The sequence below is a fragment of the Tenrec ecaudatus genome, chromosome 7 (genome assembly GCF_050624435.1).
Source record: "Tenrec ecaudatus isolate mTenEca1 chromosome 7, mTenEca1.hap1, whole genome shotgun sequence".
NCBI classification, from domain to species: domain Eukaryota; kingdom Metazoa; phylum Chordata; class Mammalia; order Afrosoricida; family Tenrecidae; genus Tenrec; species Tenrec ecaudatus.
This window is the reverse complement of record NC_134536.1, coordinates 55,393,143-55,457,994: the sequence shown is the minus strand read 5'-3', so window position 1 is coordinate 55,457,994 and position 64,852 is coordinate 55,393,143. Positions and strand designations below refer to the sequence as shown.

Below are 64,852 nucleotides of genomic sequence, written 5' to 3'. Positions count from 1 at the left end.
GGCAGGGAATGTATGGATGTGCTTTATACAATTGATGTATGTATATGTATGGACTGTGATAAGAGTTGTATGAGTCCCTAATAAAATGTTAAAAAAGAAAAGGGAAAAAAAAGAAAGAAAGAAAGAAAAGAAAATGATTAGGGCAAAGACTGTACAGATGTGCTTTATACAATTGATGTATGTATATGTATGGACTGTGATAAGAGTTGTATGAGGCCCTAATAAATTGTTTTAAAAAAAAGAAGGAAAATGTATGCATCACTGAGTTTGATTCTAAGATTTCTTTGAAGACATTGACATGCCATTTTTAGAAGTAGCTATAGAGAACTATTTCAGTTTATTACCAAATTCTACACCCTGGACTGATATGGCCTTGGAAGAGGGGTTTAAGAAAACAAAACAAAAAGGTACATTGTGGAAGGTTCTAGTTTTTTTTCTAACACAAACTAGTTGTGTATACCTCAGTGGGGAAAGAGAACGAAAAGATCAAGCAATTATTACACAAATTTTTGAAGTGCCCTTTTGATGGTGATAACCAATTTGAGGTTTACTCTAATTTCTCCTTCTCTGTGGCTCTTTTCTCTGAGAACTTTTGAAACTCCTCAGTATTGGGATCTATTAGTTAAATCACCACTCTATATTGTATTCAGAATTACTTTATCAGTGCTCAGGGAAATATACCACACCAAAGGCTCTCAAAATTTTCAGTTAACAGCAAAGCCTAAGCGTGTATTGACAGTATTGCATGCATCATCAGAAATAAAATTAATAGTTGTTATACCCTAATGCCAGGAAACTTGATTTCCTCTAGCTTCTGGAAGCCCCTTTCCCATTGAGGTGTTTTAGGATATAATGTGCTCAGGTTATACTTTAAACCAGCTAAGAATGAGCTTCTATAACTTTCTATTGAAGGACTACACTGTCTCTGACTTGTGTACGTGGCTTCAATGTATTTGAAGCTCTATGTGAACACTTAAAGATAGTAAGTAGATACTCTTGGGGTTCCTTGTATATTATCCATTCCAAATGAAATGAAATTCCTGACATTTTCCCCCCTTTGGGGGGGGTGGTGTCTAGGGAATTCTTTTGTACCACAGCTAATTAGACAAAATGGTTCTAAGAACCTGATACTTCCTCCCCTTTTTGCTTAATGGATTTATAGCATTATGAAACATGTAATTATAATCAATTATCTGCTAATAGTACCTTATATTTTGCTCTCAAACGTATTTTGGAAACCACATCAAATGCTGTGGCTTGCCATGTATATGGGCTTGCTCATTCCCTAACTTCAATTTTGTCAGCTCTCTCCCCCCACCAACCCCAATCTGAACGCCTTCTTCCCAAGACTCACGAATACAAGGCTAGTACTTGGATTTGCTTTACTCAGTTTATGTTTCCCACTGCTGAATTGTGGAACTATATGCTACCATATTCTTCACCACTCTCTGTTCCCCAAGCCCAAGTCCATTACAAAACAACAACAAAACTAAAAATTGTCATGATAGAGTGTAGTGTGATTTTTTTAAGTCATTTTATTGGGGGCTCATACAACTCTTATCACGATCCATACATCCATCCATTGTGTCAAGCACATTTGTACATTTGTTGCCCTCATCATTTTCAAAATATTTTCTTTCTACTTGAGACCTTGGTATCAGCTCCTCATTCCCCCTACCTCCCCGCCCTTCCCTGCCTCACAAACCATAGGTAATTTAAAATTATTATTATTTTGTCATGTCTTACACTGTAGGATGTCTCCCTTCACCCACTTTTCTGTTCATCCCCCAGGGAGGAGGTTATATATAGATCTTTGTAATCGATTCCCCCTTCCCACCCCACCTTCTCTCCACCCTCCAGGTATGGCCACTCTCACCACTGGTCCTGAGGGGTTCATCTGTCCTGCATTCCCTGTGTTTCCAGTTCTTATCTGTACCAGTGTACATCCTCTGGTCTAGCTGGATTTGTAAGGTAGAACTGGGATCATGACAGTGGTAGGGAGGAAGCATTTAGGAACTAGAGGAAAGTTCTATGTTTCATGGTTGCTACACTGCATCCTGATTGGTTCATCTCCCCATGACCGGATTTGGGTCCCCACCCTGCAATCCTCCTCATTGACAATGACATGATTTTTTGTTCTATGATGCCTGATACCTGATCATATCGACACCTCGTCATCACAGAGGCTGATGTGGCTTCTTCCATGTGGATTTTGTTGCTTTTTTGTGGCTGCTTGTTTATCTTCAAGCCTTTAAAACCCCATATAATATATCTTTTGATAGCTGGCACCATCAATTTTCTTCATTAAATTTGCTTATGCACCTGCTGTGTCTTCAGCGAACATGTTGTTGAAGGTGAGCATCGTGGAATGCCAGTTTAATAGAACAAAGTGTTCTTGCGTTGAGGGAGTACTTGTGTGGCGGCCCAATGTCTATCTGCTACCTTAATACTAAACCTATAAATATATGCACATAGATCTCTTTCCCCATTGTCATATATTTACATATGTACATGCCTGTATTTAGATCTCTATAAATTCCCTTTGTCTCCTAGTTCTGTCCTCTATTTTCTTTTACTTTCCTCTTGTCCACTATTATATTTTCTTACATTCTATTTGTAGGACAAAGGAAAATCATATTAATCCTAAAACTTGGAAATATTATGACCAACCAAAGGCTTTTTTGAATGCAAAACTAGGTAACTCTGTGCTACTTCAAAAGACAAAGTGTACCACTTTAGCTTCTCAATAAAACCAGGCCAAATCAAACCCCATGCCTATGGTGTTGATTGCGAGATCCCGTATGTTCAAGTTTCAGAGGCTGCTAATGTTCAGGGATAGATAACTGTATCTTTATTCCCATTTTAGCTGTCCAATGCTTATCAGCAGCGCTACAGGTAAACAAGGTTTACTCTCTGGTTAAACCCACCCAATTTTAGCATTGGCCTCTGAAGGACAGGTTTAGGGCACAGGGTGCTTGTCCTCTGGAGAGGCTTCCTGAACTCTGGGGCTCAGGTGCACAAACGTGTATTCAGGAAAGGCAGGAATGGATGGTATTTCTAGAGAGTTACCTTGTTCTCGACTTGCACTATTTTTTTTTCTGTATTATTCGTCCCGTAAATGTTAATGTCTCTAATCTCACTATGCCAAAACTTTAGAAAGTGAGAGGATTCCCAGTAAGGTTGCCTCTGCTGCCGCCCTGTGGTTCAGATAGGTGTGTGCACCTGTGTGTGGAGGTGTTCGCAGCCAGTCGCCACTGAGTGCCAGAAATAACACACTGTCCAGGAAGAAGCACCGCCAGGGCTTTCCATAGAAGCGAGCCCGGTGAGACTTCACCTCACACTCTAGACTTACTGTTAGGAGGGATCAGACCCTGAAGAAAAACATTATGCTTAGTAAAGAGAGATAAAGGATGACCTGCGGTGAGATGGGTTGACAGTGACTGCAGGGACGGGCAGAAATGTGCAGAGAAGGGCAGATGTGAAGACGGCTTGGGACAGGTGTTTCATTCTGTTGCACAGCAAGTCCCGGTGGGTCGGTCGGAACCGACCCACCGTACCTAACAAAACCCACGTAGATTTGGGAATTATCCAAGTGACATGAATACCAGCAGGTGGAGATCTTTGCAGGGCATTTTAGAGGCTGGCTTTCCCACCTATATTATTCACTGATTAAAATAAGAACAAAGCCAGTGACCCATCCAGGCCAACTCAAAGCATGGTAGAGTCCCGCCCCCCCCCCCCAAGGGTGAGTAATGCTGATTTTTCATAGATAGGTCACCAGGCGTTTGTGCCAGTCAGGGGCTCCGTGGCAGCAGTAATCGCAATAAGATAGTAATGGCACGGAGTGCTTACTATACATGGACTACTTTGAATGGATCATCTCATTTCCTCTTTTCAAGAATCTGGTAGGTAAGCGCTCATATATTAGAAAATGATTGGTTGGAACAGCATTGAATCACATAAAAATGTGAAGGAGTTTTGCTCAGAGCCCTATACAGTGAAATGTTTTCTTATTCCTGTTATTATTGAGTTAGCTAACTAGAGAACCATGGGCCCTAGCTGAAGTCCAGGTCGACCTGACCTCAGTAACGTGTCTCCCCATTTTTTGAGGAGGTAACTGAAGTACAGACCAGTTGGGGGCCGGCATCCACTCCTAGCAGTGTATAAACAATAGCGTCAGGCTAGAACGCAACCACAGGGGCAGCCTACCCCCCTGCCAGGGCCTTATGTTTTAGGGAGAGTCTATTCCCACTCTTGTCCATGAGTAACTAAAACATCTTGAGCTCCACCAATAAGCTTATCATTTCTATTCTTAACTTCCCCATGGCCAAGAGCTGAGGGATCCAGCCCATATCCAGAGGGGTCCTAAGAGATGGTTGTGTATTTGAAGGGAAGAAATTAAAAGACAGACAAAAGTTTTGGGGTGCTCACCTCCTCCATGATATCATGAACCAGGTCTGAGTGGGAGAGTGAGCGAATGCGTTTTTATACCAACTTATATAGTCGCAGGCATGCAAGACCCCTTAATTACAGAAACCATGTACATAGCAAAGCGGGCAGCATTTTAACCCTAGAGGCCCCTGAGTTCTTTGGGGGAGTACCCTAACACCAGTGTTGGAGTGGGTAAGGGGGTGACTGTCCCATGAGCTGGGGAACAATAGCAACCTGTCTGCTCCGAGAGGCAAAACTACAGGCCAGATAGCAATCAGCCATGCGTTTGTAAGCGTTAACTATTCTGGGAGGATATTGTGGGGATGCTTTTTAATTATGAGAATGTAACTGGGACTCATCTCCAAATCACACAAGTGAAGACCTCTCTGCACCCAGAACCCTGGCCTCCCTGGCTTGTTAAATATGAGAATAGCGAATTCATCCGCATGCTCTCTCTTCCCAGTCCTCCGTTTCCCACAGAGCCAAGAGCTCGGGGTCTGTGGTGGGTAGTGTGTTGGGGTGCTAGCTGCAAGGTCAGCAATTGCCTCCAGACATTCTACAACAGGAGACTAGCTTTTCTGCTATGTACCGTCTCCGAAACCCAAAGGGCAGCGCACTCTTGTCCTACAGGGAGCTTACCACTCCAGTGGACCTGACAGCAGTGGTGGGAAATGTAAATGGAGGTTTCGGAATCTCTTAACATCTATCGCAGTCTTTTCTTTCTCTCTCGCTTTTTTAATGACCCTGCTTTCCTCACATATGATGGTCTTGATGGCATCTCACAGCTCAGGAGATTGCCTGTCCTTGTTTTTCAGAGGAGCAAGTCTGTTCTTGGAGTGCAGATGGGATACAGTCAAGGTTGTATCATGGCCCATGGGGGCTGGTTTTCATTTTCTTCAACTTCAACTGCACTTGCCCACAAACTGAAGGGGAACCAACAAAAGTTTTTAACCCTGAAGACAATTAGATGTGTCTTTCATTCGGTGCAAACTTTTTAGTACTTCCGTATAAACAGAAAAAGCTTCCGTGACCTTCTATGAACTTGTCAGGGTCAGGAGGAGTTTATGACACTCAGAATCTGATCTCAAAGACAAAAATAGCTTTGTCTTTGAGGCAAATTGCACAAGGGAAAAAAAAATGGAATTCTTTATCCTAGGCACCAAGGAAAATCTGCTATTTAACAGTGAGAACCTTAATTCTTTGCTATTTGACATTAATATTTGTAAAGTTTTTAAAAATGAATTAACCTACTAAACTTTTATTTTCAAAGAAACAAATACTTTGATCAATTATTTTTGCAAACTTTTCAATATCCCTTGAATTTGTTACACGTATCTCATACCACAAACATTTTTAATGAACACATTCACTCCTTAATTCAAATACATCTATAGTTTTCCCCTACTCCTGTGGAATAGGTTAGCTTTCTAGTCAACTTTCCTCTGACTTTTACAACCCAAGATTCACCCTTAAGTTTAGTTAGCATTTATGATATTTTATATTCCGGCATAACCAGGCATTTTATTTTAACACAGAACTATGTATTTTTCTCATCTCTAAAATATTGACCTTCCTATTAAAACAAACTTTTTATTGTGAACTGGTTGAAAGTTGACAGAGCAGATCACAGTTTTACATTCAACAGTCATCCGAATCTGATTCAACTCATTTGTTGCAGTCTCCTCGCTGTACCATTGCTTATCACTGGCCTTCCTCCCTGTGCTTTCTGTTTTCCATTCCTTTTTCTTTCTCAACCCTCTGACCTTTGTTTATTGAGTAAATGGTGTCCCCTTTGATCTTAAATGGTTGACTATTGAAACGTGGGGATTCCCGTTCCAGATCTGAAGGATGACCGAGGGCCAGCCTGGCACTCCCACGGTCTCTAGCTGACCGGGGAGTCTGGTGTGCATTATGATTTTTGGGTTCTGTTTCGCATTTGGCCTTCCTTTGAACTTCAGCTTTTCACACCTATTTAAATCCTTTTCCTTTTCTTACCATGGCTCTATGATTTCCCTTTGGCTTATTCACAGTGGTTTTCTTCTTATTCTGGAACTATTGGACTCAGTTAAAAAATCCGTTTTCTTTAGATGAAACACACTTTGTAGTAGCTGTTTAAGCTGGCTGAAATCCTTTGCTTTCAAGGCAGTTATAAACACAAACACGTCTCTGAAACTGGATCCCCTCCTTCCTTCACAACACATTTAGCACACGGCTTGGGACCGCCTCCTGAGCACTTTAGGTCCGCCTCCTGAGCACTTTAGGTCTGACAGTGTGAGCCTCAAATTGGCCTAGACACATAACCCAGGCGGATTTTGGTACTTTACCAACGTCCTTGGCCTAAAGGTAAACAGTTGTATTACCAGGGCTTTGGAGCAGCCTAGTTTTGTTAGAGGCTGTACTGCAGGGCGTGTGCTCCCATAGCTCAGGCATTGAACCATTGTGAGTGCCTCTACACAATGCCCCGGAAAGTCTTTCCATTTTCTTTGAATGCTTCCTGCATCACTCAATAGCTTGCCTACAGAATCCTTCAACATTACAACTCAAAGCTCGAAGTTTTTCCCTGATTATTTCAGTTCAAGCAACAGGGTGTTCTTCCCTTTTGGTTGTCTAGCTTCAGGCTTTTGCACATTTCATTGTAATATTTCACTTTGTCTTCTTGAGCCATACTTTGAAATTTTCTGCTCAGGTTTTTTACTCCATTATTTCTTCCAGGTGCCTTAGCTACTTTACATTCATGAGCAATTCACTTTGGTCTTTTCTCGCTAATGATCTTTTGCTTTCTTTATATAAGATGTTCTTGATGTCATTCCACAACTTGTCTGGTCTTCATTTGTTACTAGTGTTCAATACATCAAAGCTGTTTTTGAGATGGTCTTTAAATTCAGGACGGATATATGCAGGCCCTTCAACCTAAGAACAGACCATGAAGACAGACTGGCCATTTCTGTGGTTTTAGCCACTGAGACCTTTATGAATAGCACGGATCACTGTCGGGCACAGTGCCTGAGCAGGAGCCCCAAGGGGAAAAGCACTAACTATATGATTGAGGAAGAGCTGCTTTCTTAAAACAGAAAGAGCTGGCCTTAACAACGTGGATCCCGTCAAGCCTTCTGGCACCTCATTTGCTGATAGGGCATGACTCATGTGAAGAAAGAGTTGTAAATATTAATCGCTGGACCTTAGACTGTACAAGCTATGAATTTAGGAAAATTAGAATGGTCAAAATGAAAGTGCAGTTCACGGCACTTCCCATGTTCTTCACCAACACCGCAGTTGAAATGCACGCTTTTCTTGTCTCCCGTGTCCAGTGTCTGCTCTTCACATGCCTGGGAGGGAGTGAGATGCAGGCACATCTTAATCCTCAAAGTAACACCTGTGCTTCTGAACACTTGCATGGTCCCTCACTTGGGGGAATCTGACATTGAGGAAAATATGACGAGGACTATATTCCCTAACTTATGACAGAGGGAATCTGGAAAGCAGGTCTTCTACAGTTAGAAAGGTTCCACTCTGGTAAGTTATAAAGTCCAAGTACATCATCCTGCTTTAAATATCATTCCTACAGCTTCTCCCCTTACCAGTTATGCTGACTTAAAGTGAACACATGGTTCATTTTATCTCGCCTATAGTAGACATCCATTTGCTATCTCCCCCCTGTGTCACCCAGCCCCCTCACACCTTCCCCCAATACAGGTATTAGGTTTCCTCACCTATGAGCTCAGGAGCTTAATGGAGATGCTACTCACCTTGTGACGCCTGCAACTACGGACTATTCATGTCTTATGGCTATCTATAAATGTCCCAGGATGGCAAAGACGCCCTCACTTCTTCCCGTTCCACGAGGACCATCAAGAGGAGCTGAGGTGAGCGTGCTACCATAAAATGCGTCTGACTTATTTGTTTTATTCTCCTATCCTCTATGACTTTACTATAATCCTCATATATTATCACTGACCAATTATGCCTACTGGCCCTTCAGTCGTTGGAGGCTGGTTACCTCTGACACACAGTCAATGTGCACAGGAGCAGCAGTCAAGAGATCCAACTATACATTTGTACACCGGGCTAAGCAGCTCAAGACCTCTCTCAATTATTCAGAACCAAAGGGCAGTGTAGAAGGTCAGAAAGGGCAAGTGAACACAGAAAAAGAGCAGCACGTGTAGGATATGAGACCAGTCGAGCTTGGAGAGAATGAGTAAATATCAGTGGGAAAGTAACTCAAGGGAATCGAGGATGCCTAATATCTTTTCCTTTAAAGTGTTTGCCATGTGGTTCTCAGTGTGAATTCTCTCTTAGGCCCAAGGACACAAAATCTACCATGCCTTTGTAACGTTAATTGCCATCATCTATTCTGAGGAACTCCCATGTGTATTAAAAAACTTTCCTGCATAGCATTTTCAATGGCTGATTTTTTGGAGGTATACAACTAGACATTTTTTCCAAGGTGACTTTCAGGGGACTCAAACTACCAATTTTTCAGTTAACAGCTCAGCATATTCCTATTGACATCCCCCAGGGACTCCTCAATGTAAGTGGAAATGTGTGGAAGTATTAGGGACCCCTGGTGGCCTTGTCAGGTAACTGCTCACTACACGGTCAGTAGTTTAAACCGGCCAGCTATTCTGTGGGAGACACCTGACGCTATGTGCTCCGGTAAACGTCGCTATGAGTTGAGGGTGTGTGTGTGTGTGTGTGTGTGTGTGCGTGTGTGTGTGTGTGTGTGTAAGCCCTGGTGGTGTAGTGGTCACAGTTGAGCTGTGATCCACACAGCATTTGACACTCCTAGCAGCTCTGTGCGGAAAAGACTGGGTTTTCTACTCTTGTAAACATTTAGTCTCGAAACCCACAGGGGTTGCTATGAGTCAGCATTGACTGTATGGCAGTGAGTGAATATATATATATATATATATATATATATATATATATATATATATATATATATATATATATATATATATATATATATCCATATACATATATACCCATATATACATACACGTGTGTGTTTAGTTTATGAAAATCCAGCAGTGAGAATACATATACTTTCAAGGCTGAAATATCAAATTTTTTGGCATGCAGAGATTAACACCAGAACCTAGACCATGGCAAAATTACCTATTGATATTCAAAATGGAAAACTTAGGGGGAAAAATTAGCTTCTCCTAATGATACCACTCTTTCTCAAACAGAACTTTTACTGGAATATCATTGTAACACATCTGTATTAGATGATAGTAAAGCTTGCCACTAACATAATACATAAGCAAACTGTCACATATGTATCATGTAAATAGAATATATTTTTACTAATAAACATAAATTTCGATAGTAAAACAACTGTAGTTTGTAAAGACCCAGTGGGAAACTCAAAATCACTGAGTCAATTCTGGCTCATAGCGAGCCTATGACAAGTTGGAATTGACTCAATGGCCATGAATTTGGGTTTTGAGTTGGCAATAATTTCATGTGGATTATTTCATGTTTTCAATTAACTTTCTATGCTTCTCAATGGCAAAGGCTGGGCCTCTTGTCTCCACATCCCAGGATGGTTGTTTTCACTGTACGTGCCCGTATACAAAGCTTGAAACACACTTGTGCCATAAGTTCTTCAATTATTCATTGAAAGTGAATCACTAACATCAATTTACTTCATAAAATTCTCTACCCTTTCTCATTTAAGAGACTTCCTATTTGAACTGACTTAATTAATGTACTATAATTTATCTAGGTTCTAATGTCCATTGCAATGGCTACCTAGAAATTCAGGGACAAATTTCATGATTAAAGGGTTTGTTTTTAAAATGCGTTTCTGCATATGAACTGCAGGAGAGGTGAATCTATAGAGACAGTAACTGGATTGATGGTGCCTTGGGGGTGAGGCAGGGGAGGTTGGGGGAAATGGGGAGATAATAACAAACCAGGATTGAAGAAAATGTTCTAAAGCTGACCATGGTGATGATTGTACAACTTTTCTTGATGTGACTGAACTATTGTATGATACGTGAATTATATGCCAATAACGTTGAAAAAACATAACTACATATGTTTCTCTCTAGCAGTCAGAATAATTCACTGTGTGGGATCTGGGATCCAGAAGAGAGCCGCACCTCTGGCTCTTACTGGTAAGATGGCCCCTCCTCCTGCTTATTAGAGGGCTCATTTTATACACAGCAGGATGGTACCCCAGGAAACCCTAATCACAATGAGTCACAGGTGAATCGTGCCGGGATCTTCCCTGACCGTACTAGATCCACGCAGGGAATGGTTATTTGGTGGGAAACAGAGCCTTTAGCTGGAAAAGTCACATTAAGTAAGCCACTGCCCCTTGGCTTGGACTCTTGTGTACAGATCCCATGATAGTTTCATGGCACATGCCCACACACAGAACTGCCATCTGGACTCGAGTATCAGCCGACCCGAATATCTGCAGAGGCGCCTACTTTTACCACAAAAACTGCATTAAAAATGTGCTGGAAAAACTCGGCTTGTACTCGAGTATATACGATCCACGTTCCATACATTCTTTAACTACAAATTAAAAATGAAACACTAGACACTCTCCCCGGCTGGTGACGACGGGTGCTCGCTGCTGTAGGCGCCCCTGCTGTTAACAAGATGTCTTCAGGAACTGCCAAAATTGAGCACCCTGCCCCCAACTTCAAAGCTACAGCTGTTATGCCTGATGGTCAGTTCAAAGATATCAGCTTGACTGACTACAAAGGAAAATACATCATGTTCTTTTTTTACCCTCTTGACTTCACCTTTGTGTGCCCTACGGAGATCATTGCTTTCAGTGACAGGGCAGAAGAATTTAAGAAACTCAACTGCCAAGTGATTGGTGCTTCTGTGGATTCTCACTTCTGCCATCTGGCTTGGATCAACACACCCAAGAAAGAAGGAGGCGTAGGGCCTATGAACATTCCTTTGGTATCAGACGCCAAGCGTACCATTGCTCAGGACTATGGGGTCTTAAAGGTGGATGAAGGCATCTCATTTCGGGGCCTCTTCATCATTGATGATAAAGGAATTCTTAGGCAGATCACTGTAAATGACCTCCCTGTTGGCTGCTCTGTGGATGAGATTCTAAGACTGGGTCAGGCCTTCCAGTTCACGGATAAACATGGAGAAGTGTGTCCAGCTGGTTGGAAGCCTGGCAGCGATACTATCAAGCCTGATGTCCAGAAGAGCAGAGAGTATTTCGCCAAGCAGAAGTGAGCACTAGACCATTTCAGTGCTAGGCAGCCATGAGCAGCCTTGAGAAAAACAAACAAACCTCTTTTGTATTCTTCCTGTTTCAAACATAAGGCCTTAGACTCTACTGAGAGCATGGTATTTGATAATATTATAGGCATTTTTTGTAGGGGCTGGGGAGGGGCAGTCTTTCTACACCCCAGTGAAAATGACCCTGAGCTTTTTTGGGCAGGGCCTGATATGTATCATGTACTAGTAGTGGGGCATAAGCCCATTGATCTTTTGTAGTTGTATTAAATTTGAACTCAGAAAAAAAATGAAACACTAAAATAAAGTCAGTTTACCTCAAAAGTTCTCTACTCTCTTTCAAGTAAGGACCTTCCTATGTTCTCTGAAGTATCTCAATTTATTGTCAGGAAGAAATTAGATAAAAGCACAATGGTACCCATGTAGATGTGACAACATAAAGATTTATTTTCTTGATACTTCAGAACTGGCATGCTACTTGGGAGTTATCTCCAGTATTTAAAATTGTGCGGGGAGGTCAGACGCTTACAGACATCCTCCCTGAAGGCAGTTAGTCACCCGACTACAGGGTAGGCCCCCTCCCTGCTGCTGGGGACAATGGATTACTTCTTCCTGAGGCTTGCAACCATTAGTTTGGTTCCTTGGTTCCCTGCTGATAATGGTCTCCCTCAGTTGAGCCAGGGAACAAGTCAAACCGGCTCTGTGACATCCAAAATTAAGTTGCCATCCTAAATCTAGGAACCGCCCATCATGCCACATGTATACCCCCCCAATCCCTCCTCTTCCTATTGCATGGATACCTCTAGATCACGCCCCCCATTACTGTATTCCCAATAGCACAGTCCCTTCCTGTGACGTGGGTCCTCACCTGTAATTAGGGGGCTTGCATGTCCCCAGAGAAAATAAGTCTGGGTTAGCATTAAATCTCTCTCTCTTTCCACAGTGGACCACCAAGCAGGGCTGAGGTGAGCATGCTACCATGAAATGTGTCTGACTCCATTATTTGACTTTCTTCTATCTCTCATGCTCTCTATAATTTTACTATAATCTTTACTTATTATTGCTGTCCAATTGCGCCTACTGAACCTGTAATGTGTTAGGGGCTGGCTTCCCCTGGCATAAAATAAACAAATTTGAGCATTCTGAAAAACAAAGACTTTACCATGAATTAATACATTTGAAAAGGATACTTTGTCAAAGATTCCATGTCAAAAACAAACAAACAAAAACCCAGGTCAATAAAGTAGTAAAGCAAATAAAGTGGTTCTTCATTCAACATATTAAAATATGCCAGCTATATTGTAACATGAAGTTTGGTTCTGCTTTTAAGGTCTTTATGGGTCAGAATGGACTTGATGGCATTGTTAGGTGCCATCAAGTTGGTTCCAATTCACAGTGACCCTACGTATAATGAAACGAAACACTGCCCAATCCTACACCACACTGATCTCGGTGCTGCTGCCACTGTGGCAGGGAATCTCCTTTAGGACCTTGCTCCTCTATTAAGCATGCTGTCCTTCCATCTGCAGAAGGAGATTTACAATTTACAATGTCTTATCCTGTCACAGTTGTTAGCAGACAGCTTTTGAGGGGGGGCGGGGAACACCCACAAGGAATTCACAGGGAACAGGGCATTCTGTTAATCTCAGAATATGCAGGACTGTAGGGACAGATGAATACAAGGCCAACCTCATGGCAGCTGCCATGGCAAATTACACCAGACCTGGAAGAAAGTGCTTTAGTTGCGGAAAGACAGGTCATCTTCAGAGAGTGTAGGCAGAGCAGGTCAATTAGCCTGGCCACAAAGAGCAAGCTGCCGAATGCCCCAGAGCATGGGCCAGGGCCACAGGGTTTAAAGTATCCAGAATAAGCACCCACTGTAGGAAGGGAATGCATTGGGCAAGTCAATATCGCTCCAGATTCAACAATAAAGAATTATCATTAGTAAACACTTCCCGGCAGGGAAAGAGAATGGAGCTTGATACAGATCAGGTCCAACAGAGTGTGGAAGGCCAAGTTTCTACCTGCTGGAGCAAGGAAAACCTTAGAGAAAAATTGCAGGTGTCACCCAGCCTCACAGTAGGAGACCAGACCTAACCAAACATGCCAAAGCCCACCCTCTCTTCCCACACTCATTGTTAGGAGTGGTACTTGGGGTCCGCTACCTAAAAGAACTAAAGGATGCTTATTACGAAAGTCCGACCTAAATTCTCGAAGTGTTCTGATTGTAGCTGGAATTATGGATCAGGATTATGAAGAAATTAAGGCAATGATTAAATCTGATATACTACCGTTTATAAAGAAGGAAGATTGCTTAAGCCGATTATTGTTTCCTTGCATTTCTATGGTAAAAATGGATACCTATCAGGAAAGAGTACTTAAGAAGTCTGACCACCCTATATTAATTCAAGGGGTCTTTTGGGGTGCTGTTGTGGGGAAACAACAGCACTATGGTATTAGAAATTGGAGAAAAAGATTCTTAAACTCTGGACGTGGGGTCATTTCCTTAGAGCATTCAGGAGGGCCTAAGACACGCCCACTGACTTCCTCTAAATTCGGCTTGGAGAAATTAACCAGAACATTGGATCAGAACATTGGAAGTGGGTAAAATCCTACAGTATAAAAAGCCTAAAGAGCAAAATGGCTTGATTGAACCTGCGACCTTATTGGTAAACTTAAGGAAAAAAATGTCTGTTTGGTAAGTTACTTCAAGAACAGCTGGAAAAATTTATTAAGAAATTTTTTCAGACCTTCAAATAACCCTGTGTGTGTTAAGAAGTTCTCACAATTAGCCAGCTCTCTTGATTCTCTGAGAGCCTATATTTACATAACAATGAACTCTATCTAAGTAGTTTTACCTGTTCAAAATCAAGCAAGTAAACTGAGATTGCTAGCAATGCTTTGAAATTTGAATTGTTAACACAGAAGGGGGAAAAGAGGGATCTTATGTGTCACAAAGTTCATTTAGTCATTTTTAACCAAACAATTTTTCGCCTTGCTAAAAGTTTGTAACAAAATTAGGGCAGATGCACACATTTTCACTTCCACAGAAAGCTGACGGACTCCCTTTTAAAGAGAAAGATGGACAAGGAAGAGATGGAGAAGTCACCCAATTTTAATCATAATTCTTTTTCTCATGTGTAAAGCTGCCTTATGTGCTGGCTGTAGGAAACATCAATCATAATTGAAACTGCTCCAAGGGCCACTTGCCACAATTGTAAATCATTCACTTGCGTTGATGTTCTGCGTATAAACCTTTCAAAAGCGGCATCCTCTTCCTAAAGAGCAGGATGGGGGTGTGCGTCCCCGAGGAGATGACGTGCAGATGGGAGAGCAGTCCGGAATTGTCCTTCGTGATGCAAGTGATGTCGGAGATATTGAAAAGACCTCGCTGTTGTGGGAATGCTAATCACAGCTATAATCGGACTTAATAGCTATTGCCACCACTGCTGCTGTCGCTGGGGGTGCTCTAACAAGTCCATCAAAACCGAACATTTTGTGCAGAATTGGCAAGTGGACTCATATCAGCTCTGGGCCACTCAGGCAAAGGTGGATGATGAACTGGGGGGAGGGGGGGAAGCAGCGGAGCTGCAGCAAACTGTCCAGTGGTTGGGAGATCAAATCATGGACTTGCAACATCAATTAGTGCTAAAATGTGATTGCAATGTGACTGATTTTGTATAACCCCTTATCCATATAATAAGACATTGCATGATTGGGATTTGATTAGGAAACATTTGCAAGGGTTTAAGGGAAACATTTCGTTAGATGCTGATCAGATTAAGAAGGATATTTTCTATACATTCAAAGACAAGCTTGAGGCATCTCCTGGCTCTGATGTGATCCAGCAACTGGAGAATGGCACGGAAGGGCTGCACCCTCGAGGCTGGGCTCAAAGCATTTCACATAGCTTAAGTTCCAGTCTGACTGTGTTGTTTATCATCATAAATTTGATGCTGAGTTTCATGTTATTTCTATAGGAAGCTAAGAGATATGAAGAGAGACCATGTTGCCTCCGAGACACTATTAAATCTTAAACGTAATGCAGAAGGGGGAAATGTGGGAAACTAGCACTGAGGGAAATAGGACTGGGATTTATTCCCAGACTGGAATGGAGGGAATCTAGAAGGCCAGTGTTCTATGGTAGGAAAGCCGCCACTCTGGTAGTTGCGGGAGATATAGTCCAAGTACATTTTCCTGCACTAGTCTATCATTTCCATAGTTTCTCCCCTTAAAGCTGTGCTGACTTAAAGTGAGCACATGGTTGATTCTGTCTCCCTATAAAAGCAGGCTTCCTATTTGCTCTATTTCTTACCACCTCAGCATCCAATCCCTCTCATACTTTCCCCCAATAGTAATTGGGCATGGAAAGACTTTATCCCCCGTGCATGGATTCAAAATGTTACCATAAGCATGAATTTTTGGCTTTATTAATTTGGCCATTAAATTTGCCTTGACAACTTTCAATGGATAGAAAATAACCACTTCACCCCCGTGGCTCTTTTGAATTTAATATGTAAAGCAAAAGGGGGAATTGTGGGAAATAGAAAGATTTCTCCTAAGTTGTCTCCCCCAAACATATGCCAAACTTAGCTGCTTGCTACACAAGGGAGATGACTGTACACTTGGAGGTCAACAGAAGTAGGTCAGGGTTATTCTCCCTAAGGGTTATCTGCCATCCAGAGCAAGCAGACTCCACCGTTTATCCCACACCATCCCATGGCCATTTCTCCAGATGGCATGTCCACAGGACTTGAGATGAAGTCTTGTCATCCTTCTAAGGAGCAACCTGCTTGTGCTTTTTCCATGACAGATTTGTGCCTTCTTCTGGAAGTCTACAGCGATTTAGTTTTTTTCACCAACACCACAACACAAAGGCATCTTCTAGGTCTTCCTTATTCATTATCCAACTTTCATGAGCATATAAAACAATAGGAAATATACTAACTTGGGGCATAGCAAGATAATTTAACTACAAAACTTTGAGGGAATTTCAAATATTCTTATTTTTATTAACTGCAACAAGTTTTACATTGGTGTTTCTCCTTTTAAAACATATTGAAATTTCATTATTAATAGTGTATATATATATATGCATTCCCTTACTCTCTTTAATTATTAGTCGTTAGGATTTAATACATATACCATATCGTTCCATATTTCCCTTATTCTCTTAATGCTTTTAAGGATCTTTAGTGATGGCTCTTCTTTCACTTTTGATCTTGGTAATTTGCTTTCTCTATTTTTCTTGGTCAGGAACCTGTCTGATTTATAAAGACTATTTTTTATTTTTTTCCTCCTGATTTCCATCTTTATTATTGTATCTCACCTTGTATTTAATTGGCTTAAACCATGTGAAGCCTCAAAATGAACTGGGGACTTTCGCTATTATCTGTAGCCTTCTGTATGTAAACTCGATGCTCAGAATTTAAACTCGAATACGATTTCCAAGAGATGAGCGTGCACATGACAGAAGACAGTTATTTCTTACTTAGGTTTATTATTAGTAGGGGAATTACCCAATGAAAGTGTTCTAACATTTTGGGGGGTATTGTTATATACTTTAAATTGCTTGTTAAAAGTTAATGAAACTTATATCCCACCAGCAATCATAGAAATATACAATTAGAGAACTTTGGCGGTGGAGAATGAATTCAGACTCTTATCCAGTCGGCTCCACTGTATAAACTTAAAAACGAAGTCCAGAGATCTCATCCCAGACAGCACGTCGACCTCCAGGTCGCCCTTTCAGGCTCACCACACACATCGACAGAGTTGCCTTTTAGACTACACTGACCCAGGTCCCTCACCCGACTCTCGTGGAAGGTCAGCGGCCTTCTAAGTTCGCAATGCACACAAAACACCTGAATCCAGCACTACGTGACACTACGCCGGGGTGGCACGCCAGAAAAACTGCCAATTCTCGGACGCCCTCCGCAGCCCGGCCCGCCAGGAGCTAAGCTTTCGGCGCGGACCGGTGAGAAAACCTTCAGCCCAGACGTTTCGAGCAAGGATATCTCGCTGCGGGGCTTCCCAGGGACGCAGTCCCAGGTGCCCTGTGCGAACGCCAGACCGGGCACTTGCGCCAATGCAGCAAATCGCGGGCGTGCTGGGCGCAGGCGGCAAATCAGGTCCCCGAGCAGGCAGGCCGAATGAGTCGAACGCCGAGGCGGAGAGCAGGCTGGGGCTGGCGCGGAGCCGTTGCTCAGCAAGCCTGGCCTAGCTTTGGGCGCTGGGCGCCTCAGCCCGGCGTCTGCGCCTGCGCCTGCGCGCGGCCGGCAGCCGTGGCTCTCGAGGCGCCGCCGCGCTACCCACTGCAGCGCGCCGCCTCTCCGTCTGGGCCACCCATGGGCAGCGGCGAGGGGCACGATGACGGACTACGGCGAGGAGCAGCGCAACGAGCTGGAGGCTCTGGAGTCCATCTACCCTGACTCCTTCACAGGTGACTTCCGCGCCGCGCACTCGCCGCCGCCCGGGGCGGAGAGGGGCAACGTGGAGTCGCGCCAGCCCAAAGCCCCTGGCCGCGGGGAGGAAGGGGACGGCGGGGGCGCGAGGCCCCCGCGACCCCGGCTCTCTCCCGTTTTTCCGAGTTCCTGGTTACTCTTACCTCGCTTGTCCCCCTCCAAATCCAAAAGGCCGGGTGAGGCTTCCTGAGGGCCCGGAGACTGGGTCGGGGGCTCTTCGGTTTCTGAGTCACCTAGCGCAACCTGTGGGGCCGCGAAACTGTAAAAAGAAAGAAACTAACTAGTGGCCCAAGTCTTTTCTCCTCCGAGCTGCCAAGGTGCCAGTTTTCACCTTCATTCAAGTGGAAACTGCCCCCCACCCCTGCCTCCACTCCACGATTGTGTCTATTTCCAAACTTGGGGGGGCTCAGTGCTTAGAGTTACGCAGAGTTCATTTTGAGAATAACGCCATCACTAGAATCTTTCCCTTTATTTTGAGAATTATGACCTGCCGCAGAATGACTACTGCTTGATGCGTCCTCAGTAATGTAGACTCGGGTTCTTAGACTGCACATGACTCTAGACGTCATCTCGCCTGGATGCCTCCGGTAGGTATTATCGGAGGTTCAGGAAGGGTCAGTGGCTGGTCCTTGTCCAGGCCAGCGGGGGAGCTGCAAGGCTAGTGTTAATAGTTCCTCTGGAACAAGTGGGACTTGGGAGGCAGCTTTACCATGGGGGAGAGGAAGAGGAAATGCACACGGTATGTTGAACTCATGTAAAATATGATTGCTTTTTCCTTACATATATTTTAAAGGCAGAGGATTCTCTTATATTAAGCCCTGCTTCCCAAGATTCCGAAAATGCCGCAGATAACTTTATTAATATAGCTTCTGCCATAACTCTGTTTTTGAGAAGTTATCAGATAAAACCAACGTGAATAAGGAGAACCTAGGTTTGTGGGATTTATAGTTCCCACCTGTGTTAGTCTGGGTAGACGAGAGAAACAAAATTTATAGGCACGTGTAAAAGAAAGAGCTTCATATACAAGAGCAGTTGAATATTGAGAAAACATCCCAGCCTAGTCCAGATCAAGTCTATACATTTGATATTAGCCCATATGTCCAATACCAATTTATAAAGCCCTCTTCAATAAAGACACAAAACACGTGCAATGACACCAAATTCAGAAAGAACACAGGCCAGTGTGTGGGAAGTCTTATGCATCCAGTGGTGGCATAAGCATCTCAGTGCTGGCAGGGGTCTCTGTGTGGTTCCTCCAGCTCAGGGCATTGGCAGGGTGCCAGCCTAGTGCCATGTTTCTTAGCAGTCTGCCTGTGTCTTGCCTCCAGTGAGCTATCTCCTTAGTGCCTTCAAATGAGATCATTAAGCAGGGACTTGATTGCCAGGCTAAAGTCCATCCCTTCACTCAAAAGTCTCAAATTGACAAGAGAGTATGTAACTACCACACGACTGCTTTCTTGAGTGACGACCATCATTGCCTGTCAACAAGTGCAAGTGTGCAGGTCCTTCAGCTCATCAGCTTTTTCTCTTACACCGTGTAGCTTTATCTTAGGTATGCTCTTTGTCCAGTGCGAGCGTTGGTGCTGCATTGTTTCTCCTCTGCCAACAGGCAGATATCTCTCAGCTGCCCCTTTATGGGCCCTGCCCTGTTTTATGATCTCTTGCCAGCAGTGTAGCTAGTTGTGTTACACGCATGTTAAGGGAATGCTTAAACAAGTTTGAGAGTGTCATTTTCTGGGTTAGGGCATATATGATTAGCTCTTTTCTCCATCCTTGCTTTCATGTTGATGTCTACATCAAATAGAATATAGGGGACTGTATTAAATATGTGTTTAATCATGAAACTTGGTTATTTCTAGTACTTTGGAAACATAATAGGCTTAAACACTGAGGTAATCAAGAACACATAAGCAAAAAGAAAGCAGACCATATCTGACCTCCTTTGGCTGACAAGGAAGGAGAATCCATCTCCACACAAACTCAAGGTCAACTGCTGCAAGGTAGCATCTTTGATTATCCTACTTCTGACACCATTCCTCCCATGGCATTCATCTCCTGTAACAATTCTTTGATTGAGGAGCTTTATTAAGGAAGTTACCAGGTTACCATCAGCCAGGATCAGAAAAAAATGGAGGATACTATCATTGGTCCACAGCAACACTTCTCTTCAGCAAGCAGTCCAAGCTCTTTCTCTGGCCTTCAGCCACCTGATCCCTTCGCCTCTGCCTCCATGGGCCAGGAGGCCCTCTCAGTGCTTTGCTTCACTATCTGTCTCTTCGTCTCTGCACTGTCCCTTCTGCTCTGTCTCCTGCCTCAGCCTCGGCTCTTGGTGTGAAATGGCCTCCACTGCCTCTGTCACTTCAAGCTGCCAGGGATTTTGTCTGCTCTACCTGTGACCCTTCTTCTTTGATGGTTCTCGCGCCCTCTTTCTGAGATGGTGCTGTTATATGGCAGCATGGTTTTTGGTCTTTCAGCACACTAGACCCCTAAGGAAACAGGGTGGTGACTTGCTTCGCACCCTCTAGTAAGGTAGAGACCCAGAGTGCATCCCACCTTAATCCTGCCCATTAGCATAGCAAAGTAAACCAAACCAAACCAAACCCACTTCCACGAAGTTGCTGCCAACTCAGCATGCGCGGTAGAACTGCCCCTGTGAGTTTCTGAGACTCTCTTTCTGGGAGAAGAAAGCCCCACCTTTCTCCTGTGGAGTGGTTGGTGGCTTTGAACTGCTGGCCTTACAGATTGCAGTCCAACATGTAACCACTCCACCACTAGGGCTCCTGGCTGGCACCGGAGAGAACTCCCTCCAAAAGAGCATTATAATCACAGGCACAGAGACTAGAATTTATCATACTTCTCAAAAGGGAATATGACTACAAAGACTCTTAATTGACCACATCTCAGCATAAGATATGTCACTCTTTTCAGTTATTTGAACATAAGGTAGCCCTTGCTAAATTCTATGACTGTTAGTATTTATGCAAATGGTACCTGTTTAACTTGCAAGCTATCTTGTGGATCTTCCAAGTTGTACTAAGATTTGACAGCTTGGTAGCGTGTACTGTGTGACAGTGTGGCTATGTTCACAATGCGTGAGATTGTTAGCCTGGCTGCTAAAAGGTTTGGGTGCATCCAAGTATTCCACAGTGTCAGCTGAGCCTTTTCTGTTTCTATCAACAATTTCTATCAACATTTATACAAAAGGTTCTAGTATATTATGATCAGATGATTTGTCTTTCTTAGGGAACTTTGCCATTCTCGTGATTATATTTTTTATGAACCCTCTCACAATGGGCAGAGGACTTTGAAAGGGAATGTTTCCATGTTTGATCTCTTGAACTTTCATAACTTCCTTTTGCATTGAGATGCCATGCTCTCATCTTCTTGACAGGTCGGTTTGCTAATTTCATCTTGAATCACATTAAAGATAAGATTCTTGTAAATTTACAGAGCAGTAGAATATAGCTATATATGTATATATATATATATATTTAATGGGTCAGCCCTTGATAGAGAATCCTATGTTTAGCACATCATGACCCTCTCTGGAAACTGAAGAAGAGATATATAATTTACCCCATAGACATGCTCCTAGTCCTAGCCTAGCTACAGAATTAATTAATTGACTATTTACAAAGAACCTTTCATACAAGATTGCATTTATTGTGAATTAAAACAAATCATAATGCAGTTTCTTTGCCTATTCTGTAGTGTGGGTCTATGTTGCTCTAACATCGTTCCTAACAGGTAGCCTGTAGAGTAAAAAATAGACACTCCTGATCACTTTCTCCCTCAGTAGTGCTTTGCTTAACAAGGTCTTACTAAGGTTATAGAATTTGGTTACTTTCAACAGCCAAGTTCTCGTGATCCTGTTTGGTTTCACAAACAGATTCATAGTGTTGTCCGTGTTTTGTCAGAACGTCCAAGTAGCAGTCGAGCATATAACAGTTATAATTACATCAAAGTCATCTTGTAAACGTGATTTTTCTCAGACTTACTTTTTGAAAAGACAGGCATTCCCTGAAAGATTCACTGCCATCCAGTCAATAGCAACGGATAATGATCCTTTATGAAAGGGTAGCCCTGCCCCTGCAGGTTTCTGACACGTGTGACTCCTTCCTGGAGTAGAAAGCTCCATCTTTCTCCCGAGGAGTGGCTAGTGATCTTGGACTGCTAACATTGCAGTTAGCAGCCCAATGTGTGACCACTGTGCTACAGGGCTCCTACCCTAAAAGCAAAGGGACTTAGATTGTAGTATAGAATTTCTGGTTCTTTGTGAAACCTTTAGGTCATTTATAGGTGCCCTTGGTGTAATGTCTAGCCGCTGACTCCCTATCCCTGTTCTTAACAAAATACTTAGAGTACTTCTTCTTCTCATCACCATATCTGCCTTGAACGCCTTTCCTATTCTAGGTTCTTGCACTGTGCCCAACAGCGTCCCTCTGTTTTATCTACTGGAGATGGTAGATATTTGGCATTCTTTGTGAGGCCTGGTGGCACAGTGGTCAAGTGCTAAGTCAACTGCTAAGTCAAGTGCTAACTGAAAGTTTGTCAATTCAAACTTACCAGTCACTCAGTGAGAAAAAAGACACGGTGTTACTCTCCTGCAATAGTTAGGAACCGAAAGCCAAGCCCATTGCTGCCCAGTCCATGCTGCCTCAGAGTGACACTCTAGGACCGACCAAGTAGAAGTGCCTCGTGGTGTCCTAAGCCGTCAAACTGCAGAAGCAGACTTCCACGTGTGTCTCTCAGAATGGCTGTTTGGCGCAACCTGCTCTTTCAGTTACTAGCTGAGCACTTGACCTGTGCTGCCGGGCTCCTCCCCTGAAGACTGCAGTCTAAGAAACCCCTGGAGCAGCAGTACTCTGTCACATTCGGTTGTTAGGAGCCCAAAGCGGCCCAGTGGCACCCAGCAGTAACAACACAATTTTCACTTATCCCAGCATAGAGTAAAGACGTTGACATGGGAGTACTCCTCTCTCAGAACTCTGCTATCATTCATCTTTCTCAGTGCAACTAAGTAACTCATATCCCTGTTTTGGCTCCCTCCAAGCTTTGGAATAATACCCTTACATCCTCTGTTTCTTTTAGTGCTGTGATCAGCTGCGCTAGAAAACTCCAATGAATAGTGGTTTGAATAAAGGTAAAAGTTTATTGCTCATGCACAGGAAAAGCTAGTTGTGAAAATGGTAGTCCATGAGATCTGCAGGCACCCAGGCTGCTTCCTCTCAGCTTTCTATCACACCTAAGCTGCGGTCTCACTTTTGTGGTTCCAGATGGCAACATTCAATTTTCAGGAAGGACAGGTAAAGGAATGAATGAAACAAGAGGTGTCATATACAGTAATTTCTTAAGGGAATTTGCTAGAATTTGTCATAAGGTATATCTGCTTACAGTCCATTAATTGGGACTTGATCATTTAATAAAAACTAACTGGAAGGGAGATTGGGAAATAATAGGTGTTAGTAGTCTAGTGGACTCAGTTAAAAATTTAAGGGAATAAAAAAAATTAAGGGAATAGTAGATAACGGGATATTAGCAGTGCCCACCTCATATCCATTTTTTTGTGCCTGGTTCACAAATTTTTCTCTGTACTGGCAGCTTAGTATAATGTGTACTAGTCCTCTTCACCCCTAGTTTCCATATCTGTTTAATAAGGAATAATATTCTTGTATCCATTTATAGCCATTGAGCAAATAAATAGATCATCTTTCTTAGCGATTTGCCATGTTTATTGACTCTTCTAATAAGCAGCAAACTTCATGCTTGCTGTGTTCTTATCAATCATTAGTTTTATCTGCACCTTCTTCAGGCATATGTGGTGGTCACAATAAGCATACTTTGAGAATGCTATCTCTAATAATTTGGCCTTTGAAATTTTTCTTTCTGTTCACAACCTTGTAGCCATAATGTTCTTTCATACCCATCTTCTTAATGAGTATCTTTTTCATTGTGATTGCTCACAGATTGATAACTTCTTTCTGGTCCATTTTAGCTAGGTGGGCAACAACAACAATATGGTTAGAACTGTATTTCTAAATACAGGAAGATACAGCTACCAATAATACATGAAATGTAAAGAGCAAAAGAAGGCAGGATAAAATTAGACAGTTTTTGGAATAATCCAAGCAAAAGGTAATGATGTTCTGAATTAGGTTGATAGCTATAGGAATGAGAAGAGTCTGAGATGGTAATGGCATACTGAATTTCTAGGCCAGGATAGTGATATTACTAACAAAATCAAGGAACATAAAGAAAAATCAGATAGAACAAAATGGAAGGACACAGGGTAATTTGAATTGGGTGAGCTAAGTAGACAATCACAAATAGTGAAATGGGACCAAGTTGGGTTAGAATTTCATTTGAAATCATCCACAACTAAAACCTTAGAGTGAGTGAGAACACCAGGGAGAAAATGTAGAGAGAAATAGGGTCAGATCTGTCAGCTCTTTAAGGAAGTATGCAGGGCTACCCTACTCCCCACCCCCTTAACCCCCCGAATTGGGCCAGATGGAGCTGAGCTTTCGTAGTACGCATTTTTCCTGCAAGTGAGCATCAAGCAACTTGCTCTGAGTTAGTGCACCCAGTGGTGTCACGTGGGAAAGTTCTCTCTGGTCACAGTGAATTTTTTCATAAAAGTTTCACTTGAACTTTGTTTTTTGTGATGGCTGATTTAAGAGAAAAGCATGTGGCTGTGAAATTGTGTTTCCTGCTCGGGGAAAATGGCACAGAAACTGTTGTGATGTTGAACACAGCTCACAAGACAGCGCTATGGGAAAAACTCAAGTGTACGAGTGGTTTTCCCCTTTCAAAAAAGGTGAAATGTTGATTGATGACAAACTTTGTTCTGAACGTGCTTCCTCAAGGGATGAAATGTCGACTTGTAGTGCATTTGGAGTACTTTCCACCAGGTCAGACAATTAATCAAGATTTTTATTTAGAGGTTCTTAAAAAGATTGTGTAATAGTGTGTGACCCAAAAGAAGACCTGATTTGTGGCAGACAGCACTGATTTTGCCACCAGGACAATGCACCTGCTCACACAGCCATCTCAGTGCGCCAACTTTTGGCAAAAAACAGCATGCCTCTCTTGGCCCGTGCACCTTACTCACCTGACATTATTCTGTGTGACTTCTTTTTGTTTCCATGATGAAGAGGGACATGAAAGGACAGAGATTTGCTGCTGATATAGAAGAGGTTAAGGAAAAACAAGGGAGGTGCTGTCAGCCATCCAAACAGATGAGTTTATAAAATGTTTTGAAGAATAGGATCACAGATTTGACAAATGTATTAAGTGTAATGGAGAGTACTTTGAAGGTGAAGAGGTTGTTTTGTAAAAAAAAAATCTAAATACATAGCTTTGAAAAAAAATACAATTTGTTGGGTGCCCCCTCATACCTAAATTTGGGTAAAACATCAGAGAAGGAAAAGGTGATGCACTCAGAGAAAGCAGCAGCTAGGAGAGGTTAAACAAACGCAGGCGACAGCACTGTTATGAACACCAAGGAAAAGCGTTTCCAGCAGAAATGGAGGGTGGACCTCCCCTTTCAGCCTCCTGTCCACTGTGTTGGCACAGGGCTTTTCCTTACAGTTGGTCGTTTGTGATCATGACACTCCGAGCCTGTTGCAGCAGTTCTCTCTCTCCATGGTGATTGGGATCCGTTGTGAGAAGGGGTGGGGCCTTGGCCAGCACAAAGCATGTATAACCCTTGGGTGCTTAGTCATTGTTTCGTGCTATTGATTCAATGGGTGCTTATAGTGACCCTATGTCACACACTAGAAATGCCCCGTAGCATTTTCTAAGCTGTACTCTTCACAGACAGATTACCCACAGAACTGCAGGGTGGGACTTGATTGCTGACTTACCATTTAGCTGCCTTCTATTTAACCATGATGCCGAGCAAACGGCTTGGAGGCCTCTGTCTAACCTCCTTTGGTTACACAAGGGAGAAGGCAAATCCTCCACTGTAGCCCACATTTGACTGCCTTGTGGCAGAGGTCATATACGATTCCACGGCCCATTCTTTCTTCCTCGCCAGTTTTCCTCCCATGGCACTCCACTTGAGTTTGGTAAGTCATTGGCATGGCCACACAACTCACAGACACATTCAGTTATTGAGTTTATTAGGGAACACAATAGGTCTAAATTAGTTCTTCCCGATACATTCCATAAGTGGTTGTATTTTTTTTTACCCATTTTCCCTTTACTGATGCAGGACCTCATCTCTATTGCTTGTATTCATCTCTATATAGTTTCCGTAAAGGCAATTCTGATTCATGGCAATGCCATGTGTGTCAATAAGACTACTACGTGTTCACCTGCCTGGGACTCTTATCTACTAGCAAGTCTCCCATAATTCACGCTCTAGCTCAAATGAGTTGAAGTTTCTCCCCTGCAAGTACTTTTTAAAATTTTTTAACGAAACTACACCTTATTCTTCTAGCTACTCTATGAAATTTTCAGTCCAGCTCTTCTGCTTTGTCATTTCCATTTGCTCTAGCCTTTCTGTTCTGACACCTACTATTTCTTTTCTTTCCTGTCTTTAATGCCTTATTGCCTTTTTCATATATGTTGTGCTTAATACCATCCTATAACTTGTCAGGTCTTCTGTCATTAGAATTCACTGTGTCAAATCTGTTGTTGAAATTTAGGTGGGATAACTCTAGATCGGGCCTGGAAGGGTGGTAGATTATACCTTGGGCTGCTAACCACAAAGTTCAAAACCACTACCTGTTCCAGGGGAAAGGGAGGCATTCTATGCCTAGAACGTCTCTGACGCCCACAAAGGGAACTTCTACCCTGTCCAGTAGGGTTTTGAGTCTGAATTAACTCGATGACAGTGAGTTTGTTGTTTTTGGGTAAGACTGATTTTCTTTAACTTCTACCTGAATGTATATTCGAACAATTGATGATCTGGTCCATAGGACTAACTCTGGCGTCGTTTTGGCTGCTGCTGAAGTTTCTCAATTGTTTTTCCCACAGATGTAGTCACCTTAATCTCTGTGTATTCCATCTGGTGTGGCCCATCTACACTGTTCCTGTTTATGTCGTTGAAAAATTTATTTGCAACGAAGAAGTCATTAGTCTTACAGAAATCTACCATACAGTGTAGCACCATGCCCGTATTTTCCAGTTACTCATTTCTCATTTCCAATTTTACCTTTCAGTCTCCATAATTACCAATGTATCTTGATTGCATGTTTGGCCAATTTCAGACTTGGTAGACTCCTTCTATTTCTTCATCACTCGCTTTGTTGGTTGTTGTATAAGTTTGAATAGTAGTTGTTTTAACTGGACATCCTTGTAGATGTATAGATATTGTATCAAAGTGAACATTGTTATTCAGGATCTTCAAATGTTCTTTATGACTGAATGGGACACTATTCCTCTTTTTTTCATTCCCAGTATAGGAAGCCATATGATTGCCCCACTCAAATGGCCAGTCACTAATACCCAGACTGTCGATCTGTGTGTGTTCCATTTTATTTTCAGTGACTTCCAATTTGCCTAGATTCCTACTCTGCATTCTGACATTCCACATTCTGATTACTGATGTTTGTTTGCAGCTTGTCTTCTCCCTTTGAGTCATGCCCAGCAGTAGATGAAGGGCCTTCACACTGTGCTCCATCTGCATCAAGGAGGTCAACTCGGCTTGAGGAGGCAGCTCTTTCCCAGATGTGTTTTGAATTTCCTTGCAACCTGAGGGGCTCACTTTCGGGCCCTATCTTTTATCTGACAATGTTCCGCTGCGATCCATCCACTTTTCAATGGCTAATCCTTTGTGTGTAAGTGATGTCTTTCTTCATCTCCCTGCTATCAGGTCACTGCTGACTCATAGTGACTCCTGTGAGCTTCCAACACTGGAACTGTTTACAGGAATAGAAAGCCCTGTCTTTCTCCTGAGGAGCTGCTGGTGGTTTTGAACTGCCAGTCATGTGGATCACAGCCCAAGGTGTAACCACTATACCACCGGGGCTCCTACTAGTCTTTCTTCATAGTTTGTTCTTAGTCTGGAAGCCCCACTGAAACCTGTTCAGCTTGGGTGATGCTGTTGGTATTGGAAAAGCAGTGGCATAGTTTTCCAGCATCATAGCAATGCACAAACCACCAAAGACTGACATGGATAATTAATTATTGGTAGAGGAAGACCTTCAAGGAGATGATTGACGTAGTGGCTATAACAATGGGACCAAGCAAAGTAACCGTTACGAGGATGGCCCGGGACTGGCCATCCAGTGTGGCAGTGAGTTGAACTGAGTTGGCAGCATCTAACAGCAGAGGTCCAGTTTTGTTCTGCCTCTGATCTACGCAATAGTCTTGGGCACACTGTGAAAAAGCTGTCTGCTTACACATGTCTAGAAAATTGAGATGCCACAGTATCTCATTGATTCTAAGAAATTAAAATTTCCAGATAAACTCGATATATCCTATACTTGTTAGTAGCATCTTAAATTTGGTGACATGTAGCAATAGTGTAAATTCATGCAAAGGATAATCAAAGGCAAAATAAAACTATGAATGCTCATTGAATCCTTGCTGTTGTTAATGGGTATTCATAACCTTGTCCTGTATACCTTTCAGCCCTGATCTTGGTTCTCGCAGTCTTCTGTTCTCCAAACTTAAAGAATATTGAAGATATGTTTTTGACATCCTGTGAGGATGACAAAACTGCTCTTTTGAAGTGCTGTAAATCAGAATTTTGGTGGGAAGGATTAGAGAAACAGAAACATTGCCTAAAGAAGTGTAAACACAAAGGGACTTTATAAAAATTGGGGAAAATTTTAAATTATTTTCTATTTCACTCTTTCACAATTTTTTGAAGCCCGTTTTGTAGATGTAGATCAAGATTATATCAAGAGATAATAGCTTCACGTTTTGGTGTTTTTAAATAAAAGGCTTTTATCATTTTGCAGTCTTTTTGACTTATCCTCATATGTTAATAGATAGGCATCAAGTTGCCTTGGCTGAGGAGCCAATGGGGCGAAGCTACCATCTGTGGGATTATGACTGAACGCCTCTAAGTCAGAATCCCGCCCAGGAGGAACGATACTGCAGCGCCGAGGAGCCTCGGTTGGCCTCGGATAGCCGGCGCCCCGCCGTCCCCGCCGCGCGTCGGGACCGGGGTCCGGTGCGGAGTGCCCCTCGTCCCGGGAAACGGGGCGCGGCCGGAAAGGCGGCCGCCCCCTCGCCCGTCACGCACCGCACGTTCCTGGGGAGCCTGGTGCTAAACCATTCGTAGACGACCTGCTTCTGGGTCGGGGTTTCGTACGTAGCAGAGCAGCTCCCTCGCTGCGATCTATTGAAAGTCAGCCCTCGACACAAGGGTTTGTAAAAAAAAAAAGAAAAAAAAAAGAAAAAAGATAGGCATCAAGTTGCAAATGATAGAAAGCGTCATGTTTTAAAATGTTATTATAAAAATGTTGGTTTACATGTAAGCTATTTGATGCTTGGATTTTAATTCCATGAAAGATAGTAGAGCCTCCTTAAATCTTTGTGAAAGAAAAGGTTTTGTTTGAGAGATGATGTCGGAATGATGAAAAGAAGATATAAACTCTTAAGTATTTACTGTGTGTTGGGGAGATTTCAAGGTAAAAGTTTTAAAATTAATGGTAGCAGAGACTATTGAACAGTCTGGCCAGAACCTCCTGTATGGGTCACTGTAAGTCACAGTTGTCTCAACAGCAGCAGGTTCGTTTTATGCAGTGAGTAAATCTAACTTACATGTAACACATGCTGTTGGGGATTTAGGCTAGTGTACAGAAGCACACTATTTTATCTTTCTCGCGATCCTTCTGGGCTAGTCAGCCAAAACTGCTATAACACTGAGTTTAGCCTAACAATTTACTTTTAGGAACGTAACCAGTAAGTGAGGATTTGGTGGACCTAATTATCTTACTGCTTTGGTAAAACTCCAAGATGGTGTCTGCCATAGTAGGACTTTCCAACCTGAGGGTAATCTCAGATTTAAATAGTTTAACAATGTACATTTTATTATGTGGATGTTCTGTTTAGTCTATATTTGCAGAAATGTAAATACAGACTAGCTAGTATTATTTTGCTAATGAGGAAGCATCTTTTTTTTCTTTTTTCACCTTTTTCCATTTATTTTATTTTATTTACATTTTATTAGGGACTCATACAACTCTTATCACAATCCATCCATATACATACATCAATTGTATAAAGCACATCTGTACATTCTTTGCCCTCATCATTTTCAAAGCATTTCCTCTCCACCTAAGCCCTTTGCATCAAGTCTTCTTTTTTCCCCTCCCCACCCCCCGCTCTCTCCTCCCTTTTGAGCCCTTGATAATTTATAATTATTATTTTGTCATATCTTGTCCTATCCAGCATCTCCCTTCACCCCCTTCTCTGCCGTCCGTCCCCCAGGGAGGAGGTCACATGTAGATCCTTGTAATCAGTTCCCCCTTTCCAACCCACCCTCCCTCTACCCTCCCAATATCGCCCCTCACACCCCTGGTCCTGAAGGAATCATCCACCCTGGATTCCCTGTGCCTCCAGCTCCTATATACACCAGTGTACAACCTCTGCTCTATCCAGATTTGCAAGGTAGAATTCGGATTATGGTAGTGGGTGGGGAGGAAGCATTTAGGAACTGGAGGAAAGCTGTGTTCTTCATTGGTGCTACGTCAGGGAGGAAGCATCGTAATGATAACCTCCATCTGTATATTTTTTCTTTTTTAAATCATCTTATTGTGGGCTCGTACAACTCTTATCACAATCCATACATCCATCCATTATGTCAAGCACATTTGTACATTTGCTGTCATCCTCATTCTCAAAACACGTTCTTTCTACTTGAGCCCTTGGTATCAGCTCCTCATTTCCCCCCTCCCTCCCCCACTATCCCTCTCTCACAAATTCTTGATAACTTATAAATTGTTATTATTTTGTCATGTCTTACACTGTCCAATGTCTTCCTTCACCCACTTTTCTGTTGTCCATCCCCCAGGGAGGGAGTTATATGTAGATCCTTGTGATCGGTTCCCCCTTTCTACCCCACCTTCCCCTTAACCTCCTGGTATCACTACTCAGATTATTGGTTCTGAGGAATTTATCTGTCCTGGATTCCCTATGTTTCCAGTTCTTATCTGTACTGGTGCACATCCTCTAGTCTAGCCGGATTTGTAAGGTAGAATTGGGATCATGATAGTGGGGAGGAGGATGCATTAAAGAACTAGAGGCAAGTTGTATGTTTCATCCTTGCTGTACTACACCTGACTGGCTCCCCTTTTTTACAGTATTATCAGAAACCCCGCCCAGTTTCACCATTACTGTGACATCGGAGGCCGGGGAAAATAACAAAAGTAAGTGTTAACTAAATACTCCTGGTTTCCACTAGCTTCAACAGAGTTTAATTCGTAGCCTTGGTGCCAGGCCCTGCTGGTGTGCAGTTGCCGAGAAGCTAGTATGACTAGTCAGTTCTTAAGTGTGTGAAGATTGTTCCTAGAGAGAAAAGAGGAACAGCAAGCTTATTTTTTAAAGCAGAAACATATTAATATCGGAGATGGAAAAAGATAGGCGATATTTACGTAAAAATAACACTTTCCGTACCAGCCTGTTTCCGTGATTGTATGGTAGTCTGGGTCATTTTTGAATATTCACCTTTTCTCTTTGGCTCTCCAAAGATTGTATATAGATTATCTATTTTTATAAATGTGACGCGGAAAACCCCTGTCTGCATGCCTTCATCTCTTTAAAATGGATTTTATGCAAATGTTATTAAGATAAAATCTGCTATTGTACAATAGCTGTGACCAGGAAAGAGCCCCCATGATACAGTGGGTAAGTGCTCTGGTCAAAAGGACAGTGGTTCAAACCCACCAGCTCTCCTCCCAGGAAGCGAGAGGACCAAGGTTTACAACCTAGCAAGTCCAATGGGGTGTTTTTTTGACTTAATGTCAAGGAGTTCAGCTTATACAACCAATAAATTAAAACTAAATTAAATCTGACAATATTGTTGGAGACATTAGGTCTAATTTCACTTTTAATTGAGTTCATTTTTTGGGTGGTTTTAATGTTATTTAAAAGTAGGATAAATTGCCATCAACAACCTGAAGGATTTTCCCCTCTTCCTTTTAGGCGACTGATATCCATTGTCTTTGAATCACTTGTGACTCCTAGCAGTGCTGTAAAGTACAATTGCCTCATAGACTTTCCAAGGCTATAAATCTTTATAGATATAAGCACATTATTTTGTTATTCTCTTGATTCCTCTAGCCTAGTCAGCCAAAATTGTATCCTGAATGGTCATTAATTGCCAATTTTATGGATGCTATCACTTATAAACTAAATTTACATTGTGTGCAAAGGAAAATGAGGTTTTCTTTGAAGTATTCTTAAAATCTGAAGTTAAGGGTATTGAGTACAGCTATTTACTGTTAAGCTAATAAGTAATAGTAAGTTGCAAGATTGCACCTTAAAAAACACAGTACAGTAAACCATAAAATAAATCTTGTGTGAACTACTCTTTCAGGTACTGAAAACTTTCACTATTCAAAAGAGAACAACTTGGGGGTGGGGTCTGGCCTCCTCTAGCTACTCAAGGGGGAAGGACCAACACCAGCAGCAACAGCAGCAGCAGCAGCAGCGGCCCAAAGCCATTTTAAGGTTAGATACACACACCAGTCATCTCTCGTGCACGTTCTGCTTCTCAGTTGGGTTCGGTAATTCATCACAGCTCACACTGGCCACACAGAACCCACAGACAGGGCTGACAATAAAGGAGTTTATTACAGAAGTTGCTCACCAGGTGAAAAACGTGCCGGAGGCAGTTCCGTCAGGGCAGTCTCTCTGCCACACCTGCTGGCAGACCTTTCTCAGCTTCAGGTGGTCCTTGGCTCCTCTCCTGGGGAGGGCCATGCTTTTCTCTCCGGAGCGTTTGAAAGGGTGGCTGCGGTCACGCCCTTCCACCCCAGGTAGAACCTGCAGGAAAATGCTGAGACAGTGAGCGGACTCCCCTACAGGGAGCGATTTGCTGTTCCCAGGAGCTGTTTTCTCTTGTGCTGGTGGCACAGCTGACTTTGTTGCAGTGATTGTCCTTTTGGTGGTATAATAACTGCTCTATTTTCATATGGAAACCTGTGCCCTTTTTAAATGACCCGTTTTTGAATTAATGATGCTTCAACAAAGATGTTGACCTTGTTAATTTTGCATTTTAAATTGTTTTAGCTGTCCAGACTACGCTCAAGTTTACATACAGTGAAAAATACCCGGATGATGCTCCCCTTTATGAAATATTCTCACAGGAAAATTTGGCAGAAAATGATGTTTCAGACATTTTAAAGTTACTAGCATTACAGGTAAGAAAAAATATTTTATGTTTTCTAGTGGCGCTTTCAATTTAATACATTAATTTCAAGGGAAATCCTATCAAAAATGACTGATACATTAAACAATGTAAAAATGACTGATACATTAAACAAACAAAACTCCGACTTTATAATCAAAGAGCAGCCCTGTCTTTGTCTTGAGCTGCCCCGTTAACATCTGAGCAGACGTGGTCCCCAACCCTGGTTGAAACACTGTTTACCCCAAGACTTGTCTCTCACTCTTGAGTCACAGAATTTCCCACAGGTAACTTGCACACACTCTTGATTTTTGGTTCTTAGAGTATATGGTCCCATGTACAGGCAAAAATTCCATTTGTGAAAACTAAGACTCTTACTCTCTGACCGATTGTGCCTGCAGTCTAATCAGAGGATTAGTGGAGTTTTCTTTGTTTCCACTGTCTGTTCTTTCTCCGTTTACACACAACCACTGTGGTTTCTGGCCTCTCCAAGACTGCAGAAGATTGTACAGGAGAACAGATAGGTACAGGAAAGGTTTTATTTGACTAGGTTAGCGGGAGGAAGCTCACGCCGTTAGACACAATCTGGTGTGTCTCCGTGAGTAGTCCTAGGTACGCCTTGACCTGACGACCCAGAGACTGTTCCTGCCACTTCAGACAGCAGGAGAGTGAGCCTTACCCTTGCATGGCTCCTGCTAGAGATCTTCCTACAAATCCTCTCTGTGATCTTACATCCGTTTTGTATGGTAAGGACTGTTGAAAAATTGCATTTGGTTCTTTGTTTTGAATACCATATCTTGTTTCTTTTTTTGACGCCATAACTTGTTTTTTTCCCCCAAATTTATAACTTATATGTATGTTTTATTATAGATAATACTATCTTTATAATTTTTTACATTTAAATAGAATTGGCTTTACTTTCATTTTTTAATTTTTTCATGGGCATTTTATTTATTTTTTTATTAAAAGATAATTTTATTGGGAGCCCTTACAACTCTTATAACAATCAGTACATAATTTTTTTCAAGCATATGTGTATATATGTTGCCATCATTCTTTTCTTGACATTTACTTTTTATTGAGTTCTTGGTATCATCTCCTCACCCCTTGATAAATTATTAATTGTTATTTTCATATCTTACACCAATCACTATTTCTCTTCCCCCATGGTTTCTGTTGTTTGTCCCCCTGGTAGCAGGGGGTGGGGGTGTTGTATGTCAATCACTGCCATCGGTTCCCTCTTCCTCCTCGCCCCTCCGCACCTTCCCCCTACCCTTCTGGGATTGCTATTTCCGTTCTTGTTCCTGGATCCCATGTGTCGTAAGCTGTTATCTCTTATCTGTACCTGTGCACATGTTCCGCTCTAGTCCAAAGTGAGAGGCAGCACTTGATAGGCATTATGTGTTACGGCAAAAGAAAGATTATATCTTTTTTTAACATAACTTTAGTGACTCTACCAGTTTCCCCCATTAAACTGAATAACATAGTATTTACTTAAATCTCTCTTCATTGTTCTTATAATTCATCCTTCCTTTCTTGGATTTCCTTTTTCTAGGATCTCATGTCATCTTTTGTTTTTAATCCTTTTTTTTTTTGGTAGAAACATTCTCTAGTAGGTTCCTGAGAGGAATGTATAAAAGAACAAGATGTCTAAAAAATTGTCAAGGAATATAGAATACTTGCTCAAATTTCCCCCCCTTTGTTTTGAAAGCATTCTCTTAGCTCTCATAGTTGATGTCGAGATGTCGATAGCCATCAGAATCTGAGGAGCCATGATGAGGTAGTGAGTTAGAGTTTGGTTGCTACTCTCAAGGTTGGTAGCTCAAATCCACCAGTTGCCATGGGAGAAAGATGAAGCAGGCGGTTCCCTGAAGAAACCCCAGGGGAAAGACCTGTTCTCTAATGGGTAGCTATGAGTTGGAATTGACTCTACTGGTTCTGGTTCTGGTTTTATTTTGATTCTCAATGCACTGTGTGCAATTGTGCTCTCTCTCTACCTTGCTCTCTCTTATTGAAAGCTTTTTATGATTTCTTCTTTTACCTTGGGATTCTGAAATTCCTTGATGGTGGGCCTTGTTATAAGTCTGTTTTAATTGATTGCACTGAAATCTTTCAGTCTAGGAAATTAATGTTATTTCTGAAAAATTTATACATATACATATACGTGTAAGTTATGCCCTCAGTTTTCTCTGGAATTTCTATTAATTATGTGTTGGATTGCCTTTGTGCTATAGAATTGATTTATGTAATTGATACTGGCATTTTGAAAACACCTGTACTTATTAGAAAATAAAGAATGAGGTACGATGTGTCGGGCGGGAATGTGAAGTGCTCCTGAGTCCTCGTCACTGTGTTGCCCACTGGGAATGCACTCCAGCATTTGGTTTTTCATGCCCAGTTTTAAAACGTAGCACAGAAGCTGGGATGACTGTGCTATCTTCAGTCGCATATTAGTGTAAATTTTTCAGTCTCATGAATTTTTTATGTATTTAATATTTAGAGTCCGACTCTTTCAAAAAGGCAGTTTTTATTTATTTTTTATATCTCCCTGAGGTTAGATATTTGAGGGAATATTGGTACTTTTCACTAGTTGTATTAACTTTACAAAATCGCAAAAAGAAAACACTACTGAAAGTGGGGGGAACCCTCAAAATAATGAAGGAAAAAGAAGATTGGTTTAATTCTCTAACCAGGTGTAATGATTCATGTTGGTGTGATTTTATCTCAGACAATTTTTTGGCAACTTAATATTCAAACAAAAATAGCTCCAAAAACACACTTTGGAATCCACCCAACCCCCACTGCAACCCCCATTCTTGGCTGTTGAATATTTGAGCTCATAGAGCTTGACTTGTGGGTAATGGATTAAAATATCAGGGAACTTTCCCACGAACTTTGAAAAGCGTCCCTTTACTTCTTTGAACGTGTCACACTACTTGTAAGTCCGTACAGCAGCGTCTTCACTGAATGCGCAGTGCTTGGCACGTAGTAGACATTCAAGTGTTGATTGACTGAAAAGGAGAGTTGCTGATAAGTGCACTAATTCTGTGTTTTTGAGAAGCAGGCTTTTGAGATTACAGGATGTGTACACTTTTGTATGTTCTGACCTGTCAGACCTCGGCAGCATGGTTGTGCTGATCTGTGATCTTGCCCACAGCCCTTGAGACGCTGGTTTGCCCATGTTTGCTAACACTAGATGTTCACATTTAAAAAGAGGGAGGAGGGAATGACAAAATATAACTAGTGTCTAATTCTAATTCTTCTTCCTTAATTACCACTCCCCAACACCAAACCCACTCATTGCTTTTCAGTCAGTTCCAACCCATAAATCTTTCCAAAGGATCAAAGAACTTTGTATATTTCTGATTTTCATGTGAGTGACATTATGTTTCTATTGGAATATTAACTTCAAAAATCATTTTAAACTAGACCCTGGGTAGAGTGGATGCTTTGAGTAGAGACCATAGAATTTAAGAGTTTGGGGAGTAGGGATTTTTTTCACTATACTTTTAGTACAGTGACCGTGACCACCACAGAAACCCACAGAAACTTGCCCTCGGTGACTTTGCCTTCTTGTGAGAAATTATTTTGATGTATGGGAATTTGATAACAGGAATGAGAAGATCATTTAGCTTTAACAGATCATGCAGGAGTTTCCTGTAATATTCCAGACTAAAGATGCCACTCCCTTTGGCAAGAGTAATAACGAGATAGAGCGAGAACAGAGGAAGAAATTGATGATTAAGAATCAATCCCGTGAGAGGAATAGTGGTTGAGCTTATGATGGGATGGGGTGTGATGAACCTTGGTGTGTTTCCCTGAGTTTATAACCTGGGAAGAGAGTTTGTGGAGCAGATGGTAGTTTCAGGATGAAGGTGCCTGACTGTGTCTGGCCGCCAGTTTTAACATGGAGAGAGGTTTGCTTAGAGTCGGGGCGTGGAACTCCATTAAAACGCGGGCCATTTGGTGCAAGAGGCAAAATTCACGTGGCCACGTCACATTTCCAAATTTTGCTAAATTTATATTTTGAAGTGAGGATTCAGGAATGTGGATAGGATAATTAAAACACCATATAATTGCTTTTATTTAAATGTTTACTTAATGTATTTATAAAACTAAAATTACACTTTTTTACCTGAAACTTGCTAGCACTTTCCTCCTACTAGTTTTCACTTCCCTCTTTATGTTGCCACTGCAAAATATACTAAAGTAACTAATAAAAAACACAGAATGTTGGACAGCTGACAGACATGATGCACACTCGTGGTGGCTTCCCTCTACAACTGTGAACTAGTGCTCCCGCTAGGTGTGATTCAGAACAGCACCACCGGAGAGCTCTTCTTAACCTTTTCACTACTGGGATCTGTTTACATCACGTAACACTGAGACTGGCAGACAGATCGCTTCCAAACGTCGCCGAGACGGAATCAGCACGTTGATCCACGTCCACAGGCCCCCAGGAAGGGCACTGGCCACGTGTACACTAGTCCTCAGTAGTTAAAGGTTGAGGGAATTGTGTGTATGCTGTTGCCTTGATCTCCCCTAAGCACTATTTTCTTCATCACATTTTTTTTCTATTTTCATTTTATTTCAGAGCATCACAGGGCACAGAAAATTACCTTGTGGGCCACATGTGGTTCTTAGGCTGCCAGTTTGACACCCTGGCTTAGAGTAACAGATCTAGGGTTGTTAGCTTGTAAACATGGGGGGCAAGACCTCCTGAGGAGAGTTGGAGAACTTAGCTTCAAGTCTAGAGTGCAGGGATCACCCAGGAGACAAACCACCCACTCCAGTGCCGCTGAGGCCAGCCTTGACAACGAAATGCTTGAAACAGCTGCCTTGTAAATAAATGATTTAACGCTCTACTTGTAGGACCACGATTCAGGCCAGTATCCTTTGAAATGATCTTTCTGCTTACCTCCGTGCATGCTGTCATGGAGAGCCAAAATGTATTGTTCAACTTCTTCTGCCTTCAACATCTGTCAATTTTCAAGTAGACTTTAAAATTATAATACCCTTTCACCAATCTGAGATGTCTGACATTTACCATTAAACCATTTCAAATTAGAAGGAAAGAAGGTAAAAACAAAGGATAAAATTGTATATATTTCTTATATAAATTTGAATATCCTATTGGGCCTCATAATTCAGTTCATTTTCAGAGCGCAGAGGTACGAAATAGATAGAAGGTACTAAAATGCTGAAATATGTTGGTTGGTAAACTGCTCTTACTAGTGAGATGTTCTGAATTTTGCCTTCATTGTTACTGAACAAAACTTCCTGGAGTATCTATTTTAGGTTAGGTAAAACAAATCAGTCACATGACATGTGCATGTAATCCTTGTTCATTCGCATGCTTAGGTACCAAGAACTGCTTGTTACATGAAACCATTATGTGAAAATGGAAGATGATCACTGATTACATAAAGGAGGCTGACTGCTTCATGTAATGCCAACCCCTGAGAGTCATGGCCCAGCCAAGTCAACATAACCCTACCCATCACAGTCAGTGCTGCGCTCACCCTGGCATCCATGAGTATAGACATTGTTAATGTGGAAACAGTGAGAGAGTAGGTTGTTCACCATGTTGTCTATGTGAAAAGCAGATAACTGAGGAGTGGTGTGTAAAAAGACCGCTATGCTAAGCCCTGGAGGCAAAGTTAAGTGCTGAGCTGCTCTGAAAATCTAGCACCTGCCAGATTACACTAGACAGACCAAGTGACCTACTTCTCTAAGTATGACAGCTGAGTTCTGCTCAGACGTGGGGTCTGTATGAGTCTAAATTGATGCCATGGTAGCTCACAGCAACAACAATCAGCAGTGTATTAACTGAACTGGTGACCATATTACAGCTGTGTCTTGAGTTTAGGGATTATGCGTAAACATTTTAATTCATTAGTTTCATTTTTTCTGATAAGTATGTTTCTCAGCACAACTATTTATTTGGTCAAATAGGCTGAAGAAAACCTTGGCATGGTAATGATCTTTACTCTAGTATCAGCTGTGCAAGAAAAATTAAATGAAATAGTAGATCAAATAATAAGCAGAAGAGAAGAAGAAAAGAAACAGAAAGAAAAAGAAGCAGAAGAAGCCGAAAAGGTAAATTAACAAGTCTTGTTTTCTTAAATTATTAATGTTTTCTTCCATTTGGGAATTTCTTCTTTTTTTTCTTTTTAAATTTTAACAATTTATTGGGGCTCATACAATTCTTATCACAGTTCATACATATACATACATCAATTGTATAAAGCACATCCATACATTCCCTGCCCCAATCATTCTCAAGGCATTTGCTCTCCATTTGGAAATTTCAGTGATCACATTTTACTAACTTGAGGAAATTTTATAAGTCTCTTAATATGGTTGATGGCATAGCAAGAGTAGCAAATCACTTAGTAAAAGACTCATGCAATTAACACCAAGGAATATATATGTACTTATGAAATAGATTTTCACCTAAGACACATATTGACAATTAAATGCCACTCCCTAGGGTGATTTAGATATTTACTAAGTGTAAAGGGAACCTCCGATTCTGAAAAGAAGCAAGGAGATTAAGCTCTGCCGTGGCAGTTTAATGAGCGTGTGCAGACTGTCACTATCAGCAGCAACAACGAGAAGAGAATGTTCTAAAATTGCTTGTGGTGGTGTGAGTACAACTCAGTGTGATTACGTGACTAAAGTGTATGATGCGTGAAGTGTATGTCCTTAAATCTTTTTTTATGTCAGTATTTCTGGCAGTAATTTTTCTCTTGAATAGCTGTGACCAAACAGCATATTATCTTTGTTGAAATAAGAATCAAAAACAAACTTTTCAAAAGTCAGTTACCAAATTCCGTGAGAGTAGCTATTTATGCAGGTAGAAATCAGACTAAAGATTTCAAAGCTTGAAATATTAATTTTCTGTGTTTCTTTTGAAGGGATTGTGGTCATTTATGTAAAAGATATCATTATGCTTTATTTTAAAACTTTTCTCACTTATTTGGTGATTTACATTTCCCCCTTCTTTTTATTAAGCAACTATTTCATGGCACTCCTGTTACAATCGAGAATTTCTTAAGTTGGAAGGCCAAATTCGATGCAGAACTCTTGGAAATGAAAAAGAAACGAATGAAAGAGGAGGAGCAAGCAGGAAAAAATAAATTAAGTGGTATGACGTCTCCTTCCTTCGTCCCTTGCCCGTCACCTCCTGTACAGACCGAGTGTCATTTGGACAGATAGCTGTAAGAAAACAGGATACTTAGGCATTTAGGGCAACAATGAAAAATATTTGGCGGGAGATTTTCCATATATGATTAACAATGAATTTTTATAGTTACCTTCAATAGAAATGTTGCACCTGGTAGATCCTGAAATAACAAGTAGCATAATGCTGAGTATACATGCCTCAGGAGTCGACGAGCCCACCTCGTTTGTCTTTGTAGGACCCAAGGAAGACCAGGCTCTCTCTTGTTCCATTTTAATGCAAACAGATTTTAAATGCATGTCAGCTACCTAGTTGGCTTATACGTTTTTTAAATTCGCAGAAAAACGTCGGCTTTTAGCCTTGTTTTCTTTTCTGTGACTTTTAAAGGATTGGAGGAGAGATGAAGGAATGCGATGCCATTTGAATTAAACACTTGTTTCTTTCAGGGAAACAGCTATTTGAAACAGATCATAATCTTGACACGTCCGACATCCAGTTCTTGGAAGATGGTAAGAAAATATTAGAATTTCACATTGGTAAATGCACTGTCTTCAATTTTAAAATGAAAATTCAGCAATAACTACTTAATATAAAAATACTTTTAATGTAAAATTTTTATTGAGATTTTGCATTAAAAATTTAAATATCTAAAATTTTGTATGTCATTGAAAGTGACCGTTTTATTTATTTTAAACTGAAAGTCATGTAATAATAATGTGGTGTTTGAATTTTTCTGATCAGTGAGCAACATCAGAAGGCCCTAGTGGTGTAGTGTGTGATATACTTGCTGGATGGCTAACCACAAGGCTAGCAGTTCAAATCCCCCAGCTGCTCAGTGGGGAAAAATGAGGCTTTCCATTCTCATAAAGAAGTATACCTTGGAAGCCCTCCGAGACAGTTAGATCCAGTCCACAAGGGTTGTTGAGAGTCAGAAACTACTTGATGGCAGGAAGATTTTTTTTGATTGATTTTTTTTTTTCGTTTTTTGTTTGGATTTTTTAAAGCGACATCAGCGATAGCAGCACTCTGGCCTTCCCAGACTGTCTCCAAGTTCACAGAGCTTATAGAGCCCTCCCTCGGAAATCCCACACACGTCCTCTAACCAAACAGTCTGACCTTTTCTGCTGGTCTCTCTGTCCTGGACGCTCTCTAGTCCCACGTGCTTTCTTCTCTTCTTTTTCCCTTAGCCCTTACTCCGTTCTTGCCTCCCCTCCGTTCATCTCTCCACAAGTATTCATTACACCACTTACTGCGAGCTCAAGGAGCCCTGGGCACTGTGGGATAGGCATCGGGCTGTAACCCCAGGGCAGTGGTTCAAACCCACCTGCTGTTTCTCAGGAGAAGGAAGAGGCCTTCTGGTTCATGAAAATCTAGTCTTAGAAACCCAAAGGAGCAGTACTGCTTTGCCTTGTGTGGTCACTGATTGGCTTCCTGGCAGTGGTTTTCCTGTTTATTTTTGGTACTTTAGCAAAACACTTTCCCAGCCACTGTGGATATAGCAGAGAACTGTTCAGAGTCTTTCATTGCCCTTAGGCAGCTCTTAAACAGGGCCCCATATCCAGCCATATGTCCAATAAGCACATTAGAGTTATGCATGTTCATTAACCTTTCTTTAGACCAACTTTCCAATTGGGAACTCTGACTTTGAAACTTCCTTGTTACTTACATTATTACTTCCTGGAGAAAATGAAGAAACCGTGTTGTGGCTCACTGCGACATCGTGCTTACCTGAGCTGGGCCTGACTGACACTTGGCATTATTTATTTGCTTACTGTTATTACATTGTGTGCAGCTGCTCCAAGGTGTGGCCATCTGACTTCTGCTGCTGTAATAGAATTACCACACGTGGATGACTTTAAAGAGAAGACATTTATTTTCTCACAGTGTTCGGGAGGCTAAGAGTCCACATCAGGGTCTTGGCCATGTGGCTTCCTTCCATGAGACTCCCTAGTTCTCAAATCTGCCCGTGCTCCTTGGCGTCACGTCCCTTGCGCAGAGTCCTCACACGCCATCCATCTGCCCCTTTCAGCTTCTGTATCTTGTCTGGATTTTATAAATCAGAAGTGATTATCTTCAGGATCCCTGCTACACTGGTGACACCACATTAACAAGAGAGAATCCTCTTGCCAGACAGTGTTGTATTTACAACTGCAGGGGCCAGGGGTAAGGACTTCCACATATCATTTTTAGGGGACACATTTTAATATATAATAGTCTTTCAACATTCCAAAATATAAACAACAAAGATAGTCCTTTCTAACCCTTACGCGGTTTAGGAGCTCATCTCTCTACCTTTCAAATGTTAATTATTTCATTCTTTTTCTTAGATCCTTTTTCACTGAGAAACTAGGTCCAAGAAGTGTCACCTTTCTTGCACTATAGAAGTTTTTCTTGTCTTCATGCATTCTTGACTTTTTTCCTGTTTAATGGTTCCAGTATCTTAGGGTACTCAGTAAGGTACGGAAAGCTCCCTGTTGATTCTGCCTCAGAAATGTCCTCCCAGCGCTCCTCTCTAAACTTGAGAATTTCATTCATTCATCTGTTCATCATTCATTCATTTTGTTTGGCTGCACTTTTGCTGTAGACTCCCATTGTCTACCTACATCACTCCCTTTCTCTGTCTCGGTTCCTTATCTACCAGTCTGTGAGGGACCTTCAAAAATGTGTGGAAACAGTAGAATTAAAAGTATGGAATCCATGAACTTTTTGAAACCCTCTTGGGTAGCCACAGCATCTGAAGTGGTATTTCTAAACTTCATATTTAATCAGTAATTTCCCTCAAATTCCTTTGATGGTTTTGTACTGCTTAGAGGAAAATTTGAGCAACATTGTGATTCTCAATCGGGCCCCCAGATGCTACCTTCAGGCATTCTTCCTTAGAAAGCCTCTGCTGTCCTCTCAACATTGTATCGACTCTGCCTGCATTGCTCCCTTCAAGACCCTTTTCCTCTTGGTGGATTTCACCTTATCCTTAAGATATTTCAGGGGTTAATTCCTCTTTGAAACCCTTCTATTTCTCCCAAAGGGAAGTAGCTATTCTGTGATCGGGGTTTAGTAAATGGTTGTTATTATGAAACCCTTCATAAGCATTAAACAAGACCCATTCTTACCTCTGCCCATGAAGCTGAGTGGCAGTGAGCTGGAGTGGGAAAGGGAAGGAAGATGCACCACTTAGTGGTGCTCTAGGAATGCTGGAACACGAGACCTTCATCCACTGAAGCTGAATTGAAGAAAGATGATATTGAATACACACTGGGTCTGCATCTGGGTACCGCTTCCCAGGAGGACTTAAGATATTTGGAATGTTGAAAAGACATGCTATTGGTTACCAGGAGAACTGGGAAAGGATGTATGACGAGAAGTTTAAATCTTTCAATTAAATAAAATTCATCCTAGGAAACCTGCTTTTAAAACTTGCCTTTTGAGTTTTGGAACTGAAAGCCTGTAGTTGCTCTAAAGTGTCTGTTTCTTCGTTGACAACATAGATCGTTTGCTTTACAGTGGTCGCTTGGGCTTGTAGCACTTGTCTCACATGGACATTTCTGTTTGCTTCTGCCGGCGGGGTGTTTCTTTTATTCCTGAACGTAGACTGAATTTGAGATCTGCTTTTACTTTGTAGCTGGAAATAATGTGGAAGTCGATGAGTCTTTGTTCCAGGACATGGATGACTTGGAACTGGAAGATGATGAGGACGATCCAGACTCTCCTCCTGCTGATGCCGAGAGTGACTCAACCGACTAACGGACTGGCCCTTGGCCGAGGTGCGCCAGCACAGCACCTGTGGCTGTGCCAGAGGGCTGGGGTGTGCCTTCCTTTTTTCTGAGAAAAAGTCACTTTCAGGAGAATATGCTTCTGATAACTTTCGTCAATGAACTTAATAAACTGACTATGAAATTTAAATGTAAAACGTTTAGTTTCTGTTATGGATAGAGATCCTGCTGGTGACATCAAGACCCTGAAAGAGGCGATTGTTGTGCACACATGCAGGTGTCCATGCAATGCCTTGTACGAACTTGAAATTTCCTCCGTGGATGCGGTGCTTGTGTGGGAATTCTGTGTTGTCGCTCAGATAAAGTAGAGGGCTGAGTTGAAGCCTTCAGGTCGAGTACATTTAGGTTGTAACAAAACCATATACCCCATATTGTAGCCAGGAATACAATGTTAGTCTTATGGTATTATTTCAATCTGAATCTTGCAGGCAATAGACATATTTGGACCACTATCACCTGGAGCGTTTCTGTCTTCAAATGTGCACTGCTTGGCTCATCTCAGGTGAGCATCATAAACATCGCACTCCAATCTGAATTTTAAATAGTAGAACCTCACATACCTGTACCATGGTAGTTCTGCTGCCTTTTTCTCCATGGAAACCGCAGTCCTACAGCTGTGATTGTGTGAAGTCTGTGTGTGTGTTCCCCGTCCTCTTCCTAGTTACCTCATCTGAAGAATCTGCATTTGGGGGTTGGAGACTGTTTGTAAGAAGAGCCACACGTCTACACCTGCTTCCTTATGGAAGCTTCGCTGTGATACTTCTGAATGTTTGGCTCTCCCAGGCAGAGGGCCAGGCTCCATGTAAGTGAATGCAGTCACTGCAGCTTTGGAGGGTTGAATCTGTTCCAGCAGGAAGTCGTTTACACAACTACCCACCGTCACCGAGTCCATTTCTGATTCATGGCCACTCTGTGTATCACCTGGGCAACAGCAAGTGCTGCCTCCAGTCGCCCCACCTTCACGCACACACCAATATCAACTCCACATTCATTTTCATTATTTCTGGTGAATTGAAACATCACTAGGGAGTTAAAACTTTCCAAGGAATACCAGTAATATTATTTTCTCTGCTGAGAGAATTCCTAAAGCTTATATTTTGTCATGGAACCTAGAAGAAGCCAACAGTTCAGAAGGGAAACAACAGGATGGGTGTGCATTGTGGTGCTGAGGTCACAGCGCATTTGACCCTTAAGGAGTTAGGATGGATGTCCTCTCCCGTACACCATCATTTATGTACGTTTTTTAAAAAAAAGAAAACGATAATTGCTTTAGAAAAAAATTTAAAGGGAATTATCTTAATGTTCAGCTTTCTTAGAATAAGTTTTCTATATTTCCTCCTGAACGGTATAGAAAAGAAGGCAGCGTGGTTGGTTCTCATGACAAATATTTTTGTCCTGAGGGAACATTTACTCTTGGCGTGTGTTCTGGACATTAACCAGACTGCTCACATGAGTGGGCACACTCCTAGAATGTCCAGGAGGGAGCCTGCTACTCTTCACGAGCAGTTGGTGCATCTCGGATAGCCAGTTTTGCTCCTTTTCCATCTCATTTTACAAGATATTAGGTTAAAAACCACACAAATGTGTTTCCTTGGCCATCGCTGTAACAAGGCCGGGCACAGAGTAGGTGCTCTTAGGATTAAAGTGTGTCCCCAGAAAGGGTGCCCTTGGCGAGACCATGATCCACAGGATGATGTAATCTCCCTTCATTTTGCGATCTGATGTGACCATCCTATGGGATGTAAATTATCCTAATTTCTATGGTTGTACTGTGGCTAGATTAGGAGCAGTTATGCTAATGAGGCAGGATACAAGCTACAGAATTAATTGTATTTTAAATCAAGATACAGATTAGCGGGTCTGCCTGCCACCAAGAAAAAAGTCCAGAGCAGAGCACATCCTTTGCACCAAGGCTTCCTGCACGGAACCTCCTAACCCCACGGAGAGCCTGACATCAGCACACCTGGAGACCACACAGGGCCCACAAGGTTGATAAGAGATGCGAACCTTCCCCAGAAGCAACAGAGAAAACTTCCCCCAGAGCTGTGCCCTGAACTTGGACTTCTCACATCCTAACATGTGAGAATAAATTTGCTTGTTAAATCCACCTGCTTGTAATGTTTCTGTCATAAGAGTGCTAGGTAACTAAGATAAAACAAACCTCCTGCCATGGAGTTGATTCTGACTCACAGTGAGTACCCCATAGGACCAGTTAGAACTGCCCTTGTGGGTTTCCTATTAATGTAATTCTTGACAAGAGTAGAAAGCTAAGACACGTACCTAACAAGTATCTGTTGAATCAGTGGTTTATGAAATAAAAAAAAAATCAAACTTCCCACTATTGTGTTGATGTGACCTCATAAGACAGGGCAGACCTACCCTGTGGGGTTCTGAGGCTGTAACTCTACAGACAGGGAAAGCCTCATCCTTCTCCCACAGAGCTGCTGCTGGTTTCAAACTGCTGACCTATGGATAGCAGTCCAGCACATCACTACTGTACCACCAGGGCTCCTAATTTATGGAATAGGGTACAAAATCTTCATGAATTAATTTTCAGCTTACATAATCCTAGATTACATCATGCTCTTTTGTCAGTAGGGATACCTTAAGGGAACATCCATTAAAAGCTGACTTAAGGCAGCAAACCGAAGTGACATGAACATTGTCCAGCTGGTGTAAAGCCAGGTGAAGCAGTGAGTTGTCAAAGAAAGGGTTGAGTTCACTGAAGTCACTGAGTCAGAGACATGTGCGAAGGAGCCAAGAAGCATTTTTTGAATTCCCAAGAAGTGATTGGTTTTTCAATATTTATGTACTAGCCTTTGTTTTGCTTCCCCCACCCCCTGCTCCCCCAGCCTTTGTTAAGGAAGGAAGCCTGGTGGCATAGTGGATTGGACATTGGGATGCAGACCAGAAAAATGTGGTCAGTTCATAAGCACCAGCAACTCCGTGAGAGAGAGCTTTCTACTCCTATAAGATGTGCAGTCTCAGAAACGCAAAGGGGCCGTTCTGCTCCGTGGTCTAGGGCCGCTGGGTTGAAAGCTCGTGTTTGGAAGGAGAGTAGGACTGGGATAGGCCTTGTTCGTCCTTCCCATGGTACGTGGGCTGTCCCCGTGCTGTCGACTTGATTCTGGTACAGCAACCCTGTGGGACACAATGGAAACGCACCAACGAGGTTCTGAGGATGTAACTGTGGGAGCATCCAAGCCCATCCTTCTCCTGAGGAGCAATTGTTGACCGAAATGATGACCTCTTGGTTAGCAGCCTAGGACCAAACCCTGTGTCATTTGTGCTCCTGACACTGGTCTGCTAAGTACACCTCTTGAAAGAAGTCCGTGTGAAGATAAAGGAACCGATCTTTTGGTGTGACCAGCTACTCTTCCAATATTGGTGGTATAATCTTAATAGGCAAGTTTTAGTGACAGGGGTGCTTGTTTTATTATTTTGGAGTACAAACATCCTTGATACTAAGCCTTGTTGAAAGGGTTGTATTCATAGCTTGAGCTTCATTGTTGAAGAAGTAGAGCCATCCTTGGCTAGAGAAATTGTTGTAGGCTCCGACTCAGCAATCATGTGTGCAACAGAAGAGGCCTGTGTAGTTCTAAGGTGGTGGGTGGGTTCTGTGGGACCAACGCAGAACAGAGGGCAGTAGAGGTGGTGGGTGGGCCATGTGGACCAACGCAGAACAGAGGGCAGTAGAGGTGGTTAGTGGGCCATGTGGACCAACACAGAACAGAGGGCAGTAGAGGTGGTGGGTGGGCCATGTGGACCAACACAGAACAGGGCAGTAGAGGTGGTGAGGGCTCTGGACCAACACAGAACAGAGCAGTAGAGGTGGTGAGTGGGTTCTGTGGGACCAACACAGAACAGAAGGCAGTAGAGGTGGTGAGTGGGTTCTGTGGGACCAACACAGAACAGAGGGCAGTAGAGGTGGTGAGTGGGTTCTGTGGGACCAACACAGAACAGAGGGCAGTAGAGGTGGTGAGTGGGCCATGTGGACCAACAGAACAGAGGGCAGTAGAGGTGGTGAGTGGGCCATGTGGACCAACAGAACAGAGGGCAGTAGAGGTGGTGAGTGGGCTCTGTGGGACCAACACAGAACAGAGAGCAGTAGAGGTGGTAAGTGGGCTCTGTGGACCAACAGAACAGAGAGCAGTAGAGGTGGTGAGTAGGCCATGTGGACCAACAGAACAGAAAGCAGTAGGCAAATCACAGACCAGTATCCTGAGGAAGCCTGCCTTATAAAGTCGCTAAGATGTGGGCATGTGACTGAAGGGGAATCCAAATAATATCCTGTTGATTTTAAGAATTAAAGTCAGCTTTACTGAAACTTACAAGAGCCCTTGTGGTGTGATGGGCTGTGCAATGAGCTGCTAACCCTAAGGTCAGTGGTTTGAACCCACCAGTGGCTCTGTAGAAGAAAGATAAGACAGCTCCCATAAAGATTAGTGTCTTGGAGACTCTAAAGAGCAAGCAGTTTTCTTCAGTGCTGCAGGGTTGCTATGAGACAGAACTGACTTACTGGCAGTGAATGTAGAGTTTGATTTTAATAAAACTTCATGATTTTTTGCTGTGCCGTATCTCAAAAATTCACATTTGTCTTCATTACCTCCTACTAGACGATTTGTAACAATCCTACTGTCTTTCCTACTTCCTATCTGCACCCTCATCCTTTCCTCCTTTGTAACCTGCTTAGATGCTTTGAATTGTTGGCTCAAAATCTTCCTGTTAATTTAAATAGCAGAGAATAATTTCCTTTGCCCCGGGGATCTACAAGCTCAGCAAAACTGTATTAGGCATTTTTTAAAAGTCTCTTGACTAGAAAAAAACTTTCAATTTCCTTTCACCTTCATTATCCATAGCTACTTAAAAAAGAAAAACTCAACAAACCAGTTTAAATGCTACTTATGAGGGAAAATAAGGGGAAAATACTTAGGAGTGCTTCCATTGTGCCAATCGTTCTTGGTAGTCATTCTATTTTCTCTCCCTCTTCTATGAAAGAACGAACAATAAAAGAATTCAGCTCTCAGTTTTAATATTCTGCTAGAACTTACCCACCTTTGGCTAAGCCAGCAAAGGTGAAGTGTCGGCAATCAAACTTTCAAAGTCACATCTCAATATGACAAGAGTTCCACTCCATCTTGAAAGGTGCTGTCCACGGTCCTGACCAACTCATTGTTGAATCCACTCTCTGCCATGATTGCTGCTGAGTCTTCACTATAGCAAGCAATGCTTTGTGGGGTCAACTAGCTGAAATGATAGAAATGCAGAAGGAATACATAAAATTTAAGTTAGCTTTCTAAGATAAAGGTCAAATATTTACCAAACTGTTCAAAACTTCCTCAAGATGCAACAGTATAAAAAAATTCATAGCAGCAGCAAATTTAGTGTTTGGGAAATGATGGCTTTGCTAAGCTTCACATTTTGAAGTCACATCTGTCACCTTTCTGTCATCCAAATAGCTTTAGGCTAATTTAAATTATTTTAGTACATTAATTTCAGATCTTTTTTTGGTCAAATTACTAAAGAAGTGGTTTCTTGGGGATTATGAGAAATAAGGCTGGAAAGATACGTTGTGGCCATATTATGAGAGGCTGCGGAAGTAGAATAGGATGGAAGAGAAACCGAATGTTATTTACATCTTAGTACTCATTTTTAAGTTAGCCTTTGCCCACCACATCCAGCATTTAATAATTATTCACCTGTTATTTTATCAAGTCCTTTGTAGGCCAACGTTTCTTACTGTTACAACTATGTACTTAAAAAGCAATTAAAATGTCCATATCACTGATATTCTTGCTTTCATCTGCTATAATGCAGCAGTAGACTAATAGTAGATGACTAAATATCTGCAGTTTTCTCATAAATTGCTACATGTTAAAAAAAAAAGGTTAAAGAGTGAACTAGTGAGTATTTGAGTGTTTGCTCTGTGGTGATGTTTTTTTTCCTCTTTCCCCCTCTCGTCTGAAAGGGAGAACAGGAGTACAATTCCGCTCTGAGTTGTATTCTCACCAAAAGTGAGGCGTGTGTGGGTAAGGCCAGTTCTCTAGATGTGCTTTTGAACAGAAAGTGGGTGGAGATGGATATTTGAAATTTATTGAAGGATATGTGAACTGCCTAGTAATTTTAAAAGTAAGATTCTCTTAATATTTTTATCATTTGGTTACTTTCTTAACCAAGTATATAAGCAATACCACTTACGACAGTAAAATCTAAAGAGAAAAGAGCGTTACAAGAATTGTAACCCCATCCACTTAAAGACACCAGTGTTGACATCTGCTGCTGCAGCAACCCTTTCTAGTTGTGTCTGTTTAAAAGGGGCATCCACTTGAATGCAAGCTCGTCCCTCTGTGTCTGCTCCACGTGCTTTTTAGTGCCAGAACCGCGCCAAGTAGCGATCAGGCACTCGAATTCTTAGTAAGTGGATGAGTGAATGAGTCCCATCGTAATACTACTTTATGACATTCTGTAAGATATATAACAAATCGTTGGAATAATTATTCGAAGAATAATTCAAAGAATCTGAAAAAAGGGAGCCCTACGATTCATTAAAAAAAGGATAAAGTGGTTTAGGACACATTTTGGAGAACCGTCTCACACACACACACACTAGTGCAGTGATAGAAAAACCAAATCAGCAAAGAAGATCTTCATTTACCATAATACTCTAAATCAAATAGCATGGTCAATGAGTTTTCTTTATGACGTAAAATCGCATTTGTTGCTTATTTTCAGACAGACCTTATGCTCACCTGCTTGGTGGTGTGGATAATAGAGAAGGAAGATGTACCTTGTCCTCTTGAGGAAGTCTCGTGTGTCTAGGGAGATATATGGTGTTGCGTAGTAACCATAGGATGCCAGGTGTCCTCATAGGAGGGATATCACATTAGCCTGTGGTTTAAATGGCTCAGCAGAGCCTTCTCAGAAGAAGAGATGCCATAGATGGCCAGTTGGCTTCACATGTCTAGTTTGGTATAGGATTCATACAGAAGAACAATGCGGCCTCCTGCTTCAGTACTACCCTGTCCTATAGGGCAACGATGCATCAGAATCAACTGGAGGGCATTCGTAGAGAACCTGCATTCTATCATTTATTGGAGTAACAAGTAAAATCAAATTGAGAGTGGATAAAGTAAGCTTAAAATGCTGTATCCTTTTACATCATCTAGACTGTATGGGGAAAACAGAATTTCTGAGGAAGTGTCAATGTGGGGAAAATGTGGAGAAGTAAGTGTCCTGATAAGCAAAGGGAATGCGTGATGGAAAGTTGGGAAAGAAAAGTGGAAGGAGAGAAGGTTGAGATTAGAGAGGAGAATAAGAATTTAAGATTTCTGAGGAGAAACTCAGATAATAATAACCAGTTCCAGAGGGCCCTGGGGGCCAGCAGAGGTAGCAGGTGGCTTAAGTGGAGTGTATATGGTGGTATTAAATGCATGAATCAACTATGGGTGAGGGTGTTGGGCAAAGATCATATATAATGACATTGAAGCTCGGTGATAATAATGAGATACGGAATTCTGTATGAGTGCTGGCAAGGAAGGGGAGGTGTGCTGCTGAGAGGGAGTCATTTAGTTTTCACTGAGACACTCGTATTTATTATACCCAACCCACACTGATCACACTGCTTTGAGTAGGCAAGGTAAAAGGAGAACCATGACATTAGGTCCCTGGAATTGTGCCAGATTTAGAAGGAGCCCTGAGCTCATACATATTAGATGCTGGCCCTGCAGTCCCTGCAAGCTGAATACAAGTATCCATCGTACATGTTTTCACATAAGAAGGTCAAAGATGAAATGAATGGTTATACCCAAATACAGGTTTGAAGATTTTTGGTGGTAATGTAAAATCAGTGTAACTTTTTGCAATGCAGTATGTGTAAAGAAGTATACATTTTTACGAATGATCAACCTACTTCTGAAGCTCTGCCAAGAAAATAATATTAGATATTGTGTTAGAAAGGGTTCTCTAGAGAAACAAAACCAGGAGACTTAAGATTATATGTGTATAATAGGATAGGTTTATACAGCAAAAAGGAATATCACAGCTAATTAGTCCACAGAGCAGTACAGAGGATTCAGTTCAACTCACTTCTGTAGAACAGTTAATATGCTGTTTGTCCTTCAATTCACTTGGGCTGTCTGGTCCAAGGTCAAAGTAGCATACAGTGGAATACTCCCAGCAAGGCACGCAGAGTCTGTCCACAGACATGAAGGAGCAGGGTGGGTCACCAACAGTCAGGCTCCTGAGCTTAGCAGAGCAGGCCTTGATAGAATATCGAAAGTAAGCAATGTAAGCAACACGATCTACCAGCTTCAAACTCAAGCAAGGTACACAACAGCAGCACTGTGACTACGCAGGTCTTGAAGGAGCCTCAAGCTCTGGCAAATGGATCCATCGGTTGGGTTTACCCACAGGTAGTGCAGCTCACTGTGAGCCAGAGAACTAGCTAAAGCAGCAGCACCCTGCAGCATGCTCCAATCACCAGAGAGGAAGAGGGAGGGTGCCAATCTTGCACAGCCATTTATCTCTGTGCTCCATCAAACTGTGAATTGATTAATTCCACATGTTCCTATTGAACAGGTTAGCGCAATAAACCTAAGTATCACAGATATGACAATGTTTAATATATTGAAATGGTCTTCATTTTCTATCGCTGTAGCACATTACCACAAACAGTATCTTAAATCAGTATCAATAATTTTCTTACAGTTTGTAGATTTAAGGTCTGTAAGGAGCCTGAGCATTTTAAGTCCGAGGTGTTGACAGGGCTGTTTCCTTCTGGAGGCTCTAAGGGAGAGAGACTCCGTTACTTGCCTCTTGCATCGTACAGGCTGTGCTCCTCTTTCTCTTGTGACTAGCATCACTGTGCCTGTTCCCTCTGTCTCCTCACATTGGCTTCTACTGGTCCTTAGCCCCACTCCTTCACCTTTAAGGACTCTCTGATCACATTGGGCCGACCCAGATATTCTAGTCTAGTCTAGTCTCTCAAGAACCTTTATCACATCCCCAAAACACATTTTGTGTATAAGGCAATTTTCGAAAGTTCCAGGCACTAGTGCTTGGACAAATTGAGGGGTGAGGGTGGGGGAACTGTTTAACTTACCACAAATGGAAACTGCTGTTGTTTTTTGCAATAGAAACAATAATCATAACTGTAATTATCGAGCAATCCAACCATAGTGAAATTGTTTTGTCACTGAGCAAACGTGGTATACCTTTCTGGGAGATTGTTCTGTTTTTAGTCAAGTTTGTTGTATAGAGGATGATCTTTTAGTTGGTAAAACCAAGAAGATTTGAGCTTTGTTCCCACCTAGTGGGTCAAGTGCTTTGAGAGAATGCATCCAACACAGACAACAAGATTGGTGAAGCGAGTGCCCTGTCAGTGTTACAGTCGCGCTGCGGTCTGTACATAAGCGGCTCTCACCTGCCCTCCTACCCAGGTTGCACAGGCCCTGTAAGGCAGACAGGAAGGGGAAGTGTGGATGCAGGAGTGCATGGCCCTGCTCTCACTGTCAGCGGGGAACGCTGGCTCCTCCTGGCTCACAGCTGTTCCCCAGGGCAGTGCCCTTGATTACAGGAAGTGTAAGCTCCTGTGTCTCGCTGGAAACGCCTGTCCTTTATCTGGCCACACTTACTGGCCCTGTCGCCGGTAAATCAGAGGTTCCCAACCTTCCTAAAGTCGTGACCTTTTAATACAGTTCCTCATACTGTGGTGACCCCCCAAATCATGAAACTATTTTCGTTGCTACCTCACAACTGTAAGTTTGCTACTGCGATGCCTCGAGTGACCCCTGTGAAAGGGTCATTTGACCCGAAAGTATTCGCGACCCACAGGTTGACAACTGCTCCACAGGAACACCCCAGCTCCAGAGCTTCCTAATGCTGTTGTTACTGTCATCTCATTGTAATAAATTATCTGTATGCAAATTGCCATCTCAAACCCAACCTAAAATCCAAAAGGGGATATTTGGAACTCAGTCAACTACTAGGGTGGTATCATAATTGTTAAAATACCTGAAATGTAGTATTGGGTGTTCCCAAGTGGCCCTAGAATGTGCACTGCTTGTTCTAGCTTCCTGGGAATTCCCTTAACTAAAGAGAAGTGTTGCTTCAGGTAATGCTATATGATGCAGCCCGTAACCATTGATGAGCCCTGGTGCAGCCCCTAGCCAATGATGAGCTAAAATGAGGGCAAGTCACTTGGTTCAATTTAGAATAATTGTGAAGGGCAGCCCGGCTCTTAAGCCCCATAGCTCTTTATCGGATCAGCTGTGGCCTTTGTTACTATAGCATTCTCTTCAACTTCTCCCTCTGCCCAGTCCTGCTTCCTTCACTCCCTGGAAGAATTGTTCCTGAGAGCACTTGCCAATAAACTTCATGGCTGCAAATCTCAGCGTCTGTTTCTTGGGGGAACCCAACCTAAGACAGCTTACAGAATGGTTGACATTAGAGCATGCGGTGACCCAATCAGCAGAGTAGCAGTAGATCAGACTTTGGTGTGATGGTCCAGAGCTAGTGTCCTGCTTGCCCACAGTCCCAGGCCGTGCTGGGAGTGGTTGGAGGAGGTTGAAAATGTATAGGAGCAGTGGGTGTTCACAATGTGATTGGGTGAATAAGAACTAGGAATAGGAGGCATTTTGCAGGTTTAGGACAGTCCCACACAATGAACATCTGTCCCGAATGCTACTCAACTTGGCTGTGAAAACGGTACATATTTATCCAAATGTAGAATCTAGTTCCATATTGAATGTGAATTCTAAATTTGTTTTCTAGGACTGTTGTAGGAATGCCTTTACCAAGAAAATTGAGGAAAATCTTTGGGTGTGTTTGTTCAGAATAGTTTTTGTCTTCAGAAATGGAGAGTATTTCAACCTTTAAAACATAGCAGTGTGAGAACAATGTCTCATATTATCTGGGAATTGCATTCGTCACTGTGGACTTTATGATGTTCATTACAGGTGCAATAATCCAATACTTCATTGTGTGTCTTCTATAGGGTAGTAGTATGAGTATTTCACCTAGAAGTACATAATAATATACTTTTCCTTTGTATTTTATATGTATATACTATCTCCTTTATAATTATATTGTAGTTTTAAAATTATGCATATACTTAGACCATGTTATGAATTTTATCTCAGAGAAATAAATTACAACTTAAAAATAAAAACTACAATAAAATGTAACTTTATATTGATCACCTAACTGATCCTTGTGTCACCAGGACAACAGAGAATGTTCCCTTTGGGTTTCCAGGCTGGAAAACCACAATGGGAGCAGACTGCTTCATCTCTCTCCTGTTGGTGGTTTCAAACGGCAGACTTGCAGTTAACTCCCTATAATAGGTCAAATTTTGGTGAAGGTGTTATACATCTGGAAATCTCTCACACTGATGCTAGAAACATAAATGGTATTATCACTTTGAAAACTGGCAGTTTTAATAAAGTTAACCATATACCTACTCTGTGATCCAACAGTTTTATATCTAAGTAATGAAAGAACATAAAAATGTGTGAGTAAAAATATCTCATATAAGGACATTCTTAGCTTTATTCATAATAGCACTAGATTGGAAACTAATGTGCATCAACAGGTAAAAGGACAAATAAATTGTGCTACATTTGTGCAATGGACTATTAGCAATAACAAGGAACAAACTACACATAAACATAAAACCTAGATAAATCTTAACAATACTGTGTTTAGCAAAAGCTAATTGATTCCATTTATACCATGATTTAGAACAGGCGAACTGACTTATGTTGATAAAAACAAATTCTTGCTGTCTCAGCTGTGTGAGAGGGCCAAGAGAACTTTCTAGTTGCCGGAGCTGTGTGTATGGAGAGAACTCACCTAGCATACACTTAAATGTCCTGAGAATTGCAGCATGTGAATTATACTACAGTTCAAACAGGGATTGTGGAAAGAAAGAAAAAAACAAAAAGAAAGGGGTGGGGATATGAGAGGGTTGCATCGGTTTTTCTGGGGCATCAAGGGTTCCCATGAGCACTGGTAAAGGATGTGGGAACGCTGAGAGACTGTCGACCTGCGGGCAGAATAAGGAGGCTGCTGAGCACGAGGAATTTGAGAGCTTGGGCGAGGCAAGGTCCAGGGTCCACGACAGTGGTGCCAGCTTCATGTCACCCCTCCACATACCTGTACTGATTGCCAGGCAGAATGCAAGATTTCTTACTCAAGGCCAGCAAAGACTAACAGGACAAAATATGGACAGATCTTTCCTCCTTCAACGTGTGGGCACGAGAGTGCTTCTGTTTCTTCTACTTCAGGTCTAGAAGAATGGGAGGGAAGATCCATGAAGAGGGAGAGAAACAGCCCTGACAGGGGCTTTAAATTGAATGGATGGATATTTACGTGAAGTCACTACCAATGGAGGAGATATGTGACTTCTAATCTATAGGTTTAAGGGCTCGAAAAAAAGTATAGATGAAGATTTGAGAATAATATGAGATGGGGTTTATAAAGATTATTTTGCATTTAGAAATGACTAAATCTTAACTATTTGACTTCACTCTGCATGGTTGTAGGAGGAATAATGAGATAAAATATTCAAAGTCCTTAGCTGGAATTTGATCCATGCTCCCAAGCAGATTCACGGAGACAAATCCCTTAGCGAGTGAACAGGCATCAAAGACAGGCCGACTGAAGATAGTCGTGAATGTGTAAACAATCTCTTGGGCATGTACACTTCCAAAATAGTCAATGTTAGGTATAAATAGAGAAAGGGGTGCTATTTTTGAGGAAGTGAGACAGGTTTCCTTCCAATGATTTCGTATTTTTATATTGAAAAAATAAGCACAGGCACAGCTTTTTAACTGACATGGGTGTGCGGGGGAAATGAGGTTTATGGAACTGTTCTGAATTGCCATATGATACAAACACATGAATACCATTTCATAAGAAGTCTTTTGTTCTAAACTCTTATCTGTTGAGTTAACAACGTGCATATTCATGATGCTTGTAGTGGTGGATGGTAAATGGTCTTCCACCGAAAAGCTTCTTGTCATTATGTAAAGAACACTATCACCCTCTACCAACCAAATTCATCAAATGCAGCGTGCCCATGAGTGCCATCTAGTGGTAAAATGTAAAAGACAGTCATTTGACCTGCCAGTGCCTGTTTGCAAAGAGCGCTGGTGGTGCAGTGGTTAAGCCCTGGGCTGCTGTGAAGATAGTGGTTCAACCTACCGTCCACCCTGAAGTCTGCCTCTGTGCGGATTACAGACTTTGAAATTATGGAGTGTTCTACTCTGCCCTCCAGGGTAGCTGTGAGTTGGAATTCCGCAGGGGAGGTGGTTTTGGGTCCATTCTAATGTGTTGGGCTACTGACTGGAAGATCAGCAGTTCAAAATCACTAGCTGCTCAGCAGTAGACAGATGAAGTCTGCTTTCATAAAGGTGTGCAGCCTCGGAAACCCAGAGGCAGATCCTCTCTGCTCTATAGGGAGAGTTCTTATGAGTAGGAAGCGACTCTATACAAGTGGGGGCTTTGCTTTTTGTTTTTTTTAGGTTCTTTAAAAAAATCATTTTATTAGGGGCTCTACAACTCTTAACAATCTGTACATACATCATTCGTGTCCAGCATATTTGTACATATGTTGCCATCATTTTTCTCAAAACACCCACTCTCCACCTGAGCCCCTGGCATCAGCTCCTCATTTTCTCCTCCTTCCCCACTCCCCCCTCCCTCCTGAACCCTTCATAATTTATAAATAATTACTGTTTTTTCATATCGTACACTATCTGACATCTTCCTCACCCAGTTCTCCGCTGTCCTTCCTCCAGGGAGGAGGTTACATGTAGACCTTGTCATGTGTTTCCCCTTTCTCCCTCACCCTCCCTCCACCCTCCCGATATCGCCACTCTCAACACTGATCCCGAGGGTGTCATCTGTCCTGGATTCCCTGAATTGTTAGTTCCTGTCCATGCCAGTGCACATCTCTAGGTCCAGCCAGTTATGTAAGGTAGAATTGGGATCATGATAGTGGGGGGGGGGGAAGCATTCAAGAGGGTAATTGTATGTTTCATCGTTGCTACACTACACTCTGACAGGTTCGTCACCTCCTCACAACCCTTCTGCAAGGGGATGTCCAATTTCCCCTAGATAGGCCCTGGGTCCACACTCTGCACTCCCACTCATTCACAATTCTATGATGACTACTTTTTTTTGTCTTCGATGCCTGATACCTGATCCCTTTGATAACTTGTCATCTCACAGGCTGGTATGCATTTTCCATGTGGGCTTTGTTGTTTTTCAGTTAGATGGCCCCTTGTTTATCTTCCAGCCTATGGGACCCCCAGATTCTATATATTTTGACAACTGGGCACCATCAGCTTTCTTCACCGCACTTGCCCTTGCACCCGCTTTGTCTTCAGCGTTTGCGTCAGGGTGGGCTAGTGTGCTTCCTCCTTGTAGGCTTTGTTGTTTCTTAGTTAGATGGTCACCTGATTGTCTTCAAGCCTTTAAGACCCCTGATGCTATATCATTTGATAGCCAGGCACCATCAGCTTTGTTCACAACTTTTGCTTATGCACCCACTTTGTCCTCAGTGATCTATTTGGGGCAAGCCAGTGTGCTTCTTCCATGTGGGTTTTGTTGTCTTTCAGATAGATGGCTGCTTGTTTATCTTCAGGTCTTTAAGACTTCAGGTGCTATGTCTTTTGGTAGCTAGGCACTATCAGCTTTCTTCACCACATTTGCTTGTGCACCCATTGTCTTCAGCGACTTCAGGTGCTATATCTTTGGTAGCCGGGCACCATCAGCTTTCTTCACCACATTTACCTGTGCAGCCATTGTCATCAGTGATGGTGCCAGGCAAGTGAGCATCTCAAACTGCCGAATTGTTAGAACAACGTGTTCTTGTGTTGAGGGAGTACGTGAGCAGGGGCCCACTGTACATCTGTTTCCTTAATACTAAACCTATAAATATATGTACATAGATCTATTTCCCCCTCGCCATATATAAATATACATCTTTGTATGTCTGTATTTAAATCTCTATGACTACCCTTTGCCTCCTAGTTCTTTCCTCTGTTATTTGTACCTTCCTCTTTTCCCAATATCATGTTCTGCCTTCATTTGGGTTTAGGAATTCCTCTCGATTACATTGCCCTTGATCCAGCCCTGCCAAACCTCCCACACCTTCCTTGAGACTGATTTTGGATCACTTGTTATTCCCTTGTCCCTGGGCTTGTTGTCACCCTTTTCCTTTCCCCCACCACACCAATCTCCATGTCCCCCCAGAACTGTCATCCCATTGTTCTCTTTTCTGGCTTGTTTATTCCGCTTATCCCGTCCAGGTAGGTGAAATAATAGCTACAACAATAGCACACACGCACAGAAACGTATGAATAGTTCAGGGTCTGTTTGTTTTCCTTCATAAGTGCTTTCCAGTCAAGTCTGATGGGGTGCCATGCTCTGGCACCTCCTCTATCCCTGGGGACTTCATTGCTCTGCTTCCCCCATTGCTCTGCTGCATGCCCCCAGAGGCTGGCTTCAGCGTGGTGAGTTCATGGCGGGCACAATTCCCACCATGTGTCTCTTGTGTTGTCCCCAATGGTGCTATGGGTCAATGAGGAATGCTGTGTGGCCCCATGGTGTGGTCCCATGGTGGGGCCAGCCCTGTGGTCATCTCTGTGAACATTGTCCTCAGGGCTTGGTTCCCAGGATTTGCGTCACTCTTTTCTTTTTATTCCCCTATGCCCCTTCATTGACTCCTGTATGTTCTGACCAGACCAGTCCCTCTCGCCCCTTCTTGAGCTGTAGCATCAGTGCTGTCCTCTGAAGCGAACTCTTCTTGGGGGGAGGGTGGTGCTGTACCCTTAGTAGGTAATGGGCTGGCCCCTCAGGCCTCTCTGTCGGTTCCCTGCTTCATATCAGTGTGTTGCATTCTTGTCTTGGAGCTCCGGGTTGAAGTCTGGTCTCTCTTTCCCTGTGAAAGCACAATCAACACTCTCCCCCTGTGTGGGTTAGTGCCCTCTTCCCCCGGCTACCCATCCTTTTCCAGCCTCCATTTTAAGGGCTACCATATGTATCCCACATATAACACTGGGTTTAGTCTGGCCCCTGCCATATTACCTGGGCCTCCTCCTAGGGACATATGTATACAGCATCTTCTTCCCTTTGCCCCTTTTGAATTTTTTTTTTTGAGCTTACCACAGCGGACTCTTGTAGTACTTGTCCTTTTGTGCTTGGCTTACTTCACTTAGCATAATTTCCTCCAGTTCTTCCTATGTGGCGATGTGCTTCATGCGTTCATAGTTGCTTTTTAGGGATGCATAATACTCCATTGTATGTATGTACCAGGGTTTTTTAATCCATTCGTTTGTTGATGGGAATTTGGGCTGTTTCCAACTCCTTGCAATTGTGAACTGTGCCATGATGAACACTGCGGCACAGATGTCTGGTCGTGGTTTGTTTTTGATCTCTTCTGGGTATAAGCCCAGTAGGGGGATTGCTGGATCATAGCGTAGATCAATTTCCAACTGTTTTAGATATCACCAAATCGATTTTCATAATGGTTGTACATACCTACAGGTCCACCAGCAGTGGACAAGAGTTCCTATCTCTCCGCATCCCCTACAACACTTGTTACTTTCTGATTTCTTGAATTGAGCTATCTTTGAGGGTGTTAGGTGGTATCTCATAGTTGTTTTAATTTGCATTTCTCTTATGGCTAGAGATCTGGAACATTTTTGCATATATTTATTGACCACTTGCATTTCTGGCCTTGAGAAACTACTGCTCAGGTCCTTTGCCCACCTCCTGAGTGAACAATTGGTTTTTCCTTGTTGTAGTTTAGCAGTGTATTGTAGATTTTAGTAATAAGGCCTTTGTCTGATGTGTCACTGCTAAAGATGTTTTCCCATTCTGTAGTCTCCCTTATTACTCTCTTGGTGAATTATTTGGATGCACATAAGTGTTTTAGTATGTTCCATTGGCCAATTTGTGCCTCCTCCGTGTTGGTGTCCTTCCTGATTTCTGATAGCCTATCTAATCCCTGTGCCAAGGTTCTCAGGTGTGTCCCAATTCCCTCATTGATGGCATAATAGTTTGGGTTTCACCTCGAGGTCTGTGATCCCCCTTGAGTTTACTCTTGTGCATGGAGTGAGGGAAAGGTCTGGCTTCATTCTTCTGCAGCTCCGTATCCATTTTTTCCAGCACCATGAACTGAAGAGGGCATCTGCTTCCCATTGGATACTTTTAGGCCCCTTATCAAAGATCAGTTGTCTGTATGCTGATGATTTTATTTCTGGGTTTTCAATCCTTTTCCATTGGTCTGAATATCTATCATTATACCAGTACCACTCTGTTTTGACCACCGTGGCTGTGTAGTAGGTGCTAAAGTCGGGTAAAGCAAGCCCTCCGACTTGGTCCTTCTTCTTGAGGAGTTATCGGTTTCCTCTCTCTCCATATGAAGTTGGTAATCTGTTTTTCCAACTCTTTGAAGATAGTTGCTGGAATTTGGATCGGGACAGCATTGAACTTATATAGTGCCTTGGGTAGAATTGACATCTTTACATTATTGAGTCTGCTGATCCACGAGCATGGGATCTCCTTCCATTTGTTGAGGTCATCCTTGGTTTCTTTTAATTGTGCTTTGTAGTTTACCTCATACAGATCTTTTGTTTTTTTTGAGTCAGGTATATCCCTAGATATTTCCATTTGTGTTTGACTGTTGTGAAGGGTACCCCCTTTTTGATCCCCTTTTCTGTGTCCTTGTCCCATGTGTATAGTAGTGCAATAGACTTCTGTTTGTTGATCTTGTAACCTGCTACTCTGCCATATTTCTCTATTGCTTCCAGCACTCCTCTTGTGGAATTTTTAGGATTTTCCATATATAAAATCATGTCATCTATTACTGGTGTGCAGATGCACTGCTTGGAGCCCAAAGGGTGGGACAGAGTGAGCAGGGAGAATGGCGAATGCAGTGAACAAGCCCCAATGGCTTGGGTTCCTATGCCACAGCTGCAAAAACCTCTGCCAGACTTGGGTCCTCTGCCTGGCAGGCCTGAAGTGGTGTGACAGAAGGGAATCTGTGTGTGTGTGTGTGTGTGTGTGTGTGTGTGTGTGTGTGTGTGTGCGCGCACGCGCGTTGTGTTTGTGTGTCCCGCGCAAGGGTGTGCGCGTGTATGGGGCGAGGGGTGGAGGTCGGGGAGGCTCAGGGATGGGGCTGGCTGGCGGATCTGCAAGGACTGCAGCGTTGGGCGGGCTCCTCCGGGCTGAGACCTCTGAGCCAGTGGCAGCTCTGAATGATGGTTCCCGCGGAGCATAAAGGAAGCAGCTCCTCCTACCTGGCTGTGGCAGCAGCACGCGCCTCTTGGGAGAAGGCGGGGAGGGTCTGGCCCGCTGGACCGTGCGGGGTGCCCAGGTGGGTCCCGAATCTGCAGGGAGTGGGATATGCGGGTTGGGGCACACAGGGACCTGGACACCCTGAGGCGGGGTGGGGTTACTGACTGGGGGTTTTGCTCGGAGCACTGATGGGGGCGCAGCCTCCGCCCTGCACCTGGCTGCACTGTGACTGCTGTCCCTGCAGAGCGGGCACCCTGAGCCCCACACCAGAGACCACGAGTGCCCTGGCGATTAGATAGGGGTTCACCTCTGGGTCAGAGAGATGCTCTGAGTGGTCTTGGGACTCGAACAGGCAGATTTGATACTCCTACTCCGCCCACAACTCTCCCCACTCACAGATCTCCTGGGAGCTCAGGGCGTGAGCTACCTATCTGGCGGCCATCTTCCTGGAGTTCTCGGTTTTTGTGGCTTTTAAATTTTTTTTAGGTCTTCCCATATTGCATCTTTAGAGGGTTATTAAAGCTCTTATAACGAGCCATACATCAATTGGACCAAGCATGTTTGCACATATGTTGCCATCATTTTCTAAACATTTACTTTCTATTGGGTTGGTATCAGCTCCTCTTTTTTACTTCTCTCCCCACCCCACCCCTTTGACCCCTTTATAAATTATAAACAATTATTTTGTTTTGTTTTGCTTTTTGTTTGTTTGCTTTTTTATAAATAGTTTTACTGGGGGCTCGTACTACTCTTATCACAATCCATACATACATGCATGCATACATACATTATGTCCAGCACATTTGTACATTTGTTGCCATCATTATTTTCAAAAAATTCTCTTACTAATTGAGTCTTTGGTATCGGCTCCTCATATTTTCCCTTCCCTCCCTTCCCCTCCCTCCTGAGCCCTTGATAATTTATCAATTATTAATATTTTCTATGCCTTGCATTGTCTGATATCTCCGTTTACCCCTTATCTCTTGTACATCCCCCTTGGAAGGGGTTATAGATAGGTCATTGTGATCAGTTCCTCCTTTCTGCCCCCACCTTACCCTTACCCTCCTGGTATGGCTGCTGTCCTGTATTCCTGTGTTTCCAGTTCTTATCTGTACCCATGTACATGCTCTGGTCTAGCCAGAGTTGTAAGATAGAATTAGGGTCATGATAGTGGGAGGGAGGAAGCATTAAAGAACCAGAGGAAAGCTGTATGTTTAATCGGTGTTATACTGTGTCCTGACTGACCCATCTTCTCCCCGTGACTGTTCTGTAAGGAAATGTACAATTGCCTACAGATTGGCTTTGGGCCACCACTCTGCTCCCTGCCCCCATTCACAGTGACATGATTTTTTTGTATGGGGTCTTTGACGTTGATACCTGATCCCATGGACACCTCATGAACACACAAGCTGGTGTACTTCGTCCATGTGGTCTTGTGGCTTCTCTGCTAGAGGATCTCTTATTTAATTTCAAGCCCTAAAAAGTAACTTTATTGGGGGCTTGTACAGCTCTTTCACAATCTATACATACATCCATTGTGTCAAGCACATTTTTACATTTGTTGCCAGCATCATTTTAAAAAACATTTTGTTTCCACTTAAGCCCTTGGTATCAGCGCCTCGATTTTACCCTCCCTCATGAACCCTTGATAATTTAGAAATCATTATTCTTTCATGTCTTACACAGTCTGATGTCTCCCTTCACTCAATTCTCTGTTGTTCATTCCCCCGGGAGGGGGCTATATGTAGACCATTGTGATCAATTCCCCTTTTCTCCCCGCACTTTCCCCTTCCCCTCCTGGTATTGCACTCTCATTATTGGTCCTGAGGGATTTATCTGTCACTATGTTTCCACCTGTTAGCTGTACCGGTCTGTGTACATCTTCTGGTCTAGCTAGATTTGTAAGGTAGAATTAGGACCATGATAGTTGCGGAGGGGAGGGGGGTTGGTGGGGGGGAGGAAGCATTAAAGAACTAGAAGAAAAGAAGCACACCAGCCTGTGTGACCACGAGATGTCGAAGGGATCAGGTGTCAGGCATCAAAGAATAAAAAATCATATCATTGTAAATGATGGGAAGTGCAGAGTGGATATCCAAAGCCCATCTGTAGGCAAATGGACAACCCCTTACAGAAGGGCCGCAGGGAGGAGACGAGCCAGTCAGGATAC

The 64,852-nt window shown here is 42.5% G+C and overlaps 1 protein-coding gene and 1 pseudogene across 3 annotated transcripts; both read left to right on the top strand.

The window, feature by feature from the left end:
• Positions 1-11,038: 11,038 nt before the first annotated feature.
• LOC142452753 (peroxiredoxin-1 pseudogene) lies at positions 11,039-11,650 on the top strand (annotated as a pseudogene).
• A 6,260-nt stretch (positions 11,651-17,910) lies between these two features.
• On the top strand, positions 17,911-44,516 carry RWDD1 (RWD domain containing 1). Of its 3 annotated transcripts, XM_075554637.1 has the most exons (7): positions 17,911-18,091; positions 31,376-31,441; positions 33,306-33,436; positions 39,379-39,522; positions 40,441-40,573; positions 41,056-41,118; positions 44,229-44,516. In XM_075554637.1, the coding sequence occupies exons 1-7, from the start codon at positions 18,019-18,021 to the stop codon at positions 44,348-44,350; spliced, it is 732 nt and encodes a 243-aa protein (XP_075410752.1). In that variant the 5' UTR covers positions 17,911-18,018; the 3' UTR covers positions 44,351-44,516. The 3 variants fall into 3 exon arrangements, with proteins under 3 accessions (XP_075410752.1, XP_075410753.1, XP_075410754.1); XM_075554638.1 differs by lacking the exon at positions 31,376-31,441 and having other exon boundaries at positions 17,912-18,091; XM_075554639.1 differs by lacking the exons at positions 17,911-18,091; positions 31,376-31,441 and adding an exon at positions 32,611-32,744.
• Positions 44,517-64,852: the final 20,336 nt, after the last annotated feature.

Excerpts from the sequence above, each read along its gene's own strand:
- RWDD1 (XM_075554637.1), top strand. The coding sequence starts at position 18,019 with ATGACGGACTACGGCGAGGAGCAGCGCAACGAGCTGGAGGCTCTGGAG. Across the intron at positions 18,092-31,375 it reads CTACCCTGACTCCTTCACAG|TATTATCAGAAACCCCGCCC; the intron begins GTGACTTCCGCG and ends CCTTTTTTACAG. Across the intron at positions 39,523-40,440 it reads AAGCAGAAGAAGCCGAAAAG|CAACTATTTCATGGCACTCC; the intron begins GTAAATTAACAA and ends CTTTTTATTAAG.